The sequence below is a fragment of the Capsicum annuum genome, chromosome 7, assembly GCF_002878395.1.
Source record: "Capsicum annuum cultivar UCD-10X-F1 chromosome 7, UCD10Xv1.1, whole genome shotgun sequence".
Lineage (NCBI taxonomy): Eukaryota > Viridiplantae > Streptophyta > Magnoliopsida > Solanales > Solanaceae > Capsicum > Capsicum annuum.
Genome location: NC_061117.1, coordinates 25537046 through 25609134, shown reverse-complemented (window position 1 = coordinate 25609134; position 72089 = coordinate 25537046). Strand labels below are relative to the sequence as shown.

The 72089-nt window shown below is 34.0% G+C and overlaps 1 long non-coding RNA gene and 1 pseudogene across 1 annotated transcript; both read right to left on the bottom strand.

The window, feature by feature from the left end:
• Positions 1-3614: 3614 nt before the first annotated feature.
• LOC124885503 lies at positions 3615-4197 on the bottom strand. Its single transcript, XR_007042614.1, has 2 exons — positions 3856-4197; positions 3615-3757 (listed from the first exon to the last, which is right to left on the bottom strand). It is a non-coding gene; the product is annotated as an uncharacterized LOC124885503 (long non-coding RNA).
• A 22519-nt stretch (positions 4198-26716) lies between these two features.
• On the bottom strand, positions 26717-48030 carry LOC107876397 (annotated as a pseudogene).
• Positions 48031-72089: the final 24059 nt, after the last annotated feature.

The following is a 72089-nucleotide window of genomic DNA, read 5'->3' as shown; positions in this document are numbered from 1 at the left end:
ACGTTTAGGAAAAATTTCCCTTCCTTCAGTGTTCATATCGTGCGAATGAGCAGGACATCATGTTAAACTCTCTATATAATTCATCTTTTTCTTCTATTTACAGAATATGCCTCCATGAAAACTAACAGAAGAAGGACTGGAAACCAACCAGCACATCCACCCATTCAGGAAGATCCTCTAAATGAGCCTATATCACATGCAAAGTTCAGAGCTGCATTCACCACTCTAGCTCAGTCCATGGTAGCTTAAGATGTTCGACCATCTGCTGCTCAGGCCAATCCAGTGGCTAGTTTTGCCGCAGCTAGAATTTAGGACTTTACTTGAATGAACCCTCCTTTATTTTCTCGATCTAAGTCCGAAGAGTATCCACAGGAATTCCTCTACATAGTGCAGAAGGTAACAAATATTATGGGGCTGACTTCTAGTGAGAGTACTGAATTGGCTGCTTACCAGCTACAAGATGAGGCTCATACATAGTTTAAGTAGTGGAAAGAGGATAGGGGCGCATAAGCTGGACCTATAGAATGTGAGGAGGTTGCTACTATGTTCTTAGATAGATTCTTACCATTAGAGCTGAGGAAGGATAAGGTGTTAGAATTTATCAATCTAAAATATAGTACCATGAGTGTGAAAGAGTATTCCCTCAAGTCTACTCAGCTGGCCAGGTATGCTCCCTATGTAATATCTGATAACAGGTCCTAAATGAGCAAGTTTATGTCTGGGGTATCTGATTGTATGGTCAAGGAGTGTAGGACCGCAATATTGATCAAAGAGATAAATTTAGAAAGGTTAATGGTCCAAGCACAGTAGATATAAGAGGAATATATTAAGAAAAGAGAGAGGGAAAATAAGAAAGCTAGAACAGGTAGCTTTAATTTCTCTTAGCCAAAGCCAGAAGGTGGAAACCGTCCTCAGTTCCTCCCAAGATCTTTTGTCCCAGCTCCGTCTTCAGCTAGTGCACCTATGCCCAAATTCAGGAATAACAACAAGGATAGAGTGGTAGGCTCTAAGTCTTAGGTTAGTGTGAACAGTGCTTGAACAAATCCTTTTGCTAGAAGTGTAGTAGAAACCATCAAGGTGTTTGCAGGGCTGAAAGTGACGTATGTTTTGGGTATGGTAAGCCAGGTCATAAAATCAAAGAATATCCTCAGGAAGGTCCATCTAGTTAGCACAACCACCCCCAACTCAGTCAGGTTGCATATCTCAGTAGGGTACCGCTTCCAGTGCCACTAGCGGGCAGTGCCCAAATAGGCTCTATGCACTTTATTCCCAAAAGGATCAGGAAACTTCTCCTGATGTGGTTACTGGTACGCTATAGTCTTTCATTTATATGTGTATGCTTTTCTTGATCTTGAAGCTTCTCTTTCTTTTGTAACCCTTTATATAGCGGTCAACTTCGAAATCAGTCTTGAAACCTTAACAGAGCCTTTTTTAGTGTCTACCCAATAGGTCTCTCTATTATAGCTAGGCAGGTATACAAGAACTATTCGGTCACAATATCTTAGAAAGTCACTTTAGTTGATACTGTAAAGTTAGAGATGACCGACTTTGATGTCATTCTCAGCATGGATTGGATACATCATACTATGCTTCAGTTGATTGTAGAAACAAGGTTGTTCATTTTCAGTTTCCGAATGAACCAATCCTTGAGTGGAGGGGTAATACTATATCGCTTAGGGGTCAAATTATTTCATGCCTTCGAGTGAGGAAAACAATATCTAAGTGATGTGTCTACTGTCTTGTGCGAGTCAAAGACTCTAGTTCTGAAACTCCTAATCTTGAGTCAGTTCAAGTAGTAAGGGAATTTCTGGATGTGTTCCTTGAAGATCTCCTTGGAGTTCCTCCCGAAAGGGAAATTGACTTTGGAATAAATTTTCTTTCTGGATACTCAACCTATTTCTATTACGCCATACAGAGTGGCTCTAGCCAAACTCAAAGAGTTAAAAGAACAGTTGAAAGACCTCCTAGATAAGGGATTCATCAGACCCAACATTTCCCCATATGGTGCACCAGTCCTATTCATGTGTAAGAAAGACGATTCTCTTAGAATGTACATTGACTACAGTCAGTTGAACACAGTCACCATAAAAAATAAATACCCACTTACTAGAATTGATGACCTGTTCGACCAACTTTTGGGTGCCAGTTAATTTTCTAAGATAGACCTCAGATTAGGCTATCACCAACTCCGAGTAAAAGAATGTGACATCCTCAAAATAGCTTTCCAAACCTGGTATGGTCACTTCGAGTTTCTAGTCATGTCCTTTGGTTCGAAAAATGCCCCAGTAGCCTTTATGGACTTGATTAATAGGGTGTTTAAATAGTACTTGGACTTGTTTGTCATAGTCTTCATCGATGATATTTTTGTTTATTCCCATATCAAAAATGATTATGCAGACCACCTCAGAATAGTATTACAAACTCTTATAGCCCATCAATTGTTCACCAAATTTAGTAAGTGCAAATTTTGGCTAAGGTCAGTAGCTTTTCTTGGTTATATTATTTTCGGTTATGGTATTAGAGTGGATCCCCAAAAGACCAAAGCAGTAAGAAGCTAGCCTAGACCTGTCTCTCCATCTGATATTAGTAGTTTTTTAGGACTGGCCAGTTATTACCGATGGTTTGTTGAAGGGTTTTCATCTATTTCATCCCCCATGTCCAAATTGACTTAGAAGAAAGTCAAGTTTAAGTGGTCAGATTCTTGTGAGAAGAGTTTTCAGGAGTTGAAGACTCAACTCACTTCAGCCCCAGTTTTAGCCTTGTCAGATGGTTCAAATGGGTTTGTTGTTTATTGTGATGCTTCTAGAGTTGGTTTGAGTTGTGTTTTGATACAGAGAGGTAAGGTCATAGCTTATACCTCTAGATAACTTAAGTCCCATGAAAGAAATTTTCCTACCCATGATATTGAGTTAACAACTATTGTGTTTGCCTTGAAAATTTTGAGGCATTATCTGTATGGGGTGAATGTTGATATGTTCACATACCACAAGAGTTTGAAGTATGTATTTTCCTAGAAAGATTTGAACTTGCGCTAGAGAAGGTGGTTAGAGTTCTTAAAAGACGATGATATGAGTGTTCTGTATCAACCGGGCAAGGCCAATGTAATGGTAGATGCCCTTAGTAGGTTGTCCATGGGTAGTGTGAGTCATGTTTAGGATGAAAAAAAGAAACTAGTTTAGGAAGTCTATCATCTTGCCAGGCTAGGTGTTCGTTTGGTCAATTCAGCTGAGGGTAGTATGTGGGTACAAAATAGTTCAAAATCTTCCTTAGTAGCCGAAGTGAAAGAAAAGTAAGATATGAATTCTAGTTTGGTTCAATGTTTATCAATGGAGTTTATCGTTTTTTCACCCTAACAAAAAGTAGGATTGGTTATTCTTCTATATTTAACCCATTTATCAGCTTCGTATGTGCAACATGCTTACAAATCCTCTCGAAATCGCATATTGTTTTGTAAGGTTGATGTTCCCTTGGCAATTTTTCCTAATTTCTAATTCGATATGGTAACTAACTAATTAGGGGGGTGACTCAACAAAATTGATGGCATAAAACCAAACATTAATATACAACTCCGGTTAATTTTGTAGATAATGATAAGTTTGGTACTTGCGAAAAGATTAGCGAGTGGAAAGCCTCTTTTCAAGTAATATTGATAATTAAACCCAAGAAAAAAGTAATATTAATATGAATGTTATCAAATATACTTAAGGTATCTCATATTAATGTTGGATATGGCACCAATTTCTTCAAGCTACCGTTTCTAATATGGCACAAAAAAGAAAATGAAAACGCAAGAATACATTAGAATCCATTCGCCAGAACACAAGTAACAAAGTAACGAGAGTTTTAATTAATTACCATAATGGATTAAGAATTTGAACAATAGCCCACAAAACATCCAACATTTCAAACTAGGTTTCTAGCTTCAACCTTATCAGTACGGAGTACCATAAACTGATTCTCTTATACTGCATAGATAGCTATATAATATGATGTTCTTATTTGGTTTATATATATAAATAAGGTCCTCAAATAAACCTATTTATAGAGGAAGCTTATAACAAAAAATAAATGTATGGGATGGAGAATCCCCATCCGACCACTGGCGAAGTCAGCCTTATCCGAAAGGTGCCATTTGAGATTCCCTCGCCAAAAAAAATTACATTGTATTTATAGATTTATCATTATCATAACGTCTTAATCATGTATGGTTATTAAATTTCCGAGTAAGTTGATTCGTGAGATATATATAGGAAGGAAGAATACAAAAAATGGAAAAAAAAATTGATATGTATATATCAATACTGGTCCTACTCTCACCAAGTAACCAAAATTCATGTTTAGGAAGCTAGGGAACCTTTATTATTTCGATATATGCATAACAGTACACTAATCAACAATAATTTAAAATTTAATTTGGTTTGTTTTATATTTAGTGGTCCTATTGTCATTTTTAGTGGTCCTATTTGTTTCATATTTAGTGATCCTATTGTCATTTTTAGTGGTCCTATTTAGTAGAACATGTGTTAAACATGTTAGTATCTAACAAGAGCCAATAATTGAGGTTCAAGTCGGTAAAAATTTATTCACTTGATGTTTAGATCAAACTAATATAATTTATCATGGTTAAGTGATTTAATAAAGTATAATACATATTCATTAAGAGGTCGATTGATAGAGTGTATAAGATTAATGCTGAATAAGGTATGTTAGTAATATTTGCATTATTAATGCAAGTATTAGTAATGCTGGTATTAATTATGCAGACATTATTTATTATGCAATATTTGATTCGATGTATTAAAAATATTATATATTTAAATAAATTTTATAAAAAAATATTTATTTACCAATTTACTTTCTCTATACACTCTCTTTTTAAGGTAAGCAAGTAGCATCAGCTACTTTTGTAGAAACAAAAATCCCTATTTTTTCAAGGAAGAAGCAAGTAGCAGCAGTTACTGTTTGTAGAAACAAAAATTTTGATTTCAACTTTTCTCTAAACCCCACAAGTCTTGCAACAAATTCGATGGTATTTTGATCGGAATAAAGATGGAGAATGGTCTCACGCTTTATGAAGCTCATGATAAGATAGATGGTTGTAATGCATCTACAGATCTACATATGCGGGAATGTCACACCCTTAATTTTACCGCATCCAACCCCGCTAGGGAGTTGGTTTTAGAGAAAATGAGTTTTTTCAATTAAATTGACGTTTTGAATAGAGATTATTTTGTTTACAGAGTCGCCACTTGAAATTGAGTTTGGGTGTTCCAAGATACCTTATTGAATCCCCATTCAAAAGGAAATGACTCTTTATTATTGGTCTGCAAACTAGAAATTTGTATAAGGAATTCTATTGACCGAGGGAAAGGTGTGAGGCACCCCTCGAATACCGTGGTTCTAGCACGGTCGTTTTAATGACTTGTATCTGGCTTAAATTAATCTTTTGGATATAGAGGATTTGTTAGCCTAAAACTTACTTATATCCCGCTTTATTTATTTTAAATTAATTAATTATATTAATGTGTGGCTTGCCGGTAGCAGTACTTTCTGATCATGCCATGAGTTTGGATATATTTCTCATGCCTTGGAGGCCTTTATGGATCGTCCCATTTTTTCCAAATCTAGATAAGCACCTAATAGGTTTAGAATCTACCCAACCCTATTCGAACGACTTCAAATGGTATGTTAAATTCTATTATAACGAATGGTCGGTAGCAGGCTTTCCAACTTCATCGTTAACTTTCTCTTGTAACGTTAAACTTTAATTTTCTTGAGATTAAAAACCTAACTCATTCCTTTGCGACATATGACTTAATCTTGCTTACTTTGGAGGAATAATTTTTCCTCCCTTTTTTATTTTTCTTTATTGAGACGAATCTTGAATGAATTCTTAAACCATCTCACTCAACTTCACATTAAATTGATTAGGCTAAAAAAATTTAATACTAAAAGGAACAATATTTGAACCAATAACACATGGGCCTTTTGATTTTTGAACTAAATCTATAACTGACAACAATTTTAGTTCAAACATATCAATTAATCCAAGAGATCAAGTGAGAAAATAAATTAGGAATTGAAGCTAACATTTAGTTAAGAGCTGCATTCGTTTAGATAGATATAATAGTATCCATTCTATTAAACCAGTAAATGAAAACCCCATATAAGCATATCAATTAAAAGACTCTGAAAGAAACTCTTATTAATAATCGACGTAAATAAATTGATGATAAAATAAAATAAACCCAGCTTGAGAAAGCATGCTTCACGATAATTTTGAAACTTATACAATTTAATAATCTCAACGAAAATGATATCAAGGTGTAAAGTAATTTATCTTGACAATTCTAACATATAAGAACGTAAGCAATAACATAGTATATACATGTATAAGGAATAAATAACAAAACTTTTGTGTTAAATCTCTTTTATATATAACCTTGAGTTGCAATAAATTTTTTTAGCCAAAGTATAGGACAAAAGTTGTTTGGAATCAATGGACAAAGACTGAAGTTTTACAAGAAAACTTTTCCTCTTTTCCTTGTAAACTCTCCCAAAATTTCATTCCCTGTTACTCTCATATTGTGTTATCAAATATATGGCCTAAAAAAAAGACTTTCACATAAGTTATGCAAGAATGCATGCATGCATAAGATACTTGAATCTTAAATCACTATTTCGTCATTAGATAATCAGGATGCTAAATATGGTTTTGGAACAATCCACCTATTTATCATGCTAATTCCATATAATCCATGAACCACTATTTATATTGTTTATACCCTAGTTTCATGCAATCCATTCCACTACTTATATACTTCTACTCAAACTCGTTTAAAGTGAATAGGATAGAGAGGGAAGAATGACACTAAATCATAAAGCAAATTAAGAAACCTTCTAAACATCGTAGAATCCAGACCATGAATATAATAATATCACATCCGAAGTTTTAGATTCCAAAGAATTAAAATAAGGATTGACATTTGAATCTTCAAACTTACATGAAACCTGAGAGTATAGAACAAGAATAGAATACGAATCTCTATGGTAGAAATAAATAAAAGCTAGGACGCCTTTTTTGAAAACTCGAATAGAACCAAATTCGAACTCCAACCTATGAATCCTTTGGAAAACTCTCTCTTTTTTTTCTTGATTCTTTGTTTTTCCCTTTTTATTTCTTCTTTCTTGCTTCTTCAGTTTTTTTTCTTTGTCCGTGTCAGTGTGTGCATGAAACAAACTTGTTTCTTCTTTTTCTCTTCTTTTCTTTTTCTTTGTGCAGATGTGTGTGTAATCTTTCTTAAGTGTTGATGACTTTATATTCATATAGGTGTAGGTGTGTTTGTAGTGCATTAGTGGGGGACGTGTGTGTGTGGTTGGCTAATGCGTTGAGAACGTGATGTGAGAGAGTAGTTTAGAGTTTCTTTTTTTTTTTTGTTCAAATTAATGTTGTAAATAAAAATAAAAATAAATAATAAAAAGAAGATAAAATTTATTTAAAAATAATAAAATAAAATTAATTTAAATAATTAGTCTTAGAACATGATTACGGAATATTAGTATCACTAGATTATTTATTAAAAGTTAAAATAAGAAAAAATAATATAATTTAGTTTTTTTCCTTTTTTTTTTTTAAAATAACTAAATAATAATAATAATAAAAATAAAAGCTTATCTAAAATGTGATTCTATTTTGTTAGTTTTCAAAACTATTAAATCAAATCTTGTAAAATAAGATGAAATCGAAATATCTAATTTAGACCTAAAATTAAAATATGTGTATTAAACATAAAAAAAATACCGTAAAATATTTGGTTTGATCAAAAATTAAGTTTTTACAGAATGCCTCTCTTTGCTTGAAAATATGGAGAGTCTTCAAGTAAAGAAGTGAACATGACTGATTTTTGACCAAATAATTTATTTCAAAATAGAAAAAATAAATATTGGGAAAGACGTGTGACCGAGCCCTTGCTTTGAGCAGCCTACATATCTCGGGTTATAAGAAAATCAGGTTACGTGTAGTTCAAGTGGGTGTAGGAATGAATGGATGAGTTGGAGAGTCGAGTTGAGGTCCCGTCAAGTTTTCGGTTCGTGGCTCCTTTTATTACATCAGAAAAAGAAAATGAAACTAGAAATGAAATACAAGATCCTGTCTATTCTATTTGTCTTGATTCTGTTGCTTCAGATCTTCCTCTTGGATCTTCAGTTATCGCCTCACCTTCTTTCGTTGGGTACCTTGATCTCAAAATTTAATTTTAAAGTTAGAATTTCAGACTTGAACTTGAAACTTGGATTGATTCATTGACATTCTACCAAAGAGCAGTTCATAGAATACTTTTGGATATTTGTTCTCCTGATCAGAAGCTAAAAAGATGTCTCTTGAGATATTGGGCCGCTACAGATGCAGAGCTGACTCTAACTATCTTCAAACTGATCATTCTTCTATATTCTGATCGGAGATGGAATTTCATTCTTGACATCAACCCTGTGTTTTGCAGAAAAACCTGCAAACCATCAAAGAAAACAAAACAAAATGAATAATTTTTTTTCCCCAGTTGCACTAGAAAAATTTTGTGAGTTATTAGAAAAATTATAAACTAATTATTGAAGTGGAAAAGATAGAAATGCTAGAAATCTGAGTTAGGTAGAAAAATACACAAAGTCCCTATTCTCAATAATGCAACCAAAAGATGTTATGCCTTATGAATGCATGAAAAAGAATTAGGATTTTTTTTTGTAATGCGACTGGAAATGTTGTACCTAAAATGCCAACTAGAAAATATCGTACCCTATGAAGGCGAAAAAGAAAATCAGAAAATTATTTCCTAAGATATCAACTAGAGGATGTCGTACCCTATAAAGACGAAGAAGATGCCAACTAGGGGATATCGTACCCTATGAAGATGAAAAAAATATTAACTAGGGGATGTTACCCTATAAAGATAAAGAAGATGTCAACTAGGGGATGTTGTACCCTATGAAGACGAAGAAGATGTCCACTAGGGGATGATACCCTATGAAGATGAAGAGGATGTAACCTAGGGGATGTTGTACCATATGAAGACGAAGAAGATGTCAACTAGGGGATATTATACCCTATGAAGATGAAGAAGATGTCAACTAGGGGATGGTACCTTATAAAGACGAAGAAGATATCAACGAGGGGATGGTACCCTATGATGACGAAGAAGATGCCAACTAGGGGATTGTACCCTATGAAGACAAAGAAGATGTCAACTAGGGGATGGTTCCCTATGAAGATGAAAAAAAATGTCAACTAGGGGATGGTACCCTATGAAGATGAAGAAGATGTCAACAAGGGGATGATAACCTATGAAGACGAAGAAGATACCAACTAGGGGATGATACCCTATGAAGACGAAAAAAATGCCAATTAGGGGATGGTACCCTATGAAGATGAAGAAGATGTCAACTAGGGGATGTTGTACCCTATGAACTAAGGGATGATACCCTATGAAGACGAAGAAGATGTCAACTAGGGGATGGTACCCTATGAAGACGAAGAAAATATCAACTAGGGGAAGTCGTACCCTATTAAGACTTTTATAATTATGATTTTTTTTAGTTTTTTCTTATTTTTATTTAGAATAAAAAGCAAAAAATGCCCCAGTTTTGAATGTGAGATTTTTTCTAATTATTATTATATTTATGCAAAATCAGAATTATTGTAGTACAACAAAGAGAGAATTTAAGGAAACTTCACTTTGCGATACTTGTCTTTTCCAATGAACTTCACAAGATTACTTTGCCCTTGTTCAAACAAAGAAAAATTTGTGATTTTTAAAATTGGTGGTTACTTTGTGGCCTAGAATCCCTTGTAGGTTTGTCTTATCTCTGCCCAACCTCGATACAGTTGATTCAACTAATTGGTTGGAGATCTTGAACCTTCGCCTTTCAAATTTTATTTCATCCTTGTTTGTTCAGTACGATTTTGTGCTTCATTTTCAAATATTGCACTCGTAAAACTTATCTCAACTGGCTTCCTGTCCTTGTCAAGGTGGTGTATGCCTAACAATCTCTACTCAATTTCACTGGGAATCAAAGTCAATTTTGTACGTCTTTCTTTATTTTGTATTTGATGTAAGACTTACACATAAAAGAACTCAAAGTGTATAAAAATGAAATAATGAAAAGACAAGAAAAAAATAAAAATAAAAAAATCATGTTTAAATAGAAGGTATTTCTAACGAAAAAAAAGGAAAGCTTATCTGAAGGTGTATATTGACTTCAATGAAACATAGCATGCAATTTGAAGTAGACATTTGATCCTTCAAAACTGTCTAATCTCGAGTTAGGCTGCACCTTTCAATCCAATTGAATCATCTTTCTTGATCTTTTCCATGTCATGATAAATTTTATTCGACTATGGTGTCTTTTTAGGATTTTTTGCAGTTAACCTTCTAGTTTCGTTTGTCTCATTCATCATTGTCTTATGGCGTCCATGAGGGTTTTCACCTATAAGACCTTTTTTTTTAAATCTTATGGTGCCTCTATGGGTTTTCATCTACAAGATTCTTTTTTATCAGACACGAGGCTTGACATTCTCAAAAATTGATAGGAAGGTCTTAAATAGACAAGAAAAAAATGTTTTAGAATGAATTACAACTTAGGAACCATATAAGAAGTGATGGTAAGATATATGTCTCGATTTCTTTGATTTTTTTTTGTCAGATCGAACCCCAAAATAGGAGTGCCTATGTATCCTTTTAGAAATTAGGCCGAACGTAGTTTAATCAAACACACACGTATTTTATTTATTTTTTAATTTTTTTAAAATCATATTATGGTGCCTCTATGGGTTTTCACTTACAAAAAGATATTTTTTTCTTTTTTTTTGGGGGGGTGGGGGGGGTTCCAAAGAGGGAAAGCAAAGAAATGTAAAAAAAACTCAAAAGGCTGATGAGGGATTAATGACATTTAGTTAAGGAGAATAATGACCTTTCGTCATTTCAACTTGAGAATGTTAAGCACAATTGTGTCAAATATAGTATCTTTTGACTGAATCAACATTGATAGCTACTTCTGCCATCTCTTCATCCATGTTCGCAAGTTGCAAAGCTCCATTTGATAATACTTGTTTAACCATGTATGGGCCTTGCCAATTTGGAGCAAGTTTTCCTTTAGCCTCTTCTTGATGTAGAAGGATACATTTCACAACAAGTTGACCGACCTTAAATTTTCTAGGACATACCTTCTTATTGTAAGTTTGTGCCATCCTCTGCTGGTACAACTGGACAAAGTAAACTGCCGTTAACCTTTTTTCATCTATTAATGATAATTGTTCTAGTCTAGATCTGACCCATTCAGTATCATCAATTTCAGCTTCAAAAATGGTTTGAAGTGAGGAAATTTTGACTTCTGCAAGTATCACTACTTCGGTACCATAAACTAATAAGTAAGGAGTTGTCCCGATCGATGTACGGATAGTTGTACGATATCCTAAAAGAGCAAACAATAATTTCTCATGCCATTGTCTAGATCCTTGGACTATTCTCCTAAGAATCTTTTTAATGTTCTTGTTTGCTGCTTCAACGACTCTATTTGCTTTGGGCGGTAAGGGGTAGAATGACAATACACAATCTTGAATTGCTCGCAAACCTCCTTTATCAGATGACTATTAAGATTGGTTGCATTGTCTGTGATAATAGACTTTGGTATACCAAAACGACATATGATGTTGGAATAAACAAAATCCAGTACTTCTTTCTTCGCGATAGATTTGAAAGTAGCAACTTCTACCCATTTGATGAAGTAGTCGATAGCGACCAGTATGAATCGATGCTCATTAGAAGTTTTTGGTTCTATTGGACCGATTATGTCCATGCCCCAAGCAACAAAGGGCTAAGAAGCGAAGAAGCGAACATAGGATGTAACTCTAAAGGTGGTGAGTGAATCAAATCATCGTGAATTTTGCACTAATGATACTTGGGAATAAAGCAAAAGCAATCTCGCTCCATAGTCAACCAATAGTATCCTACCCGTATAATCTTTTTTGATAAAACATAGCTATTCATATACGAACCACATACCCCCGAATGTACCTCATTCATGATTCTTTCAGCTTTCTGAATACTAACGCATCTCAATAAGTTCAAATCGGGAGTTTGTTTGTACAGAATCTCCCCACTTAAGAAGAAACCATTAACGAGTCTTCTAATAGTCTTTTTTGATCTATATTGGCTTGTGTTGGATACTCTTTTGACTTTAAGAAGCACTTCATATCATAGTACCATGGCTCATTATCTGGCTCTGCATCAATTGTGTTGCAATAACCATGTTGATGTTTTATCTATATCTCCAATGGATCGATATACGTATTTTTAGGGTATAGAAGCATGGAATCTAAGGTAGCCAGAGCATCAGCCAAATCATTGTGGAATCTAGGAATATATCTAAACTCGATGGACTTGAGCTTTTTTGCTAAGGTCCTCTAAACACTGTTTGTATGGTATGAGCTTGATATCTCTAGTTTCCCATTCACCTTGAATTTGTCGAATGAGCAAGTCAAAATTTTCCAACACCACTAACTCATGTGCATCCTTATTTATTGCTATATTTAAGCCCATGATGAAAGCTTCATATTCTTCTGTGTTATTAGTACAAAAAAAATGCAATCATGCCGTGGCGGGATAATGATGCCCAGATGGTGAGACTAGAACTGCCCCAATCCCTACTTCTTTGACATTGACCACTCTATCAAAATATAATTTACACGCATAAATATCATATTGAACTTATTCCTCAATTGAATTAATTTCTTCATTAGGAAAGTAAGTTTGTAAAGGCTCATAATCATCGTTGACTGGGTTCTCTGCCAAATGATCGGTCAAGGCTTATGCTTTCATAGCAGTACGAGTGACATACACAATGTCAAACTTGTAATTAAAATCTGCCACTTTACCAATCTACTTGTGGGCATAGGTTTTTGAAAAATATACTTCAAAGGATCTATTCGAGATATGAGGTAGGTTGTGTAGGAAAAAAGACAATGCTTCAATTTCTGAGCAATTCAAGTTAGGACACAACATGTCTTTTCTAAAAGAGTATATTTTACCTCATAACTTGTGAACTTCTTGCTCAAATAATAGATTGCTTATTCCTTTTTGCATGTGATATCATGTTGTCCTAAAACACAGCCAAAATAGTTGTCCATCAATGACAGATATAGAAATAAAGGCCTACCAGGTTCCAGTGGGACCAATACTAGAGGATTTGCCAAATATTCTTTAATCTTATCAAATGATTCTTGACATTCGTCTATCCATTTGATAGCAGCATCCTTTTTCAGCAATTGAATATCGGTTCACATATAGTGCTGAGTTGAGCGATGAATCTACTTATATAATTCAACCGTCCAAGAAAACTCATGACCTCAGTTTTATTCTTTGGAGGCGGCAATTCTTGAATGCCTTTTACCTTGGAGGGGTCCAATTCAATACCTCTGCGACTAACTATGAAACCTAAGAGTTTTCTAGATGGAACTCCAAATGCACATTTGGCTGGATTGAGCTTGAGATTATACTTCGCACCCTTTCAAAGATTTTTCTTAAGTCACGTACATGATCAACTTGTATTTTGGACTTAATAATGACATCATCAACATATACTTTTACTTCTTTAATAGTAGTCATAGCTCTCACGTACATAGCCCTCAAATTATTTAAACCAAATGGTATGACCTCGTAATAAAAAGTACCTCATGAGGTGGTGAAAATAGTAATTTCTGCGTCTGTTTCATCCATTAAGATCTGGTGTTATCCGGAATAACAATCCCAAAAGATTGAATCCCATGTTTAGCGCAATTATCAACAAGGATATGAATATTGGGTAGTGGAAAGTTATCCTTTGGGGTTGCTTTGTTCAAGTCCCTATAATCAACACAAACTCTGATTTTACCATTTTTCTTTGGTACAAGCACCATATTGGCCAACCATGTGGTGTACTGAGCAACCCTGATCATATTTGCATTTAATTGCTTTATGATTTCCTCTTTGATTTTATCACTCACGTCAGTTTTAAACTTTCTTTGCTTTTGCTGGATCAGCGGTAAATCAGGGTATGTAGGTAGTTTGTGGACTACTAAATCAGTGCTTAGACCCAACATATCATCATAAGACCAACCAAAAACATCTTTATACTCGAACAAAATCTGGATAATAGCATTCCTGATATTTTGATCTACATGAATACTTATCTTTATTTCTCTAATTTCCTCAGCAGTTCCCAAATTTATTGTCTTAGTGTCGTTTAAATTAGGTTTGGGCTTATCCTTAAATTGATCCAATCTCTTTTTACTTATTTATCAGCTTCATCCTCATTGTATTCAGCTACTGCTTGATTTGTCGATTCGAGATTAGAAAAATTTTTAGGATCTAGATGTGAACTCCACATGCATTCCATGTTATTAAAGCCAATATTAACATAACTGAAACAAGATTAAAAAAAAGAAAAATTAACAGAGGAAAGAAAAGATAAATTTTACTAGGAAACCAGAATTTCATTTCATTGAATTGAAGAGGATAAAAGGGTTATCATCAAAGAAGAGAATCTAAACTAAGTGGATTACAACCCTTAGAATAATCCAAAATACCAAAGAAAGAACCACGAAACAACAAAATAAACTACCAAGACTCCTTCCTTGTGGTGAAAGGAGTGACTTCCCAATTTGTGAGCTTGGCATTTGGTCCGATGAACTGCACATCTGCACGGCTAGGGCCTTCACCCATATGAACCATGTTTACTTCATAGAACATTTCCTTGAAACCTTGACATATTTCATCCACATCCTTATTAGCAGACGGATCTTGATTCTCTTTTTTTTGAGCTTTCGTAAAAGATCGGCTAACATATGGAACCGGATTTGTCAATTTCCAAACCTTCTTTTTTCTACTCTTTCACCCATTTTCTATCTGTTGTAGTGGTTTTGAAGCCTAAGTCAAAGGTGTTCTGTCTACCACATAGATTTACAGGGTTTATAATTCCTTGCAATGAAGCCTCTAATCCTTTTCCAGGTTCATAACCATTTTATAATATTTGGTTAGCCACCATGATTAAAGTAGGAGAGAGATGAGGCCTCGAAATTGGCATGCCTTCCATAATTTGATCAGCTGTCAAAATTTTAAAGGCCTGATAAATGAAATATTCACAACCCCTTTTGGCTTTAATATAAGGTATAAAAGGATCTCGATGTCTAGGGAGGTCCTCCTCTTCGTGAATAATAATTTCCTAATTATCGTATTTAAACTTAACCATTTGGTGCAAAGTAGAAGGTATGGCTCTGTCCATATGGATCCATGGTCTTCCTAAAAGTAGGTTGTAGGAAGTATCCATGTCTATTACTTGAAAGGTGATCACAAACTCGACTGTTCCAATAATCAAAGCAAGATCAATCTCACCAATTGTGTCTTATTTTGCACCATCAAAATCCCGAACACATACATTGTTGAATCAGATCCCATCAGTGCCCATTTTTATTTTTTCCAAAGTAGAGAGGGGGCAAATATCTACTCCTGAACCTCCATCGATCATTACCCCTTTTATGTAATATCCTTCACATTTGATAGTTAGATGCAAAGCCTTGTTGTGACCAGACCCTTCTGTAGGTAACCCATCATCAGTAAAAGTGATTTTATATGCTTCAAATATTCTGTGAAACATCCTTTCTATTTGATAGACCGTAGTTTCCTTCGGGATGTATGCTTCATTCAAAAGCCTAATCAATGCTTGATAATGTTCTTTAGAATGTAGCAACCGGGACAAGAATGAGATTTGGGCAGGGGTTTTCCTCAATTGATCAATAATGAAATAGTCTTGAATTTTCATCTTCTTAAAGAATTCCTCAGCCTCTTCATCTGTGACAGGTTATTTCACTGGCCCTTGACTATTTTTATACTATTTTGGTCTCCTTAATTCTTCTGGAGCATAACATTTTTCCTGATCGAGTCAAGCCTCCTGTTTTGTTTGTCTCTTCCATGATTTTTTTCCTTTGTAATTCACAGTGGTTTTATTGTAGTTCCATGGGATGGTTTTTAAGCTTATCACCGGAGTTGTGCTGCGTATCTTATGATAACTGCCTCTGCCATCTTTCTTACATTGTTGTGTTGTTGATCAAACAATGTAGGACCGCTCAAAACATACAGTTTTATCCCATCTTGGATATTTCCTTTGGCTCTGCAGGAATATATAATACCATCTTTTTAGAATCTCGGGTCCTTCTAATAGAACTCGCTCCTTTTACAATCAGTGGTTCTCTTTGCATAGACTTCATTTCTTCACCTGAGTTTTTCTTCGGGGTGTCTATTTCCATCACTTCTTGGCTTGTTGGCCTGTGATCTCTATCATCAAAAATCATCCCCACGACATGTGTATTACTGTGATTGGGAAGTGGATTGTTGGTGACATTCAACGCTTGCTCTTTTTGTATCACGATTACGTTGCTTTCAATCAACTTCTCAATGTCTCTTTTTAGAGTCCAATAATTTTTGATACTGTGAACTTGAATGTTTGCATGGTACTCACACCTTACATTGGGATCGAACCCTATTGCATTCAGATTCAAATTAGAGGGAAAAATAGGTTCAATCCATTCTAATTTTATCAATCTCTACAACAGGCTCATATACGATTCCCCAATTGGGGTGAGGTTTTCCCTTTGCCTCTGTTCTTTTGTATCACCTTCCCGAACATATGGATTACGTGGGGCCTAAAAATTTTATTTTTGTGGACAAAAACCTTATGGAGCGGGTACCTGCCATTGTGGGTGTTGAGGAGGTTGGGCATATGCTTGAGCATTAAAAACAACAAATTGAGATGGATAATAATGTTGAGAAGGGTAAGGTTGCCCCTGATGGACCTGAACATAAGGGTAGCTCCGTCCTTTTGGGGTATTGCCTGATCCTGATGCCATCATGGATCCTTCTTCCTTCTTTTTTCAATTTTTGAAACCACCAGACCCACTCTGAATGGCTTGTGTAGTGGCCTTGAGGGCTGTTTGGCTCATGATTTTTCCTGACTTTTTGCCATTCTTCACCATTTCTCTAGTTTTTATTGCTTCAGCTAAAGGCTTACCCACAGCAGCAAGTAAATGATGGAAGTAATCAAACTCTTGAGCTTGAAGGAAAACGTCAATTAATTCCTGATCTTTCATTAGAGATTTGACTCTAAATGCCTGTTCTATCCATTTTATGGCATATTTTCTGAAACTTTCAGATGGTTTTCTCTTCATATTAGCGAGAAAAGTATGGTCTGGGACAATATCTAGATTGTATTAAAAATATTGGACAAAATCTCGATCCATATCGTCCCAAACATGACAATGGGAGATGTCTTGATCGATAAACCATTCGGAGGCTATTCCCGTCAGACTTTCTCCGAAATAAGCCATAAGCAACTCCTCATTCCCTCCTGCTCCTCTAAGTTGATTGCAATACCTTTTTAAGTAGGCCACCGGGTCACCATGACTAGTATATTTGTCGAATTTTAGGGTCTTGATCCTATTGGCAAATGAACATTAGGGAACATGCACAGGTCTTTGAAAGAGACATTTTTGTGTCCTCCTAATCCTTGTATGTTTCTCATACTCTGCTCCAAACTTTTCTGGCTATCTCTTCTTGTTCTTCATTTTTAATAGCCTTCTCAATCACGATGTGCAACTCGGGCTGATGTGTGGGTTGATATTAATTTACGGGTTTGAACGTCAATTTAGAAGGATGGAATCGATTATGATTCAGCTCGCCGGTAGGCTTCTGTATCAATGGTGGAGGATCTATTTTAGTTGGCACGACCAGAATAAAAAGAGAATTATTTTTTAGAGATGAATTTGGAGGGTGTACGATAGATGTGCCAGCAACGCTAGACACATTAGTATACAGTTCAAATCCGGGTGGATAAAATGGATCACCAAATTAGGCTTGAGTAGAACTGGGATAATTTGCACCCGTAAGTCTGAGAATGGAGGAAGGTGGGACTTGCCCATTCATCCAGGCTTGATACATTTCCATTATTTGTTGCTTCAGTAATCTATTCTCCTTCAAAGATGCAAACTCTTGTGGAATTAACTGGTCTCAATTTTCTTCGTTGTCAGACTTCGTACCATCTTTTCAAATCATCTTTCTTTTTCCTTGACACCTTGTGTTGTACGGGTGAGATGTCAGCTTAACCACAAACCAACCACCTTACTTATTATTTACGAGACAAAAGCAAATATGTTAGGATTTTGAGCTTCACAAATATTGATATATTGATAACAGCTTACATGGCATGGACCTAAGTAGTTTCATTTCTAAAATGGACTTAGGAAAGTACCTTTGTTTCATCCTGGCTTTTGGAGAACTAATTTTAACTTTAGTTTTTTAGCGTCAACATTTTACTTCTAACTTGATAGAAGAGTTCTGTGTAAAAATAACTATATATTTTCTGAAATATGCCATTAAATTTTGATTTAACCCATTTTTTATCAATTAATTCACTTAAAAGCCGGTCAACATTTGATATGGCATTTCCTACAATGCAACAAGTATCACATAAAATGTACATGATGGTCTCGAAGGATGGCACCTGTCCTAGATGGACCCGACCCCTATATCGAGACCCACTAAGTAAAAAATACACGTGATCCAAATAAAGCGCAGCCTAATAGGGATAACCATGTCTAAGTTTCAGTTATTCTAGATTTAACCTGGTGGAGTTAGGTATCTAGACTGGCTGTAAAACAATCAGACAACTCGAGTTGGCAAGGGACAGCTTTACCGGTAGCAGGACTTTTCGGCCTCACTGTTGGTCCTTCCCATCCTAAACATAGGTGACTACAGAATCCTTCCCAGGAGCGTTGCCGCATCTCTAGTATCTCAAGCTCGGTAACGTATACCACATCTCCGAATATAAAGTATCTCAGAAAAATCGGATGGGTACGCGAGAGAAGACAATTTATATTGCAATTCAAATAATATCCAAGCGGGAAAACAGTTAGACAAATAATGCATTTAAGCCAGAAAATGCAATATCTCAAAATATATAAAGCCAAATAAGTCAATATACAAGCTCTAATTTTGGTTATCCCCAGCAGAGTCTCCATCTGTCACACCCCTATTTTACTGCATCCAACCCCGCTAGGGAGTTAGTTTTAGAGAAAATGGGTTTTTCCAATTAAAGTGACGTTTTGAATAGGAATTATTTTGTTTACAGAGTCGCCACTTGGAATTGAGTTTGGGTGTTCCAAGTCACCTTATTGAATCCCCATTCAAAAGAAAATGACTCTTTATTATTGGTCTGTGAACTAGAAATCTGGATAAGGATTTCTATTGACCGAAGGGAAGCTGTGAGGCACCCCTCGAATCCAGTGGTTCTAGCACAATCGCTTTAATGACTTGTGTCTAGCTTAAATTAATCTGTTGGATATAGATGATTTGTTAGCCTAAAAGTTACTTATATCCCGCTTTGTTTATTTTAAATTATTTAATTATATTAATGTGTGGCTTGCCTGTAGCAGTACTTTTCGATCATGCCATAAGTTTGGATATATTTCTCAAGTCTTGGAGGCCTTTATGGATCGTTCCATTTTTCTCAAATCTAGATAAGCACCTAACAGGTTTAGAATCTACCAAACCCGATTCGAACGGCTTCAAATGGTATGTTAAATTCTATTATAACGAATGGTCGGTAGCAGGACTTTCCAACTTTATCGTTAACTTTCTCTTATAATGTTAAACTTTAATTTTCTTGAGATTGAAAACCTAACTCATTCCTTTGTGACATATGACTTAATCTTGCTTACTTTTGAGGAATAATTTTTCCTCCCTCTTTTCTTTTCTTTATTGAGACGAATCTTGAATGAATTCTTAAACCATCTCACTCAACTTCACATTAAATTGATTAGGCTAAAAAAATTTAATACTAAAAGGAACAATATTTGAACCAACAACACATGGACCTTTTGATTTTTGAACTAAATTTATAACTGATAACAGTTTTAGTTCAAACATATCAATTAATCCGAGAGATCAAGTAAGAAAATAAATTAGGAACTGAATCTAACATTTAGTTAAGAGCTGCATTCGTAACTAATTATATAGATATAATAATATCCATTACATTAAACCAGTATATGAAAACCCCATATAAGCATATCAATTAAAAGACTGTGAAAGAAACTCTTATTAATCATCCACGTAAATCAATTGATGACAAAATAAAATAAACCCAGCTTGAGAAACCATGCTTCACGATAATTTTGAAACTTATACAATTTAATAATCTCAACGGGAATGATATCAAGGTGTAAAATAATTTATCTTGATAATTCTAACGTATAAGAACGTAAGCAATGACATAGTATATACATGTATACGGAATAAATAACAAAACTTTTGTGTCAAATCTCTTTTATATATAACCTTGAGTTGCAATAAAATTTTTTAGCCAAAGTATAGGACAAAAGTTGTTTGGAATCAATGGACAAAGACTGAAATTTTACAAGAAAACTTTCCTCTTTTCCTTGTAAACTCTCCCAAAATTTCATTCTTTGTTACTCTCATATTGTGTTATCGAATATATGGCCTAAAAAAAGACTTTCACATAAGTTTTGCATTAATGCATGCATGCATAAGATACTTGAATCTTAAATCACTATTTCGTCATTAGATAATCAGGATGCTAAATATGGTTTTGGAACAATCCACCTATTTATCATGCTAATTTCATGTAATCCATGAACCACTATTTATATTGTTTATACCCTAGTTTCATGCAATCCATTCCACTACTTATGTAAAGCTACTCAAACTCGTTTAAAGTGTATAAGGTAGAGAGGGAAGAATGACACTAAATCATAAAGCAAATTAAGAAACCATCTAAACATCGTAGAAACTAGACCATGAATATAATAATATCACATTCGAAGTTTTAGATTCCAAAGAATTAAAATAAGGATTGACATTTGAATCTTCAAACTTACACGAAACCTGAGAGTATAGAACAAGAATAGAATACGAATCTCTATGGTAGAAATAAATAAAAGCTAGGACGCCTTTTTCAGAAACTCGAATAGAAACCAAAGTTGAACTCCAACCTATGAATCCTTTGGAAAACTCTCTTTTTTGTTTTTTCTTGATTCTTTGTTTTTCCCTTTTTGTTTCTTCTTTTCTTGCTTCTTCAGTTTTTTTCTTTGTCCGTTTCACTGTGTGCATGAAGCAGAAAGTGTTGGACTTGTTTCTTCTTATTCTCTTCTTTTCTTTTTCTTTGTTCTGATGTGTGTGTGTAATCTTTCTTTAAGTGTTGATGACTTTGTATTCATATAGGTGTAGGTGCGTTTGTTGTGCAGTTGGAAATTAGGGTGAGGGACGTGTGTGTGGTTGGGTATAGTGAGAACGTGAAGTGTGGGAGTAGTTTAGGGTTGTTTTTTTTTTCAAATTAATGTTTTAAATAAAAATAAAAATAAAAATAAATAATAAAAAGAAGATAAAATTTATTTAACACTAATAAAATACAAGTTAAATAATTAATCTTAGAACATGATTACAGAATATTAATATTACTAGATTATTTATTAAAAGTTAAAAGAAGAAAAAATAACATAATTGAATTTTTTTCCTTTTTTTAAAAAAATAACTAAATAATAATAATGAAAATAAAAGCTTATCTAAAATGTGACTCTATTTTGGTAGTTTTCAAAATTATTAAACCGAACCTTGTAAAATCAGATGAAATCGAAATATCTAATTTAGACCTAAAAATAAAATGTGTATTAAACACAAAAAATAACGTAAAACATTCAATTTGGTCAAAAATTTGGTGTTTATAGTGAATATTGTAGATGTAGAAATATTGTCCTTATAAAACAATGAATAACCAAGAAGCTCATAAAAAATAGATATTCTCACCAAAATTTCATCATCAATTTGTTGACTTTGAAAGACTTATCTTTCTACAACTAGTTGCTAAATAATAAAACTTAGCAAAAGACTTTGATAGCATTCCAAATCAGTCTATCTTTTCCATGGAAAGCAATACAAGGAGAAGGAGAAGAGAAAGATGAAGCTTTTTACAATAAAAAATGATGAAAACATGAAATTGGAAAATGTAATTATGGTGGAAAATAGAATTGGAAGATATTCTAAGGGGAAAATATGTCATTAATAAGTTAATGCATGTATTAAATGCTTTGTATTGCTAATACATGGAACATGATGTGTATTATTAATACACACCTCAATACACAATAGAATGTATAACTAATACTTACATTAGTTATACACAGACTAAAAAATTATACCAAAAAAGATACTTGTAATACACATTAACTAATACATCCGTTATTATTTTCAATGCACTCTACCAAACGACCCCTAAGTATGGTTAAGTAAAATAAACTCTACATTCAAACACATGACATGCATGTATTGATTTGATGTAAACATCGAATGTGGGTAAGTTTTTTCCAATTCAAGAAGGATCTACAAATAACAAAAACACGCTTGGATGAGTGTATATGACATAGCTAGAATTTAAAGATGACATCAAATCTATAGCTCATCTTAATAATTATGTTTCCAATAAAATCTTTATATATATATATATATATATATATATATATATATTTAAGACATTTTCTAATACAAATACAAAGTCTAAGCAATAACTAATTAAGCTAGTGGGATCCTAAAAAGGAAATTAGTTTACAAATCGAAATTAAGTGAAAGGAGGAACGTGATTGTCCCGTGTTGAGTATGTCCCATGTCGATTGTGGAGGGATAAGAAAAGAGACGGATCCAAAATTTACAAGTGAATGGGTAGTTCTATTATGGCCAAACCCATCGGTGGCCCCTTAAACTTAGCACGATCTTTCACTTAGGCACCTTAAGTGAACGATGTTCATTTTTGGTACCTCAAGTAGTTATAAGTGTGTCATTTTGACACTTTTCGCTGACATGGCAAAGAAAGTGCATTACACTCCCTATAGGCGCGTGAATGATGAAATTTAGACAAATTTTTTTTCCTCTTCTTCTTCTTTTTCTCAATTACTCCAATCATTTTCCATATTTTTTCACCATTTTTTCACCTTTGCATCAACCTTAAACTCAAATAAGTTCTTCAAATCTCTCAATAGTTGTAGTCCCTCTCTCCCAACACTATTATTTCTTAATTTTTTGATTAAAAAAAATCATCTTTTCAGCATAAAAGAAAAAAAAAATTATAGACTCAACAATCATCTTGAAAATTATTTTTTTGGCCATCAATGGCGAATTCATTGACAATTAGTGTTGGTCATCAATGGCGAATTCATTGAAAATTATTTTTATTGAAAATTATTCACCGACGCCTCCATGATGATTTATTGTTGCAGAAAATTTCAATCACAGACCCCAATTTATGGGTATATTGATTGTTGCAGTGATGAATTATTGTATTATTGTATTTTGAACAAAGCAAAAGAGAAAAGCAATGAAATTTTTCTATTGCAATCACAATTACTTATGACCATTATTGTTATTGAAGAAATTTTAAAAACATGTTTTAGAGATGAAAATTGAAGAAGATGATCGAGGAGCGGGGTGGGGGGAGGGGGCTGCGTTGCAGCAGCATTAGTTTGTGGGGAAGGGGCTTGCTACAACAACCTTGGGGTGGTGATGGGGTGGCAACAATCTTGTGGTGGTGGTGGGGTGGGGGTACTTGGAGAAGATGATGGTTGGGGGGAGTTATTTATTTATTGATTTTTATTTGAAATTAAAGTTAATTATTTAAAATTTAATTTTTAAAATTATAATTTATTTAAAATTATTATTTTAACAAGAACGCCACATGTTATTTTTTAATTGGTGGAATGCCATGTCAGCAAATGTGTGTATTACACACTTTATAAAATAAGCTCGTTGTAAAAAAAGTGTCAAAATGACACAGTTAATAGCTGGTTGAGGTGCCAAAAATGAACATCGTCCACTTAAAATGCCTAAGTAAAAGATCGTGTCAAGTTCAAGGGGTTGGCGATGGATTTGGCCTTCTATTAAAGACCAATTCAAAATGCCAAATGGATCCTATGGGGGATTGCTCAATCGTGGTACCAAAACAACATTTGTTTATAGGAGGCCAAGTAAAATATGCAGGGTATAGTGTATATATAATATAAATACACCTAATAGAAAGAATGTTTTCAAGACTAACAAGTGTCGATGACAAACCCAACCCCCAACCCCCACCAAAAAAAACCCTACTCACGTACGTTTGCCTAGATTTGATTATATGAACTCGAACGTTTCTTATTTCATGAACCAACTTTTTGATTTAGTTAGATATAAAATTTATTTCATATCATCTCGCACCAATGAGATCTTGACAATATTAGTTTAAGTCTTGTATATATGGGAAAATTTTCATTTGTTTCTCTATATGAAAGAAAAAAATACTTAAATATAGCCCTTTCAATTTTTACTAATTTTATTTTCTTTGTTTGTTTTCCTATAATTTATTTAAATGTGTAATAAATTTTATTTTTCTTTATTATGATTATATGACACATATCAAACAAAAAAAAAGTGTTTTATAATTTTTGACCCGATTTCTCATTGGGTCCATATGAATTACATATCACTCAAATTTTGAAAGGACTTAATTGGGTAAATCAAAAAATGAATTGAACTAACAAATGAGCAAGAATAAGTTAGGTGGGTCATATTTCCATGGGCCAACTTTGTCGCGTCTGAAGCTGCACCCGTAGATCCCACTAATGTTTTCACCAAGAAGAAATGAAGAAATACAATTAATAGGTATAGCTTCAATGAACAATCTCTAAATACCTTCATGAACACGAGTAGGAATCATCTTTTTCACAACTAGTAAAATATATATAACAACCCAGCACCATGTAAAAAGAAAAAACTAGTGGTGCATATTAATTACAATAGTAAACTAATGATATACAACAACAACAAACCTAGTGTAATCCCATAAAGTGGGGCCTTGGGAGGGTAAAATGTTCACAGTCCATACCACTACTGAAGAAGTAGAGAGGTTGTTTCCAATAGACCCCTGACTCAAGATTCAGAATAGTAAACAAGGTCATAATGAAACATGAAACAGGATGAATGACATAACAGAAATAAGAAATAAGAAATAAGAGAAAAAGGAGAAATAAGAAATAAGAGAAATAAGAACTAAGAATATGGAAATAAGAAATAAGAAATAAGACACCCACATAGTAGTATCATACACTCACAGACCAAAAACACCCATCACTCCCAAACTCTCCTAACTAGCTGTTCCTACCTATGGACACAATCCTAGGATTACTAACCCGACTACACAAAATCTCTCCTAACTAATTGCTACGGCTCACCTACACACACTAGCCTTCTACCCTTATCTGCGACCTCCACAACTTCCTATCTAGGGTCATGTTCTCAGTAAGCTGTAACTGCTCTATGTCATGTCTAATCACCTCCCTCCAGTATTTCTTCGGCCTACCTCTACCCATCTTAAAACCATCTAAAGCTAGCCTCTCACACCTACAAACTGGGGTATCCATGCCCCTCCTCATCACATGCCCAAACCATCTCAGCCTCACTTCCCGTATCTTTTTTTCCACCAAAGCCACTCCCACCTTCTCCCTAATAATCTTATTCCTAACTCTATCCCCTCTTGTAAGTCCACATATCCAACGCAATATTCTCATTTCTGCTATTTTAATTTTTGAATATGGGAGTTCTTAACTGGCCAACACTCCGCTTCATACCGCATGGCCGGACGGATTGTCACTCTGTATAATTTGCCTTTAAGCTTAGGGGGCACCTTCTTTTCACACAAAACTCTCGAGGAGAGCCTCCACTTCATCCAACCTACCCTAATACGTTTAGAGACATCAGCGTCAATCTCTCTATTCCCTTGAATCATAGATCTAAGATACTTAAAATAATTCCTCTTACAAATAACCTGAGAATTCAACCTCACTACCACCCCGTCCTCCTGCCTCAAGTCATTAAACTTGCAGTCCATATACTTCATCTTGGACCTACTCAACCTGAACCCTTTAGATTCAAAGGTTTATCTCCAAACCTCCAATTTATCATTCACACCCCCCATGTCTCATCAATAAGAACTACATCATCTACAAATAATATGCACCAAGGCACCTCACCTTAAATACTCTATGTCAGCACATCCATCACCAACGCAAATAAGAACGAACTAAGACTCGATCCCTGATGCAGCCCTGTCTCGACTAGGAAATGCTCTAAGTCTCCTACCGCTGTCTTCACTCGAGTCTTCACTCCATCATATATGTACGTAATAGATCTGATGTATACCATCAGGACCCCTCTCATCTCCAAATATCTTCAAAGAACCTCCCTAGGGACTTTGTCATACGCCTTTTCTAAGTCGATGACACTATGTGTAAGTCCATCTTTCTTTTCCTATATTGCTCCAATCTCTTCACTAGGTGAATTGCATTTGTCGGCGAGTGACCGGGCATAAATCCAAACTGATTCTCTGAAATAGACACGATCCTCCTCAACCTCCGCCCAACTACCTCTCCCAAATCTTCATAGTGTGACTTAACAACTTAATACTCCTATAGTTGTTGCAACTCTGAATGTCATCCTTATTTTTATATATGTATAAGAAATTTCAACAACAATAACAAGCCCAGTCTAATTCCACAAGTGGATCTGGCCTAGAGAGTAAGATGTACGCAGATCCTACCCCTATTTTATTGCTTGTGTAGAATTAGTTGAGCGCCATAGTGAGGTATAAGAGTGACACTGAAGAAGGAACATGAGCATAAGATGGTGAAACCTCAAAATCATAGTGGTGTAGGATCATAGCAAGTCCCATTTTAGCCTCTAACATTGCAAAGTTTTGTGCAATGCAATTTCTAGGTCCCCAAATGGAAAATATGCAAATTTCCCTTTTGTTGCTTTTTTAACTCCTTCACTAAACCTCTCTGGATTGAATTCTCTAGCATCTTCACCCCATATTTCTTGGTCATGATGCAACAATATTGTTGGCAATAGGAGTTGAACTCCACTTGGTATTGATAAGTTCCCTAATGTGATTCCTTTGTTTAGCTCCCTACTCATAAAAAAACTTGGTGGATACAATCTCAAGAATTCTTGGATAATCATGGTTACCGGTGTTAAATGTAGAAAAAAAAACATCTTAGAAAGAGTTTAGCTTCTATGCACAATGTAAAAGAGGTTTTACACTACCAAATCGCCTAAAATATCGATATCTACGTGTAACCTTTCAATAAAGTTGAGATTATAATCTAGAAAAGATCGTAGGGAAGGTGTCCAACAATATAAAAGATATTTATACAATTAGGCTACTTATAGGGTGTGTTTGGTATGAAGGAAAATGTTTTATAGAAAAGAAGTTGGTTTCTTACTTATTTTCTTATTTTTGATTGGTGAGTGAAAAATATTTTCTAGTGTTTAGTTGGATAATTAAAATATATTTTTTAGAAAATACATTATAGTATTTAGCTAAAGAGTAGAAAATACTTTTTGATCCCAGAAAATACTTTTTTTTCAGGGTTTGTCAGTATGGAAGAGGAAAATATTTTTTAGAAAAATAAGTTATTTCTTACTTATATTCTTGTGTTCATTATGCAAGTAGGAAAATATTTTCTGAAATTATTTGTATATATTTAACAAAAAATAATGAAAACGAATAGGGTAAGAAGGGTGGATTAAGAAAAATATTTTGGAACTTTTTCTAAATTAAAACTAAAAAAAATATTTTTTTTTTGTAAGGAGGGCTGGTAGCCGATAGGTGGTGGGTGGAGGTGTCAGAATAGGCGGTGGGAAGAGTGTTAAGAAAAAAATTTTAAATTAAAAAAAAAACAAATTAAAAACAAATATTTTTAGGGGGGAAGGGCTAGTAGTATTAGGGGATGGGGTCGGGGTTGGAGAGTGAGGATGGGATAAGAAAAAAATTAATTTTCTTAAAACACAAATTTAAAAAATTTAAATCTTTTTGCAGGGGTAGGGATGGAGGTAAGAAAAATGTTTGATTTTTTTTTTTTTTAAAATATTTTTTTGATGGGGGCTGGAGGTTGGGATAAGAAAAAAGTTCAAAACATCTTTGTTAGATGGGGGTGGTAGGGTATTGAGAGTTGGGGTAGGGATGGATTATTTTAAGAGTAGTATGGACATTTCAACTTGAGAGTGAGGTTGGAGAGAGTTTTGAAAAATATTTTCCTTACTTTTTGAAGGAAAGCCATTTTTCTTAAATTTAAGGAAAATAAATTATTTTGAAAAATATTTTTCAAAACTTTTTAAGCTAACCAAACATGAGAGAAGTAGAAAATAATATCCGAAAAATATTTTATGTCATACCAAACACACTCATGAAGTCAACTTATATTCATATGATCTATGAGTCATGATTCTGGCCGTAAAAATCAGCCACCAATGATTGCACAAGGATAGGCTTCCTACATTATATTCCCTTGGGGTGCGGTCCTTCTCAAACACTCTGTGAGCACAAAATGCTTCAACTATTCCTAAAGTAATAAAAAAAAACCTTATGTTATTTGGTAGATAGATCATGAACGTACAACTTTGAGTAGATTCAATTTGTCATTATCAGGAATATTGTTGTCAAAGACTCGCAAAACCTCTTTTCGATCACGAGCTTGCCAATCGGATTGTTTGCTCAATAAAATCATTGACCATACAAGCAAAGATGAAGTTGTCTTTTGTCCAGCAAAATTGAACAACTTACACTCTTCCATAAACTCATCAATACTCATTCCAAATTTCTTATTTCCATGTTCTTGGATTTCTTTCAAGTTGGATTCCAATAATATGCCCAATAAGTCATCATTATTAGATGCTTACCCTTTTGCTTCAATTTCATCCGTTCTTTTGTTGATTATATTTAATATGAGTGAACGTACTTCCTGATGTATAACGCTCATCCTTCTCTTCTCGTTGGTTGGCCAAAATCTACAATACATAAAAGAGTTTAAGTTTGATAATGACGATTTAAAGATACTTACACACTCAATTAAGTACTTTTAAGGTAAATATTTATGATAAATATTAAATCAACAACCTTATAAAAATGATAAACTTACCTAGGAGGTGTTTAGCTAAACTTATAAGGTGATCAAACTAGTATACAAACACCTTAGGACTTATCTCTATTTTGATTCTAGTCACTCATCCATTTTATATAAACGTACTTTTAAATTATTATTTTTTGTGTAAATAGGTGTAAGGACATCTCAGTAATTTTAACAGGAAAAATGCTTATTAATACCTTTTTTACCAAACATACTAATTACTTATTATCAATTGCAAGTAATTTCTTATTTATAATACTAGATATGCACGGCCTGTGCTAGCAAGGGTCCAATATATATTTTTTTATTTCAACTTATGTGACGTAAATAGAATTTAGATAACTAATCATTAAAATAATATAAGTTTTTAATTATTGTGATTTATAATACTTTTTCTTCTATTTCAATTTAAGTGACAATGATATAATTTCGAGAGTCATCCAAATATTTTATATTTTTAAATTTCTAAAATTGTTGATTATGTGATTTATAATATTTTTTACATAATTTTTCAATAAGATATGAATACTCTCTTCATACCAATTTATGTGGCACAAAAATATTTTTGACAATCAATCAATTTTTCAAATATTTTTCTTAATTATTGTTATTTACAGTACTTTTTATTTTATTTTCAAATAATATATGTTGCTTTATATCTTCCTCTGTCCCGTCACAATTTATATGACACTAATATAATTTTGATAGTCAATCAAATTTTTTATGTTGACATATCATCTTGTTATTCTTAATTTTCTAATACATAAGTGACTTATAATAAGGGGTGGTATAGTAAAATCATCGTTTGAAGGACGACAATTTAATTTAAAACATTAAAAGTTAATGTCACATTTTATGTCTATTTTATCTTTTTTTTTTAAATATTATTTATTTTCGTAATACCTAGATGACTCATAATAATTAATTAGGAACGATTGATTATGTTACTCTTATAAAAATTAATATAATTTTATCATATACAATAGTTATCGTCGATAACTGACCGGAGTAGTATATTAATTAAATATGGATGTTTTATTTTGCATATATAAACTATGATATTACTAAACATTATTGGATAGTACATTATGTTCATATCTCACAATAATAATTTTTTATTATATATTTTTATTTATTTCTTTTTTACTTGATACATATTGACCCAACACAAATCTTAAGAAAATATTCATTAGGATTTTATTTTATTAAATTAAATTTATTAATTTTTTACTTTAAAAATTTTAAGTTAAGTTAAATATTAGTATTTTTGTATATAAAAAAAAATTTAAAATTTAAATTTACTAAAATAAATAAGTAAAAAAAATAATTTTGAATATAAAAGTCAATTAAAATAATAAAATTATTTAATTTAAATATTTATTTACAATTAATTAAGATAAAATTATTATATTATTAAATTATGTAAATTTTAAGATGCTATATTTTGCATATACAGAATATGATATTATTAAATATTATTGGATAGTGCATTATGTTTATCTCTCACAATAATAAAATTTTATTATATTTTTTTCTTTATTTTTTTATTTGATATATATTGACCCAACACAAATCTTAAGACAATATTCATTAAGAATTTATTTTATTAAATTAAATCTATTAATTTTTCACTTTAAAAATTTAAAGGTAAGTTTAAATATTAGTATTTACATATAATAAAAAAATAATTTTAGAATTTAAATTTAGTAAAATAATAAGTAAAAAAAATTAATTTTGAATATAAAAGTCAATTAAAATAATAAAATTGATTTACTTTAAATATTTAGTTGTAATAATAATTAAGATAAAATTATTATATTATTAATTTACAAAAATTGAAATAAATTAAATTAAATCTTTGGAAAGTAGAGAGCAATCTTCTAAATAAATAGAATAAGGTGGACTTTTTAAAAGGGCATGGTCTATGATTAAATAAAATATTGTGGGCATTTTTTAAAGTTATTAATAAGGTACAACTAACATAGCACAAAGGACAAATTCTTTAAGCTGATTTTTTTTGTAAAAAGACTAAAATGCCCTCAACTTTTATTTTAATGTCTACAAGCAGATATGTTGAAGTTTCACACTTCTAATATAGATAATAATATCATTTTTAATACCTAAAAGTACTTTTCACTATTTTAAGCGTCGGTTGTTTATCACCCACTTTCAACCAGCTAACCTAAATGGCCTTCTACTGAACTAATAAGTTAAACTACATTAACATATGTAATAGAATTTTTACATTGTCAATATATAAAACTTAAATCTTTTAGAAGAAAAATATAGCATCTAACATGAAAGAGTTTTTTCAAATTTTTTGATGTATTAAACAATGGGGAATAATATAAATATAACTTACTTGCCTCTGACTTTTAAAATAATTTTGGCTAGTTCTTGTTAAAAGGTCAAATATCCTTCTACCTTCTTCATATTTGCTGCCAAATACAGTTCTTGAGATGGCATCACTTGTCAATGTTTGAAGATATGGCCCCACATCTACCTCCGTTCCGTCTTTCGAAACAATTTTCTTCCATTTACTCAACACCTCACAAGTAGCCAAATGGAATGAAGGTACCATATGTTTTGGTATATTATACATTGCATTGAAAAGAAATCACAATCAGTATCCTAGAGTTTGCATACTCAAAAAGGTACTAATATAAGGGATTTACTTATATATTCTGACAGTATAAAGTACTTTTACACTACCGGTTAATAGGCTGTAATAACAAGTTACATGTTTTATTTTCAGATTACTAATTTCACTTATTATGGGTAGTTATTTGTAGTTTTACCTTTTCCATTTATCAAAGCTGAATAATAATGGTAAAAAGTGTATCTAAACTGTTACTTTTTTGCGAGTTTCATAACTCAACTAATAGCTATTCCCTTTTATTATCTAAACTATCATCATCTACATATTAAATCCTATGTTGCTCGGACTTTTCATAACTGTCAGTAGGTACGTGTCAAATTCTCTAAAATTAGTGTATTCTTGGAGAATCCGACATGGGTGCAACATCTATTGGTTATTGTTTTACTCTTTCAGTCGTTGTTAGTGTTTTAGCTGACTGAATCTTTAGCAAGTTAGTAGTTTGTTGAATAAAAGTAGCTGAATCTTTTGATTGTGTTAGTAGTTGGGAATAGTAGGAATTAGTAAATTTCTATCTTAATTTTACATTAGTAAAACTCTATCTTAAGAGATCAATCGTTGTACTTCAGATGTATGAGAATCTTAGCCAATTGAATAGAGTCCTACTCCCTCCGCTTAAAAAAGAATGACCTACTTTGACTTGACACAAAGTTTAAAAAAATAAAGAAGACTTTCGAATCTTGTGGCCTTAAATTAAAGTTGTTTCAAATGTACCAAAATACCCTTTAATCTTGTGGTCCTAAACATGTCATGTGGAAAGTTTAAATTAAAGTATTGTCAAAAAAGGAAAGGGGTTATTCTTTTTGAAACAGACTAAAAAGGAAAGTAGGTCATTCTTTTTTAAACGAAGGGAGTAATATTTTTCTCTCCTAAATTTTATTCTTTCCATCAGTGGTATCAGAGCCAGTTTTGTGAGAGAAATGCATAAGAAAAATTGCAGCAGCAACATGAACATATGGCTTCAAAAAATTTGTTCAGGCATCCATTCCTCTCTTTGACGATCACTATGACCATTGGAGCATGTTTATAGAGAATTTTATCTGATCAAAAGAGTACTGGCAAGTGATTATAGATGACATACCAGAACCAACAGAAGGCACAATAGTATCAGACGCACAAAGAGCAGAAGCACAACAACAAAGTTGAAGGACCTGAAGGTGAAGAATTATCTTTTCCAAGAAATTGATCGTTCAATATTGAAACTATTCTTTCTAAATACATCTCTAAGAAGATTTGGGACTCCATGAAGAATAAATATTAAGGATCAATAAGGAGAAAGAGACAACAGCTTCAAGCACTTCATTCGGAGTTTGAAACTCTTTGAATTTCTAAGGAGTCAGTTATTGACTATTTTTCATAGGTGATGACAGCTGTCAACAAGATATGGATATCCACAGTGATAAGTCAAATGAAATTTCAATTGTTGAAAAGAGTTTTCGGTAAATGACACCAAAATTTAACTTTGTTGTTTGATCTATTGAAGAATCTCATGATATTGATAAACTTTCAATTGATGAATTACAAAGCTCTTTGTTGATCCATGAACAAAAAATCACTTAACAAGAAAAGGAGGAGGTGGCACTGAATTCCTCAATAGATGATCGCTTTAGAAAATAAGGCCATCCAATTTCAAAGGATAAAATGATTCTAAGTCTTGACACTTCGCTGAAATTTTCTAAGTCTGGGGCCTCTTTTGGCATCTTGTTTAGGATGAAAATGACTAGGATTTTGCGAAGTCTTACAATATCTTTCGCTTGGGAATATTCATCCTCGAATGAAACTGACTAAACTGAGATTACTGATAGACTGAGCTTACATACTGAACATGCACAACTGAAGCATGATTACATGACTGAAACTACTGATGTACTGAGTTTTCATATTAAACATGCATAAATGAAGCATGACTGGATTTTTTTGACATGACACATGACTAGGTTGTTTCATGAAGGTAGGCATGATATGAGAATATTATGCAACTAAACTGATATCAAACTTTTAAAGAAAATCTGAACATGGAATTGAGTAGATTCAAGGAAGACTGTTACCTTGAGCTCAGTCTGAGTTTGTAGAGAAGAGGTGAGGATACTTGGTCCGCATGTCTGCTTCTGCTTCCCAAGTAGCTCCCTCAACAGACTGATTCTGCCAAAGAACTTTGACTAGAGGAACTTCTTTATTCCTTAGTCTGCAAACCTAATGATTGAGGATTTCTACTGGGATTTATTTATAAGAAAGACTATTCTGAATGTCTATACCCTCTATAGGGGCTACAACTGCTGGGTCACCTATACATTTCTTTAGCAAAGAGACATAAAACACTGGTTGTACTGAAGCTAGGTCTGAAGGCAACTCAAGATCGTAAGCTACCTTTCCAAAATGACTGAGGATTCGGTAAGGACCAACATATCGGGGACTGAGTTTCCCCTTCTTGCCAAACCTCTTCACTACCGATCTCAAATTCTAGATTTTTTCTTCGCACATCTGCATACGATTTCTGTCGGCTCTGAGATGTATTAAGCCTTTTCCTGACCAACTGAACCTTTTCTAAAGCATCAAATACCAAGTCAAGCCTTACTACTATGGCCACACCCACTTTAAACCAACCAATAGGAGATCTACATCTCCTCTCATAGAGTGCCTCAAATGGAGCTATCTGAATGTTGGAATTATAGCTATTGTTATACGCAAACTCAATCAAAGGAAAGTGGTCATCCCAACTACCCTTAAAGTCAATGGCACACGCTCTTAACATATCTTCTAGATTTTGAATGGTATTTTTTGCTTGACCATCTATCTGAGGGTGGAAGGCTGTACTGAGGTGAACTTGGGTACCAAGACCCTTTTGGAAAGGTTTCCAAAAGTGAGAGGTGAACTGCGTACCTCTGTCTGAAATAATGGACAACGGAACTCTGTGAAATTTGACCTACTCTCTGATATAGAACTTGGCATAATGCTTGGCTGAATAAGAGGTATGAACTGGTAAGAAGTGAGCTGATTTAGCCCAAATCAAATCATACTGGCAACGAGTACAGAGCAGAGCCGTCACAAAATCTATATTCACTTTCTACCATTTCCAAGTGGGAATACTGAACTCTTGCATAGCTCCATTAGGCTTTTAATGCTCGATCATAACCTACTGATATGTCAGACACTTAGCTACAAATTCTACAATGTCTCTCTTTATTCCACTCCACCAATAGACTTCCCGCAAGTCGCGGTACATCTTAGTGTCCCCTGGGTGAATTGAGTAGTGCACACTATGCGCTTCTGCAAGAATCCGCTTCCTCATACCATCCGCACATGACATACATAGTCTACCCTGGCAGCGTAAGACACCATCTCCCTCTTGGGGATAAAACCTCTACTTTCTGATCTTTGACTCACTCTTTTAGTTTAACTAAACTTGGATCCCTGTCCTTCTTTTCTTTTACTTTGGATACCAGAGATGATTCCATACTATTCTGTATCCATATACTACCCTCTGCTGAATCGACTAAGCAGACACCTAGTCGGGCAAGCTGATGAACTTCCTTAAATAACTTCTTCTTACCATCCTCACCGTGAGCAGCACTACCCATATACATCCTAATGAGAGAATCAACCACTACATTGGCCTTGCTCGAATAATATAGAACACTCATGTTATAGTCTTTTAATAACTCTAACCATCTTCTCTGACGTAGCTTCAGGTCTTTCTGAGAAAATACATACTGCAGGCTCTTATGTTCTATGAACATATCAATACGTACTCCCTATAAATAATGTCTCCAAATCTTTAAAGCAAACACTACAACAGCTAACTCAAGATCGTGAGTAGGATAGTTCTTTTTATGGGGCTTAAGCTATCTAGAGGCATAGGCTATAACCTTACCTCTATGCATTAAAACACACCCCAAACTAACTCTAAAAGCATCACAATACACCAAAAACCCGTTTGAACCATATGGTAGATAAAAAATAGAGATGTAGTGAGTTGAGTCTTCAACTCCTGAAAAATCTTCTTACAAGAATCTGACCACTGGAACTTGACTTTCTTCTGAGTCAATCTGGACATAGGGGATGCAATAGACAAAAACCCTTACACAAACCGTCAGTAATAGCCAGCCAAACCCAAGAAACTCTTGCTATCAGATGGAGAGATGGGTCTGGGCTAGTTTCTCACTGCTTCGATCTTTTGAGGGTCAACTCTAATGCCATCATCGGAAACTATATGACTAAGAAAAGCTACTGACCTTATCCAAAATTTGAACTTACTGAATTTGACGAATAGTTGATAGGTTATGAGAGTTTTTAATACTATTCTGAGATGGTCTGAATGATCCTATTCACTGCGGGAGTGGACAAGGATGTCAACGATAAAGACTATGATGAACATGTCCAGGTACCGCTTGAACACGCGGTTTATCAAGTCCATAAAACCTGCTGGGGCATTGGTAAGACCAAATGACATGACTAGGAATTCAAAGTGACCATACCGAGTTCTGAAAGCTATTTTCAGAATGTCACATTCTCTAACTCTAAGCTTATGATAGCCTGATCTGAGGTCTATCTTATAAAAGTAGTAAGACCAAATGACATGACTAGGAATTCAAAGTGACCATATCGAGTTCTGAAAGCTATTTTTGGAATGTCACATTCTCTAACTCTAAGCTTATGATAGCCTGATCTGAGGTCTATCTTATAAAAGTAACTGGCACCTTGAAGCTGTTCAAACAAGTCATAGATTCTGGGAAGTGGATACTTGTTCTTGACCGTGACTTTTTTCAATTGACGGTAGTCAATAATCATTCTGAGAGAATCATCTTTCTTACGCACGAATAGAATTGGTGCACCCCAAGGGGATACACTGGGTCTGATGAATTCTTTATCTAGGAGATCCTTCAACTGTTCTTTTAACTCTTTGATTTCTACTAGAGCCATTCTGTATGGCGGAATAGAGATAGGCTGAGTATTAGGAAAAAGGTCTATTTTGAAGTCAATTTCCCACTCGGGAGGGACTCCAGGAAGATGTTTGGGAAACACATATGGAAATTCATATGCTGAAACTGACTCAAGACTAGGAGTTTCAGAACTAGAATTCTTGAATCAAATAAGATGGTAGACACGCCCCTTAGATATTATTTTCCTTACTCTAAGGTAGTAAACAAGCTGACCCCTAAGTGCTGAAGTACTACCTCTCCATTCTATGATAGATTTATTCGAAAACTTAAAATAGATAATTTTGTTTCTATAGTCAACTGAAGCATAGTATGAATAAAGCCAGTCCATGCCAGGAATGATGTTAAAGTCTTTCATCTCTAATTCTACTAAGTCTACTTAAGTATCTTTTTGAGATACCATAACTGGATAGTTCTTGTATACCCGTTGGGCTTTATAGATTTACCCAATGGGGTAGAGACTGAGAAGGGCTTTGCTAGGATTTTGAGACTGACTCCAAAGTCAACACCTATATAAAGAGTTATAAATGGCAAGGAAGCTCCCAGATCTAGAAAAGCATAAACATGTAAATGAGTAACTTATAACTTATCAGTGACTACATCAGGAGAAATTTCATGATCCTGTTGGGACTGAAGTGCATAGAGTCTGTTTAGGTGTTGCCCACTGGTATCATTGACAGTGGCACCCTACTGATTCGGGCATCTAGACTGAGCTGGAGGATGATTATTCTGACTCTGCAAACCCACCTGAGGGCACTCTCTGACCCTATGGCCTAGCTTGCCATATCCGAAGCATACATAACTGCCAACTCTATAGACATCCTGGTGGTTTCTGCCATACTTCTTGCAAAGAGGATTTATTTGGGCACTGCTAATACTACCCTAAGGTTTAGGGCCTGGTTTCCTATCTTTATTGCTATCTTTGAATTTCAACACTGGAGCACTGGCTGAGGACGGAACTGGAACTAAAGATTTTGGGCAGAACTGAGAACTATTACCACCCTCTGACTTAGGCTGAGTGAAATTAAAGCTACCTATTATAGCTCTTTTATTCTCCCTCTCTTTCTCCTTATTCTTAGCTTTCTCTATCTACTGATCATGGACCATAAGCCAAGATATGTCCATCTCTTTAATCAGCATTGCAGTCCTACATTCTTTGACCATACTGCTAGACACACCCAACACAAACTTACTCATATTAAATCTACTATCTACTACCACATGAGGGGAATATTTGGCTAACTAAGTAAACTTGAGAGAATAGTCTTTCACTATCATGTTACCCTATTTTGGATTAATAAACTTTAAAACCTTAGCTTCCCTCAACTCCAGTGGGAAGAACCTATCCAAAAAAACAGTGGCAAACTTCTCCCATTCTATGGGCCTTTTATCTACGACCCTCTCTGCCTTTCACTACTTGAACCATGAGTGAGACACATCCTGCAACTGATATGCAGCCAACCCAGCACTCTTACTAGCAGTCACCCCCATAATATCTGTGACTTTTTGCACCTTATTAAGGAATTCCTGTGGGTCTTCATCTAAATTAGACCCTATAAATAATAGGGGATTCATTCGGGTGAAGTCTCAAATCCTGGCTACAATAGTATTGGACACTGGGTTGGCCTCAACAGTAGTTGGCCATTAATTCTAGGCTGCTACAGAATGGGATAGGGTGGTGAGCGCAGCTCTGAATTCTTCATAAGATACATACTCGTCCAGGGGATCGGCCTGAATTGGATGAGGTGCTGGTTGGTTTTTTGTTCTTCTTTCATTGGTTCTTTTGGGAGGCATATTCTATAAATGAAAGGGGAAACTGGATTAGACTGAGAGTTTGACTTGAGCTCATGCTCACTCTCATGATATGAACATTGATAGAAGGGAAACTTTTCCGAAAATGCCTCATAGCATCTTGTCCATAAGTGTGGCATGCTACACACCATGCATAAGACTATACTTGATGTGACTTTTAGACTTCTTAGGACTATTTAGAATCTTAGGCTCTGATACTAAGTTTGTAATACCCCGATTCTGCACCCCGGACATCATACTGTACTCATAATATCGAAGGACCACAAGCTAACCCATGACTGGTACTTGCTGCAAACACTGAATAATAACACTGTAATAGTGAGAAAGTTAGGCTGAATCTACAATAAGGTTCATAACTGAAAACAAATACTGATAAATAAATACTAAAAACTGAACATCTGTCTAAAATAGTCTAGTCTGAAAGCCTCTAACTATTTGAGTATAGAGTTGATGGGATAAGACCCCAACTAGCTCCGACTACTGAATATACTAAATATTGAAATACTAAAATGATAACTCTATCCTCAGACTATGAGGACTCACCACTAAATCAGCTGCTTCTAAAATTCTGAGTTGCTAAGTATGGTCAGAAGCCCGTGCGTCTGAACCTAGCTATAAGACATCATAGCACAAAGAAAGAGTATGTGTCAGTACTTTGAATATACTGGTATTCTAAGTGAGGTAGGCTGATATACAAGGGTTCATATACCTAAATAATAACTGACTGAGTAACATGATTATAACTTGATGAAAGTACATGTATATCTGGAACTGTTGTAATTACTGATTATGCAATGTTGCATGTGAAACTGCTTTACTATAATAGAGATCACTGATAACTGAATTACCGATAACTGGGTGACTTTTTCTAACAGTCCTGATTCTGTGAAACCGAACTTAGTTTCGTATTGAACTGGGTGACTATATCTAACAGTCCTGATTCTTAAAACTAAATTGAGGTTTTATATTGAGTCTAAAACTGAAACTGTAATTATAAAAGTGTTTATCTAATCGACATACCCCAATTATAAACTAAGTTGGGGTCCGACCTGTGACCCCAGTTAAAAGGGTGTTAGCGCCTTTCCAATGGATACTAACAATGGTTATGAGTTAACCCTATCTGGCAGGAAGACTTTTCATCAACCCTTACTGGAAGGAAAACTCATACGAGATATATCAACCCTGATCTTGCAGGAAGATATCTCAACACTAGCTACATAGTTCTATAACACAAGGATTGTTACAAAGGGTCAAACCTTTCACTGATAGAAATACCCCTATCCCTGGGTTCGCTCGATGTTGATTCCTACCCCTAACTGAATGGACACTGAACTGATTTCTAGACTGTACCAGGCTTGACTGAACTATTACTGATAGTGTTGTCTAACTGAACTGGACTGAGTTCACTGGGTTTGTTAAGTGACTGAATACACTGAGTTCTATAACTGACTGAGCACTACTGTATGTGACAACACTGAGACTATTCTGAAACTACAGAAATTCTAGGTAAACAGCTAGGTTTTGGGTATGGAATACCCTCAAGACTCGATAGCGTAAATAGTAAAATATGGCATAATCTTAAGAGCATGATAACTAGTCACTTTGTCACAATGCATTCATTGAGGCATTTTATCAAACACTTGCATGGCATGAACTTGTACACATACTATTTATGTCATGATTTCATCCTTTAACTCACATGAACACTTTATCAAACACTTGGGGAGAATAATTCATGCACATAATAATAATAAACAATATAAGCATCATGATTAAAATTTCGACTCACAATTTCAAGGGTTTTTAAATATAAATCCATATAACACCACACGTAGGTTAATTACTTCACATGAATCTTGTCATAAAACATGGATTAGAAACCCAAGTAACATCATAATCTTGAGTACAATCCAATTCAACATGAAGTTCATGAAATAAATCAACTGTGATTTTAAAAGAGGTTCTTTAACTCCAAGGGTGGAAGGAAACCCTTGGATGAACACCTAACATACCTTGAATGTTAATTTCATAAAGATTGAGGTGAGTTCTCGAGACTTGATTGTTGAACGTGATGAAGCTAGGGCTTGTTCTTGAGAAAGTTTATGAATAAAGAATGAGATTTTGCCCTGTAGGATGATTAGTTTCATGTTAAGGCTGAATAAGGGTAGGCAAAATGACTCATTTGCCCCCACAAATACGGATAAAATAATGATGGAAGGGGTCTTCATCGCATCGTGACCACTGCTTGGGTTAAGCGACCATCAAGACACGAACCCTGCTCAGGTCAAGCAGCCCTTGTGGCGCGACCCTAAGCTAGGTTAAATGGCCTTACGACGTGGGCCTATCGTAACCCCTTGCTATTTTGGACATAGTTTGAATAATCCAAAACTTATCTGAGATGACATACAAGTAACCCTAATCATGAATCAATTTAAAAATCGACATACTAAGGTCGGAAAGGTATAAAATAAGGCCATCGAATTTCAAAGGCTAAAATGATTCTAAGTCTTAACACTTAGCTAAAATTTTCTAAGTCCGGGGCCTCTTTTGGCATGCTATTTAGGACGAAAATGACTAGGATTTTTTGGGGTCTTACACAATTATTGATTTTTTTTCTAGATTTAAAGATCAATCTTTTGAGCATTGGCCAATTGCAAGAGAAAGGGTATGAGTTGAGATAGCGTGAAGTTTAGGAATAACTCTAAAGTTGTAGCCACGGAAAAAGGGTAGGTTCTAATTCAGACCAATTGAGATTTCAGCCAGATAATTATTGATGTTCTTTTTGTTCTATATTTGAAGATTAATCTTCTGAGCATTGGCCAATTCCAAGAGAAAGGATATGAAATATCTATAAAATATGGAGTTTATAGAATTCTAGATGCCAAACTTGGATTAATTGCTCTAAGTTAAAATGACTACAAATAGAATGTTCCCTCCCTGTCTCCATAATGTTCATCATATGTGTTTTTCTGCCAAATTAAAGGATAAGGCATGGCTATGGAAATATTGTTATGGGCTTCTTAATTTTAACGGACTAAGAACTCTATATCAAAAGAGTATGGTGAATGGTATTCCTCAAATTGCATATCCTTTAAGAGCTTGTCAAAGTTGTGTTGTAGCAAACAATCTCGTAGTCTATTTCCACAAGGTAAATCTTGGAGAGCGAAGGCATTGTTAGAATTGGTGCACTCAGATCTTTGTGGACCAATCAATCTAAATTTCAATGGTGGTAAAAGGTACTTCATAACCTTTATTGATGACTTTAGTGGGAAATCATAGGTGTATTTTTACAAGAAAAGTCTGAAGCATTTGACATTTTTAAATGTTTTAAAGTACTTATTAAGAACGAAGCTGGTAGTCCGTTGAAAGTTCTTCATACTGATAGTGAAGGAGATTTAAATTCTCAAGAATTTATAAGATTCTATGAGTAAAATGGAATCAAGAGGAAACTTACTACATCTTACACATCTCAGTAAAATGATGTTTTTGAGCAAAAGAATTGCGCAATCCTCAATATGGTGCACAACCTTTTAACAAGAAGCAGTGTCTCAAAAAGTTTTTGACCAAAAGCTATTGACTGGAGTATTCCTATTTTAAATAAAAGTCCAAATTTCTCTGTTTAAAATATGACTCCAAAGGAGGCATGGAGTCGGCAAAAACCAAGTGTTGACCCTTTTAGAATCTTCGAATGTGTGGCTTATGCTCATGTTCCAAATTAGAAAAGGATCAAACTAGATGATAAATGAGAAAAAATCATTTTTCTTAGTTTTAGTAATAAATCTAAGGCTTATATATAATCCTAACACCAAGAAATTATCATTAGCCGTGATGTAATTTTTGATGAAGATGCTACCTGGTATGAAAGGACAAAGGAGTTCAACAACTTGTTTAAGTATCTTTTGAAGAGGAAATACTGCAAGTAGAGGAGACAGAATAATCGGCAAATTTAAATCCAATTCAATCACTAGTTTCAGCTCCTAGACAAGAATATGAGCAATCTTAACAATGAGAAAGAAGACCCACATGGATGACAAATTTTAAGGTCACCGAAATTAATTAATTAGAAGATCCACTCATTCATTTTTCCCTATTTTCAAATTATTATCCTACCAGTTTTGAAGAAGCTGTTAAAGATGTAAAATAGCAAAAGACAATGAATGAAGAAGTTGCAACAATTGCTTGAAATGACACTTGGGAGTTGACTGAGTTTCTAAAAGGGCATAAGACAATCAGTGTCAAGTGGATATACAAGAAAAAAAATGAACAAGGAAGGTAAAGTTGAGAGGCACAAAGCACGCTTAGTATCTAAAGGCTATAAGCAAGAGTTTGGTGTGGATTATAGAGAAGCTTTTGCTTCGGTGGCATGACTTGCCACTTTTAGAGTAGTGATACCTTTTGCTGCTCAGCACTCATGGCCTCTTTTCAAATGGACGTCAAATCAACCTTTTTATATGGGGACTTGGATAAACATATATTTGTTGATCAACCTCCTAGTTATATTAAGGTTGGAGAAAAACATAAGGTGTGTAAATTAAAGAAGGCATTGTATGGACTAAAACAAGTTTCACGATCTTGGTATAGTTGTATAAATGATTACTTTTCTACGAAAAAATTTAAGAAATGTCGATATAAGCATAAGATCTTTACAAAGATTGATGATAAAGGAAAAATGTTCATTATTTGTTTATATGTTGATGATTTAATTTACATCAAAACTGATATCTCCATGGTTGAATATTTTAAGAAGTTCATGATGATAGAATTTGATATGACTGTTATTGGAATGATGCATTGTTTTTTTGGCATTGAAGTAGTTCAATCTGTTGATGGGATTTTCATCGCACAAAATACGTATGCTCAAGAGATTTAAGGTAGGTTTCAGATGAAGAATTGAAACTCTACCAGCAGTCCCACGGAGTTCGATTTGAAGCTCATGAAAGAAACTAGAGAATGTAGAGTTGACAACACTCTTTACAAGCAAATGGTGGGAAGCTATATGTATTTAACAGCAATAAGTCTTGATATTATGTATTCTTAAGTCTTATTAGCAGATACATGGAAATTCCCAAAGGCATGCATCTTCTAGATGGATAAAGAATTTTTTGCTATTTGCAAGGAACTAATAATTATGGTTTGTTCTACACGAAAGGAGAAAAATCATATTTGGTTGGCTTTACTGAAAGTGATTATGTTAGAGATTTGGATGATCAGAAAAGTGCATCTAGTTATGTCTTTTTGATGGGGTCAAAGCAATTTCATGGCCTTTGTGAAAGCAATCAATTGTGACTTTATCAACTACAGATGTTAAATTTATAGCAGCAGCAACATGTTCCTGTCATGCAATTTGGATGCATAAGGTTCTTGAGAAATTAATTTCAACTAGGATGGCTCTACTACCATTTATTGTCACAGCAGTTCAACAATAAATCTCTCCAAAAATGTTGTTCAACATGGGAGAAGTAAACATATTGATGTCAAATTTACTTTCTAAAGGGACTTAAAAAAAGATAGAGTAATTAATCTTATCTTCTGAAGAAGTGAAAATAAAATTGCTGATGTGTTTACTAAATCTCTTAAGTTGGTATCCTTCCTGAAGTTCAGAAAATTACTTGGTTTTTACACTATGGAAGATCACATTTGAAACATGTTGTCTGTTGCAAGCATGTTAAATTGATAGTGTGACATTCAGTTTAAAAGAGGGTTTGTTGGTTATTGTTTTAGTTGACTGGGTCTTCAGTAAGTTAGCGGTTTGTTGACTATAAGCATCTGAATCTTTTGATTTTGTTAATAGTTGGGTAATAGTAGGAGGCAGTGGATTGCTATCTTAATGAAATGTTAGTAAAACTCTATTTAAAGAGATCACTTGTTGTACTTTAGATTTCTAAAAATCTTAGTCAATTGAATAGAGTCCTAATATTTTTTTCTCTCCTAAATTTAAGTCTTTTCATCAACATCGACAGTGAACATTCCACGCAACTTAGACTAAAACACACCTCGAAGCTAATTAGGTTCACTATCACTTGTTCTCTTTTAATTTCCTACCTAAACTATCATTATCTAGATGTATTTTAGTGTACAGATATTTATAATTTAGGTAATAAAAAAATAGGGAATAGTTAATAATTATAATGTGAAACTCATGAAAAAGGGATAGTTCAGGTGTGTTAAGTTTTTTACCAAAGAGCAGTCTAATGGGATTCGAGGAAGGAGGACCACAAGGTCTACTGTATACGAACTTAGCTAGCATTTCTTCTAGAGGATATTTTCACGGCTTGAACCTATGATCTCCTAGCCACATGACAATCTAAGTTGCTCAGAATCTTCAAAAATATCACTGCACCTGTGTTAGGTCCTTCGAAAATGCACTACTTTTGAAGGATCTGACATGCACCATTGGCATTTTGAAAGAGTCCAAACAACATTAATGACAGTAACTTTATATGTTACTCGAGGGCTCCTATTCAAAATTAATACAAACTTGACCATTATCTCTAATCTAAATAGTAACATTAAAAGACTATTGGAGATTAATGATACCTTCAACTTGTCAAGATGAAAAGCAGGGTTGATTATTCTTCTATGTTTAGCTTATTATTTATCTACTTCATAGCTCAATATTCTTTCAGCTAGCAGCTTTGTGACAGAAGAGGGAGGTTTCTGGAAAATATTACTCTTTGATAAGGTCTCCCTTATAAGTTCTGTATCCATTATGGGCATTGCAAGATTTGGCTCCAACCATATAAAACAATTCTTACCTACAAGTAAGTTAAATCTCATTAGTGGAAATTTAAAATACTGAAGCTTGAACTATAAATATCTCACACAAATAAAGTCGCATTGGAAAAAGGTAACACTCCATATTTTGGGCTAGAACTTAAATTGTCCTTCCTATGTATATAAACTCGAGCCCAATAATTTTTATTTAGATATAAGTGTGAATATTAATTCTTTAGTATGGGAAAATATTTGGAGATGAATAGAAGTCGTAAAAATCTGCTAACTCACAATTGAGTTGAGAACTTTCCTATTGATTGAGTTTTAGTAGTTATTATAACTTGGGCCATATTCCAATGACAATTAATTCTAGGATATAGCAAGTTATGTCGCCTAATATATATAAAATTAAAGCACTTTGAGTCTTCTTTCTAACACAACTGGCCATTCATTAATCCAAGTTTGAAGCAAAAGGTTATAGGCGTTTTAATGAAGCACTATCCAGGGTGTACGATGGGACACGTAAGGCAAGGCTCATGCCACACGATTGGGGTCGCGAGGCAGAGCATGAGTTGTGCAATTGGGCCTTCAGTGTGACCCTCCCTTTCCAGATATTAAAATATGTTTTCCCCTTATTAAATCAAAGACAAATTGATTATTTCACCCCCTATAACTCCTCTAATTTTTTTATAACCCTAAAGTTGTCCAAAATTAGTAAAAATCTCCTAAAGTTCCTCATTCTCTTTCTCCCAAGAACATCAAGAAGGATTTCTCAATTCCAAAGCTCGTAGGTTTCAAACTCAAGGTTTTTCTTTAATTTTCCTCCATTAAAAGGTATGTAGAACTATCATAACACTCATGGGTGTAACCATGATGTTTTAAATAAACACTATACTATATATGTATAAATTAAGGTTTGAAATTTATTGTAAAGCATGAATTACAAAACCCCTTTTTATGATGTAATTATGTATTAACTATGGAGTTTTCTCTAAACTTTAAATTGTATTTATATGCATGTGCTATGAATATTAAAATTGATTTAATATCATGAATTATAAATCCCCTTTTCTAAGATGCAATCTATTTATTAACTAATATTGTGGGTTGTTTAATGAATGATGATAAGCTTGAGTTATAAATGTCTCTTTACCAATTATGCATTGTCATTTTACGTGTTTTCAAAAGGGATATTTCTTATATCTAAATTCTCCTATTTTCTCATGGAGATTGCATGTGAATTATAAAAGACATGACCACCCTATGTTAAAGTCTTGAAAGGAGAATATTTTGGCATAAGTTTCAATGTCCCTTTTGAAATAAGAACTCTTTTATGATGTTTAAATCTTTTGGTGGTCATTAACGTGTTTTTGAATAAAAGGGCTATGGACATGATATGATATGATACGACTTGCAAGTCTATGTATGACGATATCTATTAAGGAATACCCTTAACATGAAAGAAATGAATATTTATAAGCATGAAACATTATTTTTAAGGGGCTAAAATTGGGCTTAAAGAGGGATAGATGGTTAATCGAAAAGGCACGAGTTTAGATAACTCATTACTAAAAATGATATTTTACCGACGCAGAATTTATGTTATGTTATCCCAAAAGGGGGATAATTATCGTATACCATCATGCATAACTCCAATCCTTGAGGAAAACTTGAATTGGAGGCTTGAACGACGAGTAATGGTAGACCCATATAGCACGTGGGTATCATGTATGTCGGGGTACCATCTAGCAAGAACTAAAGCAAAGAGTTAAGTCTAAGTATTACGAGATTGATTGAAACTTTTGAATTATTCTCACGTGTTTTGATCTCTATTATGTTAATTTTTTTCACAATGCTCATGATTATTTTATATGAAATATGTGTTGTTTCTGAATTGTTCTACAATCAATACATTTCAAGTATTGACCGTCATAGGGCGGCTATATTGTCTCATAATGTATAGGTTTTGAGGCTCGGTCCTGTGGTTTATCACAACCGTAGAACCTTCATAAATGTCAGAGTTAGTGAGCCATCCATCTTCCAAAAAATATTTTATTCATATATTTATTTGTTTCAATTTATGATTCAGTCGGAGGCCTTGTCCCGGCCTAGACTGTTATTCTTCAGTAGAGGCTTCGTAGACTAGATTTGGTTATTGTATTGTCATAACTTTATTGACATAGTTTGATTATAAGATTTTCTTGAATTTCATTATATCTTCCTAACTTCTATTTCATATGAATTATGCTAATGATAGTGTGCTAAGGGGTATCTTGGGCTTTCATGGTTTGAGATGCCCATTGCGGACAGGGCCACGATTTGGGTCTTGACAAAATATTATTTATTTCTCAGAATAATATGTAAACGTGCCCTTTATCTTGGCCTCAGCTGACATTTATGCCCTCCAGATTTGGATGTACACAAATTGTCATTTAAACTTGTATAAAATTGAAAAAGTAGACATACATCTTACCTGGCATCCTTTGTGGTAATTATATGAAAATATCACCTTAATGAATGAAAAGGTGCATATGTATTATGAAATTATACTCACTATAATCAATGATTGTTTTGTTGATAAAGGTCATGATTCTTGACACAATATCATTTGAAAATTTGATAGGCTAGGACTTAGCTTCTTCATCCATCTTCAAAATTTCTTTAATGTCTCTAACTAACAACCTAGAAGAATTTCCTTTGTAACCCAACTTTCTAAGGTATTTCCCCAAACCTCTTGGCTGAAACCATAGCCAATTCAAAAGTCTCCAACCCCATCTTAAAAGAATAATTATTAATATTGTAGAAGATAAAATTACAGGTGAAATATATTGCATATTTGTTTATTTCTATGATAATAATTGTCACACCGCCTTTTTATAAAAAAAGATTCTATTTAAGGTTGAAAACGATTTTATTATTAAGTCACAAAATAAAATTATTTGTTTTGAAAAGGATTTTTAACAATAAAAACTCAGAGTCACCACTTGGCGTAAGTCTGGTGTGCCAAGCCACCTTTGGAAATCCTTTTCAAAATTATTTTAACTTTTTAAAACTGATCCGCGAATAGAGATTCTGGTTAAGGAATTCTGTTGACTGAGGGTAGGTGTTAGACATCCTTCGGTCCCGTGGTTCAAACACAGTCACTTTGTAGAGTATATCAGCTAGTGAGATACTATGAAATGCATAAATCACACAAAACACACAATGAGAAAGACAAACAACCAAACAGTCCAAAGTCTAAAAAATAATGTCCATTCCAATTTATGACAAACCAAAATGAAAATACGAAAATGAAACCTAAACTATCCTAACTATGCTTTACCCGATGCCTTAGGCCTTGATCACGATCATCTTACACCAACATAATATCTTGCGTCATTTCCTGATGAATAAATACAATTTTTCTTAGGCCATTCCCTGGCTAAATGAGTACAAGAAATTTGGATGCAATGAAACAAAGGCCATTCAACACATTCCAATATTCAACAATCTACCATCCCTATGTTTTGCCTGTCCACGTTTTGCCTACTTATTTTGATTTATCATGATTTGTCACATTCGATATCATCAATGAATCAAAATTATTCCAAATTCACTTTTTCAAGATTAACCCCTTCCAAATAACTTATTTTAATTCTTAATGAGATATCATTTCATTACAAAATTCATAACCCAAGGGAAGCAAACAATAAATCAAACAAGTAGCAATTTATACTAAGATCAACCAACACACATATTCAGTCCAATGCACTAGATATCATCAACAATAAAATCAACAATGAAATAAAAAAAGGGAGAGAATAGAATTGGACCTCAATTTGGAGCTTTTGAAAAGTGTTACAGAATCCTCCTTTGATAACCTCAACTCAAACCTCAACAAAAAACCAACTCCAATGCAAAAATCCTAAAGTCTAATCCAAATAGAAATTAACGAAACAAATCGAGCAACCCAAAAATAGAAGTATTGAAGCTTTGGATGCTCAATCGCCGGTTTTGGGAATTTTTTGGTGAATTTATTTTAGAGAGGGGTGATTCTGGGTCATTTGGATAGGGACTGTAGTAATTTCTGGAAAAAGGGAGAAACAGAATTATTTAGGACCAGTGAAGCTATGATTTTCATTCAATTTTGACCAAAATCGACTGGTTTCCCTTTCTTCATTCACTCTGTGTTTTCTCACTGTATTTCTATATTTTTTCTATTCAATTTTTCCTTGCTTCTTCACTGATTTTCCATTTCCCGTATGTATTATGAGTCTGTGTGGGTGTGAATACTGTCCATGTATGAAGTTGTGTATGTGTTGTTCTTCAATGAAAAATGGAGAAGATGAATTGTTCTCTTTCTATCCTCCCTGTCTCTCTATGTATATCAATGGTGAAGAAAAATCAAAATCTGTCCTCCTCTATTCTCTTCTCCCTTCTTATGTGCCTATGTGTATATAGAAAGAAAAAAGGATCATTGTTATTCTTCCTCCTTTCTCCAGTGAGTATGTATGTATATGGTGGGCTCTATAAGTGAATTTTGTATGTAATGTGTCTCTATCTATTTTGAAGAATGACGGGTGTATATATCTTCTAAAGAAGAAAAAGAAAATGTGAAGGGGAGGGGGTTATGTGGGTAGAGGTGAGGGGTAGGAGTAGGGCGTGGGGTAGAAAGTTGTTATTTTTATTAGGGTGAGGTGGTTAAATTTAATTGGTGAGGTGTTAATTTGTTAAGAATTTTATTATTTTTGTCTTTTGTGGAAGAATAATCACATGAGAGTAAAGTACATGGTAAGGTGGGGTAAATGCGTAAATTCAGCTTCCGGGAGGGACAAAATTATGTGTCTACATCATGCCCCTCTTTAGATGTAAGCACAAAGTGTTTTCAAACAAAGAAGTAACAAGATAGAATTTTGACCCGAGCTTTATTCAAAAGAAATAAAAAGAAGGACAAATGCAACCGAGTCTTTATTTTAGAAATCCTACCTACCCAGTTATAAGGAAATCAAGTCACAAGTTTTTCAAAGGGTAGGAAGTAGAAGGTTATGCCAAGTTGGAGAGTCGAGTGAGGTCCTATATAGGTTACGATCCATGGCTCTGTCATCACATCAAAAAATAAAAATTACAAGTTTAAAATATAAATAAAATTACAAAAGTCCTATCTATGCAGCTTTCCTTGGCTCTTGACTTGCTATTTCATCACCCTTTTCTCCAGACAGGCTCCTGACTTGAAATTTCCTTACTCTGTTCTCCGAGCGAGCTCCTGACTTACAATTTCATCACTTTATTGCTTGGCTTTCAATTTCTTCACCTTGTTCTTCAGGTGGGCTCCTGACTTGCTACTTCATCAATCTGTTGACTTTTAGTTTCTTCACCTTGTTGCTTGATTTTCAATTTCTTCACCCTGTTCTTGACTTTCCATTTATTCGCCTTGTTCTTCAAGCGAACTCCTGAAATCACATCAAAACTAGAAAGAAAATTATCCCAAACAAAGGTTATGATATAAATCTCACTTTTCAAAAATAAAGTCCCATTTTTCAAGGGGGTCCTAAATGATGAATTCAATAACATGAATTAAATTTTTTCCCCAGTTTATCATCAGAAAACTTTTGTGAATGTTAAATTCATTCATAACTACTTGCATGTTGCAATGATGAATCAAGACTCTAACCAAGAAATGCATCTCTCGAGAGTAGATTTTTTGACCAAGACTAGGAAGTGTGTCTCTTAAGAAATAAAGTGAGAAATTCTGACTAGAAAGTGCGTCTTCTAGAGATAAAGGTTTAAGTTAAGAAGTGTACCACCTGACAAATAAACACTGACAAAGAAGTGCATCTCCTAAGGTTTAAGTGAAATGACTCGACTAGAAAATGAATTTTCTAGGAGTAAAGGCTGAAGTTTGGAAGTGAACCACCTAACAAAAGAAACTCGAATTACCCTGACAATAAAGTACTTCTCCTAAGGGTTAACTACTCAACTAGAAAGTACATTTTCTAGGAGTAAAGGATAAAGTTAGGAAGTGAACCACATAACAAGCGAAACTTGAATTACCTTGACAAGAAAGTATGTCTCCTAAGGGTTAACTACTCAACTAGAAAGTACATTTTCTAGGAGTAAAGACTTAAGTTAGGAAGTGAACCACTTAAAAAGACAAGCTTGACTACCCACCAAGGAAGTGTGTCTCCTAAGGGTCCAGTGGCATGACTCGACTAGAAAGTTAATTTTCTAGGAGTCAAGACTTGAGTTAGGAAGTGTATCACCTAACAAATAAAATTCGAATTACCCAATCAAGGAAGTGTGTCTTCTTACAAATGCCACTTGAATTACCCAAACAACAAAATGCGTCTCCTTACATTTGCCTCTTGAATTATCCAAACAAGGAAATGTTTCTCCTTACAAATACCACTTAAATTATTCAGACAAGTAAAAGAATCTCCTTACAAATGCCACTTAAATTATCCAAACAAGGAAATGTGTATCCTTATAAATGCCGCTTGAATTACCCAAACAAGTAAATGCATCTCCTTACAAATTCCACTTGAATTACCCAAGGAAATACATCTCCTTACAAATGTCGCTTGAATTACCCAAAAAAGGAAATGTGTCTCCTTACATATGCTGCTTGAATTACCCAACCAAGGAAATATGTTACCTTACAAATACCACTTAAATTATTCAGAAAAGGAAATGCATCTCCTTACAAATACCACTTGAATTACCCAAGGAAATGCGTCTCCTTACAAATGCCGCTTGGATTACCCAAATAAGAAAATATGTCTCCTATAGATTAAATGAAAGGACTTAACTAGAAAGTGCGACTTCTAGGAATGAAGGTTCAGTTTAGAAAGTGTATTACCTAATAAGTGCAGCAACATTGCCTTTTGCATTTATAGAAGTGAGAAATTACAACCTTTGATGTTTAGGATTTGAAATCCTTATTTGAAGGTAACATGTGTTCCTGTTTCATACAAAGAAAACTTATTAGTTTAAAAAGATGGTGGCTAGTTTGTGGCTTTAGCTTTCACAGCAATCGCTTTTGCCATCATCATATTTAATCTTGCTTCCAACCATTAGCATATATTATTGAATTGATGCATCATTAACCCAAACTCAGATTATCAAGAGTGACTCTGAAACAAACATAGTATCTCTGCTTTGCCATGCTCCTCAGATAAAACCTTTTAAATATTGGTATTTCCATGAATCCCTCAAATTTGTTTGCTGACAACATTTCTAAATGCCTTGTTCTAACTTACAATCATACTTCTTTCATGAGCTGACCTTTTGTCTTTCTTTGTGCCATTGAAGAAGTTAGTATTCAGTTTTGAAATTTTTTCTCACTTATTTTGACATTGATTTGACCCAAAGACATGAGAAAAATGACATTGATTTTCCATTTGAATAACTGACTAACAAAAATAAAAATAAAAATATAGAGAAGAAACAAAGTGCAATGAATGTCCCCATTGAAATAGAGAAAAGAAAAATTTATCTGAAAATGGTAGTCAACTCTAATAATTATGACATGCATTTTTTATTATGCTGCCGGATCTTTCTATCTAATTTTTCATCAATTGTTGTTGATTTAATGACCATAAAATTGAGTTGCTTCCATATGCCAATTGCACTAACAGACCACATTCAGCTAGTGACGCCTTGGAGGGTTTTTTTCCAACAATTCTCTTTCATTTTTCTTTCTCTCAGCTCAACATTACTCTAAGGCATAAGACTTTCTTATTCTTATTTCCCTCAACTTACCATTTTCTTACTGTTCCTGTGAGGGTTTTCACCAATAAGACTCTCATTTTTTATTTCTCTCTACTTACTATCGCCTTATGATGCTCATGAGGGTTTTTACCAATAAGACTCTCTCATTTTTATTTCTCTCACGATTCCTTATGCTAAGAAAGACAAGTAGTTCTCAAAATGCATCATCATATCCATTACATGCTTAGCCTTAACATTCTCAAAGATTGATCTGAAGGTCTTTCTTTGGTTGTAACTTAGATTTTGGATAAGATTAGAAGAAAAGATGGCATGAGGCCCAAATACCACTTGAAGTGGGGTGGTACTCAGAACTTTTGGAACTAACTCAACAATCGAGATTAACCCATGCCCCAGTTTCGTATGACCGGGTAATTCTCAATTGTTCATCTGGTTGGACCAAGCCCAAAGTAGGATTGCATACATATCTCACCCCCGAGAGAGGAGAATCAGGTCATACATAGTTTCGGCAACTTATTCTTTTGCTTGAATCTGATTTCTTTTTTTCTTTCATTGAATCTATTTTTCTTGGAACTCATTAATTTTCTTTCAATTTAACACATTTTTCTTCTTTTTTTTTGAAAATTTTCTGGATCTATTCTTTTACTCGCGACTTTTTCTTGAACTTTGCTGACTCTATCTTGATTCTAAAAGAGGGGTATGAAAGAAAATAAAACTAAAGCTCTCGGGGTAAACAAAGGATGACACAATATTTGGATAACAGAATGAAATGCCTTTGTCATTGTAAGCCCCAAATCTCGTACCCGAAATGCTACACGATGCTCATGACCCCGAAGGACCACAAGCTAACCCATGACTAATATATGTAACTAAGCACTAAATAATATAATGTAAATATGTGGAATATAAGATGTAAGGTCATAAGGTTCAAAAATGAACTAATACTGAATATAAAATAATGTTTGTAATAGGGTATAACAATACCCAAAACTGAAATAAATTTTCTAAAACATGTTGTAGTCTGAAAGCCTCTAAACTATCTGAAAACTGTGGAGTTGATGGGACATGTCCCCAACTAACTCCGAACTACTGAAATAATAAAATAATAAAATAATCATGCTATCCTCAAATGATGAGAACTCATTGTTAGTCTGGTTGCTGAATATCTGATCTACTAAGAATGCTTGGGAGCTCGTGCTTCTAAATCTATGGTATAAAACACCATAATGCAAATGCGACAGTACAATTGAATGTACTGGTATGCAAGTGAGTTAAGCTAAATGCAAGGGTTCATATACATGAACAATAATAACTGACTGATGAATTGAACATGAGCGCGTGAGAAATACATGCATGAATACATAAACTAGGATTGGGTTGTGACAATATTGAATACTAATGTACTAACATCTGAGTTTACTAATACTGGGATACTGAATAATTGAGTCTATTGATGATATGAATTATGGAGTTTACAGGTAACCGATATCTGAGGTTACTGGAACTATATTATTGATAACTGATAACTGAGTATACTGTTACTGAAAAATTATCTGAGTTCTTTACTGGACTAGGTGACTATATCTGACAGTCCTAAATCTGAAGAACTATCTGAGTTCTAGACTAAATTAGAAGACTGTATCTAGCAGTCCTGATTCTGAATGAACTAGTTAAGTTCTGTATTGAGCTGAGCAACTGTATCTAATAGTCCTGATATCTGTAGAACTAAACTGAGTTCTATTACTGAGACTAAATCTGAAAATAAGACTGTCGAAGGTAATCATTTAAATAACATGCCCCAAATCTGAACTGGTGGGGGTCCAACCTATAACCCTAGCTGGAAGGGTGTCAATACCGTGCTACAGGTAAAGACAAGCTGTGAGTAAACCCTCTCTGACAGGGATCTCTTTCGTCAACCCCTCCTGTAAGGAAAACTCAAAGGAGATGTATAGTCCCTAGACTCATAGGGGTACATCTCAACCTATGCTGGCTACGTAGTTCTGAAATGCAAGGATTGCTACTAAGGATCACACCCTCTACTGCTAACAGGTGAGCCCTCATCCCTGGGTTTACTCGGTGCTAGATCCTACTCCCCACTAAATAGACATTGAACTGGTTTTCCTAGTTCACATGAGGCATGACTAAGCTATTACTAATGGTACAGTTTTTAATGACTGCACTGGGTTCACTGAGTTTCATTGAATGATAGAATACTACTAAATTCTGTCAACTAATAGAATGCTATTGAGTTCTTCAAGCTAACTGAGTTACTAAGGTCTGAACTGAATACTACTAAGATCTGATAACTAACTGAGATTATAGAGATTACAGAGAATACTGAGATCACTGAGATTACTGGACTGATACTTATTTACTGAATTTTCCTGAGTCACCTGACTGACTGAGTTCTACTGATCATGGCTTGACTGTGAGTATTGTGAAAACTGACAGTTGCTCTAGGCACACAGCTAAATTGTCAGGTATAAGTACCCCCAGGACTCGATAGCATAATAAGTAAATCTTGGAACAAGCTTAAAAGGTAAACAGTTGCTACATGTTTATGATTCATTCATTTAGACATTTAAACAACCACTTGATATGCATTACTTGTACATGAATGGGGAATACGTATTGGCATACTATAACATGGCATTATTTTATTCTCATAAATAATTTGTCAAACACTTGCATGATACAACTTGCACATAACTAGCATGGCATGATTTATTTCACTTATTAACTCACATGAGCAATTCATCAAGCACTTTGTGAGCATAACATATGCACATAACCCTATACAATAAATAGGCATCATAATTCACATTCCCATTGACAAATTTCAAGGGTTTAAATGGTTTCACATGATACTACACATATATCACTTTACTTCACATAGATATTATAATTAAATCATGAACTAGAGAACCCATTAACATAATAGTCATAAACATAATCAAACTAAATCATGAAATTAATCAAAAACATTATCTTGAGTTTTTGAAAAGGTTTCTTAGACTCTAAGGGTGGAATAAACCCTTGGATGAACACTTGGCATACCTTAGTTGGTGAATTCTTGAAGGTTGATGGTGGCATTTCTTAGAAATTGAGTCTTGAATTGATAGCCCTAGGGTTTTATTCTTGAGGATTTTGTGAATAATGAATAGGATTAGCCAAAAGAAGGCTAAATTCTGAGTTCTGAGGGCAGAAGGGCGTGGGAAAAAAGATTGAATTAACCCTAAGGATACAACTTTTAAAATGACTGAGAACTAGGCACCGATGCTACGCGGTGCGTCATGGAATCGATGTGATAGTCAATGCGTCGCGCCATTATCACATCAAACCTCAGTACTTTGACCCTGGAAACCTACACCAATATCAACCAATGCGATTGGCAATGCGGCGCGCCAAGATTGCATTGGTTAACTATTTTGGGATTCCGAACATGGTCTAAACGAATTCTAAAAAATCCAAAACTTATTTGGGAACACCTATTGACCTTCCTGGTCATGAATTATAAAGAATACGAACCATTAAAGGACATTAAAATCACAAAATAAGACTGCGAACTTTCGAAGGCTAAAATAAACTAAGTCTGGAAACTTAGCTAGAACCTTCTAAGTATGGGACCCCCTTAACAAACATAAATAGACTGAATTAAGCTTAAAATTTTGTGGGGTCTTACAATATATCCTCCTTGGGAATATTCATCCTCGAATGAGACTGACTGAGATGGGGGAAATTATAAGCTAAAGTACATGCTGAACATGAATAACTGAAACATGAGTACATACATGACTGACATCACTAATTTGCTGAGACTTGTTCTGAGCATACATATCTGATGCATGATTTTATGACTAGCATGTCTAATAAGCTGAATATATTATACTAAACATACATATTTGATTCATGAATACATGACTGATCTGACACATGAATGCATGACTAAATATGCAATGGTAATTGATACCAAGTTTATCATGGAAATCTGAGCATGAAATTGGATAAGTTCAAGGGAGACTGTTTCCTTAAACTAAAAATTCTAATGAGCCTAAAATTAATTACTAGATATGCATGAGTGGAAATACATGAACATAACTGAGTCTGGAATGTGATACATGAGCTGTATATCATGATTTGAACTAAGTACCTTGAATACGTGACTTACAACTGAGATCAGAGTTTAAGGGTCAACTCATGAGTACCCCTCACCCCAACCTAAATCCATTACGACAAGAGAGAGAGGCATGTTTATGTCATGAAGATTCAGGGAATTGTAGTGTATCTCCCCCTTGGGGCACTATATCCCTTCAAAATACTGGGCTGACTTTGCTGAGCTATGAGGAAAGTTGTGTCGATGCACGAGGCACCTTCTATCTGAATATTTGATATCTGAAACTAATACATGATATATGAACTAGGATGAACCCATAACTAACTGGTTTTTCCATCTTAAAATGATCACATAATTATCTTAGAATGATCACATTAATTAGACTCTGGATAGTGCGACTAGATGGAAAGATAGGAAACCACATCATCTGAACTTATCTGTCTGGCTGCTAAACTGAATTACTTGCTACTTAAATAACTCATACTGGAAACTTCTACTCGATTGGAGCATTCCTCTGACACTCTTTCTGTAGAGTTCTAGTGACTAAAGGGAGAAAGTGAATCTTAGCTTGATCTGAGCAGGACATCAGAATAGGAGATTGCTATATGGCTAGGATTCTTATATTAGAAGACAAGGCCTATGAAACATCATTTAAGATAAAGTGACTAATCATTATGCACTACAGCTAAGACTACTAAAAAGATTCATGTGGATGCTGAGCACGAATGCATAAATATACTAATTTATCTGATTCACTGAATGACTAATAGCTGATTATTAGGTCTGTAAGGCTGAACTATACTTAGCCTGAAAACCTGGACTTAGACTATAGATTTATATAAATAAAAGGTAATGAATGACTGGGTAACATAAGGTAACTAAGCATGAATGAGTGAAAAACTATATTACCTTGAGAATGCAAGACCAAGCATCCAACATAATTTGAAAACATTCTGTAAACTAAGGTACTGAAATACCAATAACTAAATAACTGATGGCATATGCTATGGTCGGGTAATCCTAAAAGTGAATTGAGTTTATGATTTGAATGGACTAGGACTAGGACTGAGATTGTAGCTAAGATGGTAATAAGATTGTAACCGTAACTAAGACTATAACTGGGACTGAATGCTGGTTCCTAAGAACTGAGGGTTAGAATGGTACTGAAGTACTAAATTTTGATGGCTAAATAACTAATAACTGAAGGCCATGGTTCTGTAGGACTATCTGAGTCCTTTAATAAATACTGATTACTGAATGACCTTGTAAGTGAGGGCAAATAGATGAAATATTAACACCATGAATTAACTGAGGGGTCTAAACTATGGATATACGTAACATAGTCTAAATTTTTAACTGATCATTAGGAGCATAGCATGAGTCATATGGGTTGAACATACTGTAAAACATGATGTGAGTGCATAAGTCATGAGCTGCATAACCTGAGTCTGGAATTTCTATGTTCATGGGACATGATTCATAACACTGAGTGAACTGGGAATCCTCATACTAGGAACTTGAAATACACACGATTCTATGGAAAGTGTGAATATAAGCTGGGTTCACGGGATTATGACATGATGCATGCGTAAGTATCGTGATAGTTGAAGTACAAAACTTTGCATTAGGATAGGAATGGGTCGGGAATCATCTTTCCTTACTGATTTTCTACCCATACTGGTATTACTACTAGAACCTGAAGGCCTGGATTTCTGAGGTACTATCACCGAAAAGTTCCTGTATACCTATCGGGCTATGATAGACTGACCCGCTGGGTGGAGGATGAGAAAGGTCCCATTAATATCTGATCTGACCTTAAAGTTAACTGGTATGTAAAGAATTATAAAAGAAAAAGAAGCTCCTAAATATGAAGAAGTGTAAATATGTAAATGAGAGATCTGCAACATACCAGTGACTACATTAAGAGAACTTTCTTGATCTTGTCGGGACTGATGTGCATAGAGTCTATTTGGGCATTGTCCACTGATAGCGCTGGAATTGGCATCCTGCTGTTCGGGCAATCGGACTGAGCTGAAGGACGATCGTGCTGACTTCATGGACCGAGCTTAGGACAGTCTTGGACCTTGTGACCTGACTCGCCATATCTGAAACACATATTACTGCCTGCTATACACACACCCTTATGATACTTACCACACTCTTCGCAAAGCGGATGAGTGCGAATAATGCTTGCACTATTTTGGGATTTGGAGCCTGGCGCCCCATCCCTATGGTCATTTCTAAACTTTGGTACTGGGGCACTATCTAAAGAGGGAACTGGGACTGAAAACTTCTGACTATGCTGAGAACGGTTACCACCCTACGACCCTGGCTGAGAAAAACTATAACTACCTGTTTTGGCTCTCTTATTCCCTCTTTCCTTCTTCTTAAGTTTTTTCTCTTTAATCTGTATGGACCATAAGTCTAGATATGTCCATCTCCTTAGTCAACATCGCAGTCCTGCACTCCTTAACCACTCTACCTGAAACCCTTGACAGAAACTTGCTCATTCTGGATTTACTGTCTACTACTACATGGGGAGCATAACTGGCTAACTGAGTGAACTTGAGGGAGTATTCTTTTACACTCATGCTACCTTGTCTGAGATTGATGAACTCTAATACTTTGGCTTCTTTCTACTCTAAGTGAAAGAATATCTTTAAGAAGGACGTAGCAAACTCCTCCCATTCTATGGTCCCTGCATCTGTACCTTTTCCTACTTTCCACTACCTAAACCACGTATGGGCTATATCTTGTAGTTGATAGGTGGCTAACTCAGCACTCTCACTGGAAGTCACTCCTATGATATCTGTGACTTTTTAAACCTGGTCGAGGAACTCTTATGGATCCTCTTCGGACTTAGAACTGGAGAATATGAGAGAATTCATTCGGGTAAAGTCTCGAATCCTGGCTGAAGCTGAATTAGCCACTGGGTTGGCCAGAATAACAACTGGCCATTCATTCTGAGCTGTGACTAGATTGGCTAGAGTAGTGAACGCAGTTTTGAATTTTGCATAAGAAATATGTTCATCCAGGGGATCTACCTGAACAGGCTGAGGTGCTGACTGATTACCGGTTCTCCTTTTACTAGCCCTTTTGGAAGGCATATTCTGTAAATAAAAGGAAGAGTGGATTAGACTACGAGTTAAATTTGAGCTCATTCTCACTAGCACGACATGAATACTGAAAAAAGGGAACTGTTTCTAAAATATCTCATAGCCTCCTTTCCATAAGTGTGGTGCGCAACACATCCATGCATAAGACTCTACTTTATGGGGATTTTCAGACTTCCTAAGACACTGTTGAACCTTACGCTCTGATACCAAGTTTGTAACGCCCCAAATCTGGTACCCGAAACACTACACGGTGCTCATGATCCCGAAGGACCACAAGCTAAACCATGACTAATATCTGTAGCTGAATACTGAATAATATAATATAAATATGTAGAATTTAAGTTGTAAGGCCATAAGGTTCAAAATTGAACTAATACTGAATATAAAACAATATTTGTAATGGGGTATAACAATACCCAAAACTGAAATAAATTATCTGAAACATGTTGTAGTCCGAAAGCCTCTAAACTGTCTGAAAACTATGGAGTTGATAGGACTTGTCCCCAACTAACTCCGAACTACTGAAATAATAAAGTAATAAAATAAGCATGCTATCCTCAAATGATAATACTGAATACTGATGTACTGACATCTGATTTTACTAATACTGGGATACTATATAACTGAGTCTATTGATGATATGAATTACCAAGTTTACAGGTAACCAATATCTGAGGTTACTGGTACTATATTACTGATAACTAATAACTGTGAATATTGATACTAAAAACTATCTGAGTTCTTTACTGGACTGGGTAACTGCATATGACATTCCTAAATCTAAAGAACAATTTGAGTTCTAGAATGAATTGGATGACTGTATTTGACAGTTCTGATTCTGATGGAACTTTCTGAGTTCCGTACTGAGCTAAGCGACTGTATCTGATAGTCCTGATATCTATAGAACTTAACTGAGTTCTATTATATTTACTAAATCTGAAATTGAGACTGTGAAAGGTAATCATCTAATCGACATAGCTCGAATCTGAACTGTTGGGGGTCCAACCTGTAACCCCAGCTAGAAGGGTGTCAGTATCGTACCATGGGTAAAGACAAGTTATGAGTAAACCCTCTCTGACAAGGAGCTCTTCTATCAAACCCTCCTGTAAGAAAAACTCAAAGGAGATGTATAGTCCCTAGACTCGTAGGGGTATATCTCAACCTACGCTAGCTACGTAGTTATGAAATACGGGGATTGCTACTAAGGATCACACCCTCTACTGGCTAACAGGTAAACCCTCATCCCTGGGTTCACTCGGTGCTGAATCCTACTCCCAACTAAATAGACACTGAACTAGTTTTCCCAGTTCGCACTAGGCATGACTAAGATGTTACTGATGGTACAATTTTTACTGACTGAACTAAGTTCACTGAGTTTCGTTGAATAATGGAATACTACTGAATTCTGTCAACTAATAGAATGCTATTGAGTTCTTCAAGCTAACTGAGTTACTAAGGTCTGAACTGAATACTACTAAGATCTGATAACTAACTGAGATTATAGAGATTACAGAGATCACTGAGATTACTAGACTGATATAGAATTTACTAAATTTTCCTTGAGTCACCTGACTGACTGAGTTCTACTGATCATGACTTGACTGTGAGTATCGTGAAAACTGACACTAGCTCTAGGCACACAGTTAAATTATCGGGTACAAGTACCTCCAGGACTCGATAGCATATTAAGTAAATCATGGCATAAGCTTAAAAGCTCAATAGTGGCAACATGTTTATCATTCATTCATTTAGACATTTCAACAACCACTTGAGATGCATTACTTGTACATGAATGGGGAATACGTATTGGCATACTATAACATGGCATTATTTCATTCTCATAAACAATTTGTCAAACACTTGCATAATACAACTTACACACAACTAGCATGGCATGATTTCTTTCACTTATTAACTCACATGAGAAATTCATCAAACACTTGGTGAGCATAACATACGCACATAAATCTATACAACAAATAGGCATCATAATTCACATTCCTATTGATAAATTTCAAGGGTTTAACATAGTTTCACATGATACTACACATATATCATTTAACTTCACATAGATATTGCAATTAAATCCTTAACTAGAGAACCCATTAACATAATAGTCATGAACACAATCAAACTAAATCATGAAATTCATCAAAAACATTATCTTGAGTTTTTTAAAAGGTTTTTTGGACTCCAAGGGTGGAAAAAATCCTTGGATGAACACTTGACATACCTTAGTTGGTGAATTCTTAAAGGTTGATGGTGGAATTCCTTGGAAATTGAGTCTTGAATTGATAGCCCTAGGGTTTTGTTCTTGAAGATTTTGTGAATAATGAATAGGATTAGCCAAAAGAGGGTAAAATTTCGAGTTGTGAGGGCTGAAGAGCATGGGAAAAAGACTGAATTAACCTTGAGGACGCGACTTTCAAAATGATTGAGAATTGGACACCAACGCTATTAGCGACGTGTCGCATCATGGCATCGACGTGATAGTCGACGCATCGTTCCATCTTCACATCGAGCCTCAGTACTTTGACCTTGGTAACCTGCAACAATATCAACCAACGCGATTGGCGACGCGGTGAGCTAAGATCGCGCTGGTCCACTATTTTGGGATTCCTAACATGGTGTAAACGAGTTTCAAAAAATTCAAAACTTGTTCGGGAACACCTATTGACCTTCCTAGTCATGAATTAGCAAGAATAGGACCATTAAAGGACATTAAAGTCACGAAATGAGACTGCAAACTTTCAAAGGCTAAATAAACTAAGTCTGGAAACTTAGCTAGAACCTTCTAAGTATGGGACCCCCTTAACAAGCATAAATGGACAGAATTAAACTTAGGATTTTGCGGGGTCTTACAGTCATGTCAATTCTTGGAAATGCAAGTACATATCGCGCAGTATGACACTAAAAGATAAAGATCATTTGTGAAATTTTCTTACAACACTAACTTTAACTTAGCCTGTGTGTCACTACTTCTTCTGTGTTTGTCCAATATACAACTCCATTTTTGTCATACATTCCTCACTTTGAATGACTCATAATTTCATGGAGCTGATTTTCTTTCTATTCCTCTTGATATAGGATCTCGCATTTACTGTCTGACCTAATTGAGATATGCTTTTCAATTGATGACTAAGTTATTCATGTGATTCTCAAAATAATTACCTTAATTTTTAAAGAAGGCTTCAACTTGGTCACCCAATGTCTCAACACTATTTCTTTTTTCTCAAGCTTTTTCTTACTTTAGCCCTCTAATTCAAAATTTCATGATTAAAATTGAATTTTAAGATCTGGCTGAAAATTCTAAAAGGATGTCATAACACTAGAACCAACATAAAATGTACTATGTAAAGAAAACAAACAAACAGTACATAATTAAAACACAAAGGAAAAATAGACCTCCATTTAGTTAAAATAAAATATAGAAGGGTTTGAACATAAACGACAAAGGGACAAAATAAGATAGATCCCAAACAACAACCCTAAAATAATTCGAATATCAAAAAAGAAAACAAAATAAGCTACCAAACCCCCTCCTAGTAAAGAGAGGGGTGACTTCTCAATTGATAATCCTGGCATCTTAGCCACTGGTTTGCACATTAGCATAACTAGAGTTTTTACCACTGTCAATATGCTGCACCATAATCGATTTATCTTGAATCATTTTTTCTATTTCTGTTTTCAAAGCACGATAATCTTTAATACTGTGACCCTGAACATCAGAATGATATGCACATCATACATTAGGATCAAAATTTCTTGAATGTGGGTCAGGAGTATACCCAAGGAGAGGAGTGATCATGTTTTATTATACTAATCTTTTGATACGATTCTCCAATTAGCGTGAAACTATCCCTAGGCTTCTGCCTCTTTTCATTATTTGGCTTAGATTAAAGATCGGATCTAGAAGGATTTTGATATTTTTATAGAGTTGGGGGATGACTCTGAGGAGTTGGTGCATGTCATTGTGGGTAATATTGGGGTTGAACATGTGGTTGTGCATTATATACTTGATATAAAGGTGTGGGAATAAAATATAATAGATTTTGGGAGTAATTATGTGGAGCTTGGGTATGAATTTGGGTTTGAGACTGAGGGTAACGACGACGTAGTCTTCTTGACCATGTTCGTTGTCCAACTACAATTGCAGTTACATCTTCTTCATTCTTCTTTCCTCCAACATTTCCTGAACCATTTTGAATTGCTTGAGTAGTTACTTTCAATGTTGCAAAACTCACAATGTGACCAGTCTTAATTCCATCCTCTATCATCACCTCCATTTTGAAGACCTTAATAAATGACTTTCCTAATACAGGTAACAAGTGTTAATAATATGTTTCATCCTACGCTTGAATAAACACCTACACTATCTTGTTTTCTTTCATTGGTGGTTTCACCCTAGCAGCTTGTTCACGTCATCTAATAGCATATTCTCTAAACTTTTAGTATTTTTATTCTTCATATTAGAAAGGGATTTCTCATCAGGAATCAACTCCATATTGTAGTAGAATTTTGCACAAATTCATTAGCTAGGTCATCTTAACTATTCCACTTGTCGATATCTTGGTCAACAAACTATTACGAAGCTAGACTTGAAAGACTCTCACCAAAATAAGCCATGAGTAATTCTTTCTTCCCTCCAACACCCCTTAGTTGGTTATAATAACGACTCAAATGTGCCACTGGGTCCCATGCCCGTCATATTTCTCAAACTTTGGCATTTTAAAACCAAGAGGGAGATTAACACCTGGAAACATTCACAGATCTTTATACGATACACTTTTATAACCACCGAGCCCCTTCAAGTTTCTCATGGCATGTTCTAAAATCTTTAATCTGTGTGCCATGCCTTCTTGTTCTTCTATCAGAACAGGCTTCTCAGTGTTAAGAGAAAATTCAGGCGGGTGAGTGTAGCTGCAAGGACCAGTCAACTTAAATGTGGGCTCAAAAGCATGATACTGATCACCAGAAATATTCATTATAGGATCGCTTACAGAGTGAGGAATCACAACCATTAGATGGACATTAAAAGAAGGAGCTTTAGACGGGGGTGGCACCGCTAAATCTTGAACAACAGGTGGAGCCGAGTATGTGGCAGTTTTGTGTTGAGTAAGGAAATGAATATTGGAAGTGTTTGGATATTATTGCCCCGGAGTAGATTCTAATGCATGTTGTAGCATGTCAAAAAAGATAGGAAACTGTGCATGTGACACTAGAGCCAAGCTAGAAAGATATTCTCGATGTTCAGTGGGAAATGGAGAAGGCGACAACACATTAGCCCAAGCTCGATGCATTTCTATTATTTACTGCCTTAATTTTCGAATCTCTTCATTAGTTCCTAAATTCTCATTCTCCAAACTCTCTATCTGATTAGTGACAATAACCTCGATATCCTTGTTGGCCATAACTTTCTCTTCAACTTGGAACAATATGGAGGACCAGCCAAAATGCCACAAACCAGCCACCTTAAACTAATTGAATAAGAAATAACAAAGGAGTTAGAATGCAACACTTTTTCAAAAATCTTTTTCTTTATTTTCTCTTTGATAATAACACCGAACCCGAGAAGGGCGGCTACGTATATCACCCTTGAGAGAGGAGAATCAGGTGTGCCTAGTTCTTGAAGTTTGGCCACAAAATGGCCAATCAAACTGTGTTTCTTTTTCTTTTCTTTTTTTGAAACTTTAAGAAGAAAAGAAAAGTAAAAAATTGTCAAAAGGATTGATGGAAATTTTTAAAAATTTTTCAACTTTAAAATCTCTATACAAAATGAAACCTATGATCAAAGAAAAATCTTTTTGGATTTTCGAGATTGAATTTCATACGAAAATAAAACTTGAACTATTAAAGGAAAATCTTTTTTGTAGTTTTCTTTTAAAGATGTATATGAAATACCAACTCTAAATGAAGAGTGAAGAAAATATTTTTTTTTGGATTCTTTAAATAAGATCACCAAACCCTAGAAGGTTTGCCTACGTATCTCTCTCCCGAAAGAGGAGAACTAGGTGTGCGTTGTTTGTCCAGATTGTATAATTTAGGATTAAATAAGAAACTGATCCTTGACTTAAGCGACACGACCAAAGACAAACAATGAAAAAAGTCAATAAAATCCTTTTTGGATTTTTAATTTAACACTTCGTATAAAACTGACACCAACAACTACGAAAGAAAAATTCTTTTGGTATTTTCGTTATATGAAATGTATAAAACTTCTACCATCTTTTATAAAAACCGAATGTTAAAAAAATCTTTTTAAAATTTTTGAATTATGAATGCTTGCTAAAGTAAATAAAGGGAAAAATCTTTTTGATCTTTTGTTTTTTGAGAAAATGACGCACAAAAGGTATAAAAAAATCTTTTTGAATTTTTTTGATTGTGGAAAACAAATGCCATAAAGAACTCTAAAAACTATGAAACTCTTTTTTTCTTTTTGACTCACTTTTTTCCTCTCTCTTTTTCAACCTTTTCTAGCATAAACACATGATTTTTCTGAATCAGTCCATCAAATAACCCTATTACCCTCAAAGATGCAACAATTAGCATATAGGGATACTTTAGGGGTGAGTCTCCTATAAAGGACCAGGTGGATCCCGTTAGGTCTCAATATGATGCAAATAAACATGACCTAAAGGCTGACCTAGACCGAGGTCCACTAACAAGGCTGTTTGGGGGAGCATATGATCGATAATGGCTGCAATTTCTTTTCATCTACTTCATACATCCGACGGTTCCCCCTCCTAAAATAAGGGTGACTTAACTATAGTTCGTGCACACAATGTGTACTCTGAGACTTGTTGCGAAAGAATTGACTCTGGGTAATGCACATGATGCTAAATATAAAGCGGTAACACATAAGAAAAACACTGTAAACATGTAGCACGTATGCACTCAACAATGATAACACAATACAAACGATAACACAAACAAGGTGTCTATATACCTATAGTGTCACATTAAGCCGATACACCTCAATAATAAAGCTCGAATTTCGTCTTCCCCAACAGAGTCACCAGAGTTGTCACACCATTTTTTTACCAAAAAAGATTCTATTTAAGGTTGAAAAGGGTTTTATTATTAAGTGACAAAAGAAAATAATTTATTTCGAAAAGAACTTTTAACAATCAAAACTCAGAGTCGCCACTTGATATAAGTCTGGTGTGCCAAGTCACCTTTGCAAATCCTTTTTTCAAAATGATTTTGACTCTTTTAAACTGATTCGCGAACAAAGATTCTGGTTAAGGAATTCTGTTGACCAAGGGGAAGGTGTTAGGCACCCTTCGGTCCCATGGTTCGACCACGGTCGCTTCGTGGAGTATATCGGCTAGTACGACACTATGAAATGCATAAACCACACAAAACACACAATGAGGAGAACAAACAATCAAACAGTCCAAAGTCCAAAAAACAATGTCCAGTCCAATAACGACGGAACAGATCATTACAATTATCTAATGCCTTAATTTGTGTAAAGTACATAATTACCAATACATCTCCCGTATGTGGTAAATAAGATTAAATAAACAAACTTTTAACGGTCTACTCTCAACAAGTGAAAATAAATCCTATATGAACAAATAATTCAATCATAAAAATTCAACTTTTATGTGGTAAATAAGATTAAATAAACAAACTTTTAACGGTCTACTCTCAACAAGTGAAAATAAATCCTATATGAACAAATAATTCAATCATAAAAATTCAACTTTTATTTATCACTTTCAATTTTAGTGGCCCATTCTATAGAAAATATGTTAAACCTATTTATATTACTGAAAAAGAATCCATCGAACTATAACTTATCAACTACTACTTAATTTATCTTTTCGTACATTTTATTCGATTTTTCGCTACGCCTACATTTTTACTATATCATTTCTTTCAGAAGTTAAAAAAAGAAGAAGTTTATTTCATAAACCTACCTACAATTTTAGGTTTATAATACTATCATCCTTTGCATTTATAATATTGCATTTATCCTTTTTTTTTTTCTAGACGGTTTTGAAATGCATCTTTAATAGTAACTGATTCATCTATGTTATAACACATAATGCCGCAAATACTGGGTCAGGTTGTTGTACCATGACATTATGCTCTGTAAACACAAGCATTGCAAGGAACAACAGTACAACTTTCAATGCCATTGAGAGATCAGGATTAATGAGTTACAATATATGATCTTATTTTTTTGATTGGTGTGAAAATATGGTCCTCAAAGGGCATTGTTTATAGAGTAAATATAGTGTAAGACTGAAGTTTTTTAGATTGTATTTAGACCTAGATATGTTTTGTGTGATGGAGAATTTATCTTCGATCAATGGCAGAGTTATCTTTGTTCAAGGAGAGTCATTTAAGATAATTTGTTAGAAAATTACATTGTTAGATAGGTAAACAATTACTTTTATGTATATGTGGAGTTATATACTGAATCTCCTTGACTTTATTGTGTGTTTACCTTTTTATATTTTGATTTCATTATTAAAAATTTGGTGTGAACAAATAAAAAAGGTTATAAAAATGGAACTATGTTAAAATGAAAACAAAACTGATATGAATCAGTGGTCCACTCTTAACAATTAAAAAGCAAATCAAATATGTAGAAGAATTCACCAATGATCTACGCTCAACAAGTAAACAAACATACTATGAAACATGTAGAAGAACTCACTTCTATGTAGTCTAACACCTTATTTCGTCTATGGTATATAATTCCTAGTAAGTATCTCCAACATATAAGTCGGGGGTCTATCGGAAACAGCCTCTTTACTTCACCTGAGGTAGTGGTATAATCTGCGTACATTCTACCCTCTCCAGACCACACTAGGTGAAAATACACTGAGTATGTTGTTGTTATTGTTGTCTCCAACATATGGTAAATAAAAGTTTTTAAAACTAAAAGTTTACTGCCCTATGTGAACAAATTACTCCAATATACATCAACCAAAAAATTAAAATTAAAATTTCATTTATCACGTTCAATTTTAGTGGCCCATAAAATATATTTTTTTTTTAATTTTAACCAAATATTATCCAATGTCTTAATTCGTGTGTGTACATAATTCCTAAATATATATCTCCAATATTATGATGTAAAAAATATTTTAAAATCAAAAATTTAGTGATTCACTCTCAACTGAAAACAAACCCTGTCATAATCCAAGCATAAAAATTCAAATTTTCTTTATCACTTTCAATTTTAGTGATCCATATTGAATAAACTTTTTTTTTTTAAATTTTAATCAAGTAGTATCTAATACCTTAATTCATGCATGGTAAATAATTCCTAGTATGTATCTTAAAAATGTAGTAAATAGTAAGAACTTAAGAAATAAAACTGTAATGGTCCACTCTCAACAAGTGAAAACAACCCCTATATCAACAAGTAATACAATATAATTCAATCATACAAATTCAAGTTTCATTTATTACTTGCAATCATAGTTTTCCAAAATAATATTCTTTTCAATTTTAACCGAATATTATTTAACGACTTTATTTGTGTGTGGTCCTAGTATAATATCTCCAATATATGGTAAATGAGATTACTTCAAAATGAAAAAACAAAAAATATACAAAAAATTTATATACTAGTATATATATATATACTAGTTTAAGATACATGCGTTGCACGTGTAGCATGTGTCAAAATCAAAAATTACATACAAAAAGAATGAAGTATATAATGTTGCAATTAAGGTTACAATAACACAACATTATATTCAATTAAATGGCAAAAATATGTACATTAAAATAAATGCAAATATTAATATCTTTAATTTGAATGTAATAAGAAGAACAACAACACATCAATGAAATTTCACATGTAGAGTTTGGAGAGAATATGATGTACACATATCTCATCCTTTCATTTTGAGATAGAGAATTTATTTGTAATAAATAATAAAATAGTAAAATGCAAATAAATATAAAATAAGCAGTAATACACATCAACAAATTTAACAACTCGCCACTGACTTTTGTAGCGAAATCAGGGATTTAATTTTTCATCACCTCTTCATCGTTGAGAAGCTCCTCCTCATAACCTTCTTTCTCCTTATTTTCTTTCATATTTAGATATACTATTACGATTACACATCAAATATAATTCAGATTCAATAAAAGAAAGATCAATAATCATTATGCCAAAAAGAAAAATGTACAAGACAACTTCAATTAAACTCCAGGCTTCGCATATTACTTGTTTCAATATATTTCAAATTGATTTTTATGTTGTCTTTGTTGCGTGTGTTATATATATAAATAATTTCGGTCATATATATATATATAAAACAAAAGTTTTATATCCCTTTCCAACGTATTTTTATTTCTTAATTCTCCTAATATCAAATCTAGTCATCTAATTTCTTTTCATATATTTATTTTATTAAATATTTTTCATATATTTTGAAAACCATATTTAAAGGAATTATTATATAATCAAAGTTCTAAATATTTTATTTTTTTAAAATATAAAACTGTAAAGAGCTCGATTTCTGATGAGGGCTTGATTCCTTCCCATATAATTTAACTTCCATTTCCTTATAATTTTGGAGTCCTTTTTCAATTCTGTTTCATTTATTTAGAAGTCTATATTTATTTTCATGTCTATTTCAAAAGTCTATTCACTTAAAGGAAAAGAAAGCTTCTTCAAGTAATAGACACTGGTGCTTTTTTCATTTGTACATTTTACCATAGAATTTTCACATATTATATTTTTTTAAGACTCTTTAATTTTTAAAATATATTTTTATTTTATCATATATTTTAAAATTCCTTAATTAAACATTATAAAATTTGATGATCTAATAATTGTAGGAAAAAGGTAAAAAGAAAGATGACTTCACAATTTTAATATATCACGTTAAAATATTTTCAAAATTTAAAAGAGTTGAAATTTATCTTACCAAAGTTATGTTTTTGTATAAATATTATATTAAATATTATAATAAAATTATTAAATACAAAATATATTTCGTATATGAATGTTGTTGATTCAAAATAACTTAATAAAATAAAAAATTATCTTTAACAGTTCTCAATAATCAATTAATATGTTAAACTAACATTTGTTCTAATTTTACAATTCCATCACTTCAAATTCACAAGTAATCATATACTTTACTCATTAATCAATTCAAGTATCTACACATTAAATATTACATGATATCAACCAAATTGCTAGGTACTTCTATAAATATAAAAAGATATATAACATCAGACAATAAATAAAATGCTTTTCAACACATAATAATTTTAGTGATTAGTATTTTCACCATCCGCCAAGCTCCTAAATTTTTTAAAGCTAATTATAATAAAATATTGTATATAGGCATCCTAAGGTAAATTATTTCTTGTAAGTTTCACGTTTTTATTTGCATAAAGAAATTTGTCTTAGGAGCTCGAAATTTTTTTTGACATAAATAATAAATTTTAAAGTCGTTACATAAAATTTATGGCACAAGATTGAATATATATTCTACATAGAGTTATACTCTTATAATAAAAAATATACTTGTAAATTCAAAAAATGTTTAAATTAAAATAATATGTCGTCATGCGAATGTATAAAATTAAACTAATATCAAAGAACAAAATTTATTGATAGAATAATATCCTCTAAACAAAACTTTTAAAAACTACATTGTGAATTTGTGGGAGGAAGTATAAGTTTAAAACTTTTACATGTTACCTCCAATTTCAAGTGCATTTGTTTGGTAAGGTACAAATCCCATCACTGATCTTCCTTGCATTCTTCAGGAATTCTGACAATCTATCCTCAAATTTTTTTATTTATTTCATGTCTTGTACACTATTCGAATGTTGGTTATAATGTACATGATTGATTCGATCATTTACGTCAATTTTTTTACATTGATATCGATTTGATCTCTCATGACTTTATCTATAGCATATGAATCTGTTCAATCTTGGGTTTCCATACATGAACATGTACATT